The sequence below is a fragment of the Scatophagus argus genome, chromosome 7, assembly GCF_020382885.2.
Source record: "Scatophagus argus isolate fScaArg1 chromosome 7, fScaArg1.pri, whole genome shotgun sequence".
NCBI lineage: Eukaryota > Metazoa > Chordata > Actinopteri > Scatophagidae > Scatophagus > Scatophagus argus.
In genome coordinates, this window is record NC_058499.1 from 1,379,184 (window position 1) to 1,448,171 (window position 68,988).

Here is a 68,988-nt window from a genome sequence, read left to right on the forward strand (position 1 = left end):
TCTGCAGGTGATCACTGAGCTCTGCAGGTGATCACTGAGCTTTGCAGGTGATCACTGAGCTTTGCAGGTGATCACTGAGCTCTGCAGGTGACCACTGAGCTCTGCAGGTGATCACTGAGCTCTGCAGGTGATCTGCAGGTGATCTGCAGGTGACCACTGAGCTCTGCAGGTGATCACTGAGCTTTGCAGGTGATCTGCAGGTGATCACTGAGCTCTGCAGGTGATCTGCAGGTGATCTGCAGGTGACCACTGAGCTCTGCAGGTGATCACTGAGCTCTGCAGGTGATCTGCAGGTGACCACTGAGAGCTTTTTGTGCTTTCAGACTGACCTCAGGAAAATAAACAGTTCTGTCTTTGTCTTGGCTGTGTGTCACTGAGTGCGTGTTTTCTTCTGACAGGAAACTCAGTTAAAACCCACGAGGTCGTCTTTTCTCTGAATGTGTATTCTTACTGCTGCTTCATAAGCTTTGTGATTTTCATGTTCATCTCCACGTGAAGTATCAGCGCTGTTTGCACCTCCTCCTCCTGCTCCTCCTGCTCCTCCTGCTCCTCCTCCTCGTGCGATCAGCCAAACTTGTGGGATGTACTCTGGTATTTCCGACAGCACCGAGGACTCCTTCACTCTGAAAGCTCCACAACAATTGAATAGAAGGAAGCGCTGCTCGCTGACTTTTTCCTCCCCACAAACACTCACTTCCCTTCAGCTCTTCTGTTCTGCTCATCTGAGGCTGGAGGACGCACGAAAGGCAGCAGCACAGAAACATGGACGCCCTGACTCTGCTTTTCTTTACTCTTGTGAGCTTCAGCTGTGTGTGTAAGTACTACAGTGATGATGAAGATGATGATGATGATGATGATGATGGTGATGATGGTGTGTTTAATCCTGATGCGTGGACTCAGTCTAACACGTTCAGTTTGTTTGCGTGGAAGCAAACGTCCTCAAAGTGACTCCAAAAAAGTTTCGTGACCCAAATTCATTGAGACGCGTTCGGTTGCAGTACAAATACTTTGTATGAGGGAAATACTGCGTCAGTGTGTTGCAGCTGATCTGTTGGTGGATTCAAAGAGATTTAAAGAGTTCATTTAGCTGACGGAGGAGGAGAATCTTCATCCTTCAGCTCATCAGACATCAGGACACTCAGGGTTTTCACTGGACACGAGCTGATGGAGTAAAAGTACAAGATTTGTCTCTGACGTGTGGTGGTGGAGGCATAAAGTAGCTGAAAATTTAATACTCAGTTCAAGTACTTTGTATTTAAGTAAATGTCAGAGGTGAAAGAAGTACTCAGATCTTGTACTTCACTGTGTAGAAAATGTTGGTGTAAATATTTGCATCAAAATATACTTAAAGTACCAAAAGTGAAAGTACTCACTATGTTTCAGAATACTGCGTAGCACATCGTTATAATGATCGATTCATGTGTTCATCACCTCATCTGGAGCTGGTGAGACAGTTTAACTGCTTTAGACAGTTTGTCAATAAAGTTTTATTTTCAGCTGTAATATTACATCAGTTTACATTCGTTTGTTTTATTTTGTATCATTAAACGAAGGCTGTACAGTAACTGAAGTTTTTGAATAAACCAGGTGAGTATAAAGTACAGTATTTGGCTCTGAATCATAGGGTAGAAGTATAAGAAAACCAGAAAATGGAAATACTGGAGTACAAGTACCACTTGTGTATATTTAAGTAAATGTACAAGCTTAAATTCCACGTTGTACCTGCTAAATGAGTACATGAAGTACAAACGCAGTAGCAGCAAAGTGTTGACCTGATGAGTTTGTGCAGAAAGTAAATTTATTAAAGTAAACACGACAGTAAACGCTAAATAACTTCACCCCACTGTTCCAGCCTTGTTAGCAGTACAGTATCTGAGTACTCTGTACACCAAACGGGTACTCACAACCTTCTCTGAGCGGCACACGCTGACGAACGCAAACGCACGATGTTTTAATACTCGTTAAACGACTCGTCCGACTGAGGTTATGCTCGAATCCAGTGAAAGGCCGTGGCGACAGAAGTACCTGAGCAACTGTAGTAATACCACAGTGCAGAAGTACTCAGTCGCATTCAAAGATTACCCTAAGCACAAAAGTATGAGCATCAAGGCAGACTTGAAGTACCAGAAGTGAAATCATTCATCCAATGTGCGTTTCCTGTTACGTGTTATGACTTACTGTGTGTTCAAATGGAGCTCGTTTCTTTATTCACTGCTGAGTATTTTAATGCACAGAAATGCATCATCATTTATTAGCTGATTAGATTTTATGTTATTCATGTGAACGTGACGTCCTCAAACGCTGTGGATTCAAAGTTTTGACGTACAAAGTCTGAAGGTGAGTGTGAATGATCCACAGGTTTGTTGTTGGTCCTGCAGGGAGACAAAGGAAGGCTAAAAGCAGGAAGAGAAGATGAGTTGGTGTGTTGTGTTTGTGAGCAAACCTCAAACTCCCTCACAAAGGCTGTTAAAGGAACAGTTCACCCAAAACTCAGGCCCGCGTTGGTGGAAAGTCGCTGCCGTTCGACTTGTCCACCTCTTGAGCTCATGTTGATTTAATAACGCAACGCTTTTGTCTCTACAGCCGGTTTCCTCATCATGTTGACCCCGAAGAGGTTGTGTCTGTTAACCAGGAATCAACTCGTCATCCTGGGTCCCTGTGATGTCACCAACCCGGCCCAGCAGTGGGCGTGGCTGGGCGGAGCCAAGTTAATCCACACCGAGACCTCCAGGTGTCTCTGGGCCGATCCCAGCCCGTACATGCCGGACCACACCCGCCTCGCCAAACTCAGAGCCTGCAGCGAGGCGCCGGCGTGGAGCTGCTACAACAGGAACGGAGCGTTGGGATTGGCTGAGACGAACATGTACCTGAAGAAACAGGGAACACGGGCGGCGGTTGGAGGAAACATGCAGACCTCGGAGTGGAGGAAGTACGATGTGGACTCAGGAGGGAATTGGCTGCTGACGTCACTTTGTCCAGAAACAGGTGAGAGGAAACAGAATCGTTAGGGTGTGACCACCAGCTTTTCCCATAAACCACCGCGATAGCAGGGACGCCTGTGAAACTGTTGACAAGTCGACGCTTTTCTGAAGTTTGATCCATTATATTTCTACTCTTTTCCTCGAGCTGAGAAAAGATGACATAAATCTGCGAGGTCATCACGGGCCGAGGGGGAACTCGTGGGCGGGGCCAGGATCAGAAACAGGCCTGTGTACATTCAGAGGATGGTCACCATGGCGACATTAGCCTCTACATCGTCAGCCCCTCTCGACAGGAACTGTGCTAACGAGAGGTGGAGTGCGTGCATGTCAGAGGATGACTCTCCTGATACTGACTTCCCTCCTCACATTGTTGCTGGTGTCTGTTAGTTCACTCAGTCAGGGAGGAAAAACGTCAGCAGACTGCTTCCTGTCCGAGTCTCAGCCGCCATCTCAGAGGAGTCACTGATGTTTCAGTGTCGAGTGGTGACAGGCTGATGTTTAGCAGCTCTGCTTACCCTGTTAAAACAGTGCAGAGGATCGCTGGAGGTGTCATGTGTCAGGCTTCAGATGCATTCTTTGAATTTGTGAGGGGCTGGCGGTCGAGTTAACGCGGGGGTTTAGTTCCTCTTTACATGTGTTTGTTCTGTTGTCGTATCACTGAAGTCATGTTCTCCTTATTTTTCAGACACGACTCGTGTCTCCGCCATCTTTTATTCATCCACACATAAACCTGTGGGACTCTTCGGCACCGTCTACACCCTCAGAGGTCCTGCCATGACTGTCGCTAACCAACAGTTATCCAACACAGTAAAAACCCATCGAACCAGCAGGCGGGTCACCACCTCAGAGATCCACAGCTCCATCACTAACGGAGCCTCAGCATACACGAGCGACGGCACCAAACCTCGAACCAGGAGGTCCGAAACTACAGACTTCAATCCTGATGTTTCAACTTCAGCCACAGAGATGTCAGCTTTAGACGGAGGCCACATTACCTCCTCGAGTCCGGCTGTGCTCATGACTGACCAGCTCACAGGTGTTTCAGAGAGTTCATCAGCTAGAAATATCCCTCAGCTCGGGACTGATGCCAAGACAACAGCAGTACACCAAGAACTTTCCACTGCGTCATTCTTCTCGACTGGCAATGAGTCGACTGAAAGTGCAGCTGTGACTCTGGTTTCCTCTACAGTTTCCTCAGAGAAGAACAAGAGTGACACATCTGACCCTCAGGCCACCTCTCAGGCCGCCTCTCAGGCCGCCTCTCAGGCCGCCTCTGAGGCCATCTCTGAGGCCACCTCTCAGGCTGCCTCTCAGGCCGCCTCTGACGCCATCTCTGAGGCCACCTCTCAGGCTGCCTCTCAGGCCGCCTCTGACGCCATCTCTGAGGCCATCTCTGAGGCCACCTCTCAGGCCGCCTCTCAGGCCATCTCTGAGGCCGCCTCTGAGGCCACCTCTCAGGCTGCCTCTCAGGCCGCCTCTCAGGCCGCCTCTCAGGCCACCTCTGAGGTCACAGAGGTCACGCCTGAGGTCACCTCTCAGGTGACTGTTGGTTTTTCTGCTGTTTCTGACACCGAGTCAAACTATCACACAACATACATGACACATTCAGCCGAGCACCACAATCAGACTGAGCTCACCATAACTACACCTCCTTCTACGACTGCTCATGTACCTTCGACAGCAGATATGACGTCTCCATCGGTCATGGAGGCAGACCCACCGTCAACCCCTCAGGTCCTGCCGACATCTTCCCAGGCTTCACCCACAGACACCTCAACACCAACACCAACACCAGCAGTTCATCCAAAAGTCTCAGCCAGCACCACGACTGAAGGTGCGACGTCTCAGACAGCAGGACTGATGTCCACAGACGGGGTCACCAACTCATCTCCAACAGTCGCACCTACACAGACACCTACAGCTACAACCAAACCCACTACCAAGCCTCCAACCTCGGCTACATCCACCACAACCACAACTACATCCACAGAAACTGCAACCATGACCACCAAAGTCATCCCAACCTCCACTACTCCAACCACACCCATGACAACAACCATCAAAACCGCTCCAACTAGTACAACAACGCCTGCAGCTACACCCACTGCCAGAACAACCACAGCTCCTCCCACAACTACAACTACGCTTCAAACCACAACTTCAGGACTGATTACTACGACACCCGTAAGTTTTCCCTTTGCTTTTTTCTTGTGTCTCTATTAGCTGCTATTTCAAATCCCTTCAGGTGCTCTGGATGAGCAAAACGTTAGAGTCGGTATGTCTGACCGACACACAGGTGCTCAAAGTGCCAAAGAAATACATCTGAGACGCTCAACAGCAATGACCCGCTTACTGAGGACAATCCTCAGACCTTGTTGTGAGCAGTTCCATTGAAACTGTTTTTGCTCACTTTTTGCTTTTTGCACTCTTTTCTGTTCTTGTGAGCTGCCACGACAAGTGACTGTCCCCACTGTGGGATCAATAAAGTTCATCTTATCTTATCTTATATCTCACATCTATACTCATAGACATGCAGTTTGGTAGAAAGAAAATAGTCCCTACTCCTATCTGAGGATTAGATTCTGTGTTTTGATTTTGGGTGAACTGTTCCTTTAATGTGTTTGGTTTCTCAAGAACATGACAGTAGTGAGATTTTATCAGCTTCCTGACCAAAATGTCAGTCGCAGCGTAACGTTTCATCAGAGGAGGCCTGACTGTTGTGGAAGAAGTGAAGCAATAAAACATAACATCTAGCAGTTCTGCAGGGAAACGTCTAATGTGGACTGAAAGTGCTGGAAAGTGATGAAATAGTTCCAACAGACACGCGAAGTACGCTATATAGACAAAAGTATTGGGACATCTGCCCATCACACCAACAGGGACTTTAATGACGTCTCATTGTAAACACACAGACAGCTTTGCAGCTCTAACAGCTTCCACTCTTCTGTGAAGGCTTTCCACAACATGTTGGAGTGTTTCTGTGGGAATTTGTGCCCATTCATGCAGTAGAGCATTTGTGAGGTCACACACTGATGTTGGACCAAAAGGCCTGGCTCACAATCTCCGTTCCAGTTCATCCCAAAGGTGTTGGATGGGGTTGAGGTCAGGGCTCTGTGTGGGCCAGTCAAGTTCTTCCACACCAAACTCATCCAACCATGTCTTTATGGAGCTTTGCTTTGTGCACTGGGGCACAGTCATGCTGGAATAGAAAAGGGCCTTCAACAAACTGTTGCCACAAAGTTGGAAGCATAGCATTGTCCAAAATGTCTTGGTGTGCTGAAGCATTAAGATTTCCCTTCACTGGAAGTCAGGGGCCGAGTCCAAACCCTGGGGAACAGGCCCACAACACACCTGAATTCAATCATAAAGAGGTCTGTCCCAATACTTTTGTCTGCGTCGTGTGCATGACGTGCATCTGCATACATGACATGATTCCAATGAATCATTGGTACACTGCAGGGTGGGTCTGAGAACTGAGTCCTGTGGGACTCCTGCTGTGAGCTGCAGACTCTCAGTCTGGTTACGCTGCAGAGTCTCACTGATGCGTTTGGTGAAGAGGAGTTTGCATGACTGACAGCCTGTCTCAGTTCACTGGTCGTAGTTATTAACACCACCCAGACTTCACATGGACAGATGGTGACAGTATGGTGACTCTATGGTGACTGTATGGCGACTGTATGGCTCAGAAAAACGAGACCGGCCAAGCAGTTCATTTGCATGTCAGTGTTTCTATGTTTAGTGGAGCTGATGTAGCAGCCAAAAGAAAAGATTCAAAAAGAAAGTAAAACATATGTGATGTGATGCAGCTGCAAAACGTCCTGTTGCAGGACTGAGACATGTTCAGTCAGAGGACAGGAGAGGGAGGCCAGGGCTGGACCAATCACAGGCAAGGACACAGACAGACAGACGGAGAGGCAGACAGACCGACAGGTGGATGGACAGACAAGTATCTGTCAACAGGATGCAGTCTAACATATGATGTTCTGTAAAAATGAGTGAAAGAAGTTCAGTCAGTCCAGTCAGTCCAGTCAGTCCTGTCAGTGCTGTCAGTGCTGTCAGTCCAGTCAGTGCTGTCAGTGCTGTCAGTCCTGTCGGTGCTGTCAGTCCAGTCAGTCCAGTCAGTGCTGTCAGTGCTGTCAGTGCTGTCGGTGCTGTCAGTCCAGTCAGTGCTGTCAGTGCTGTCAGTGCTGTCGGTGCTGTCAGTCCAGTCAGTCCAGTCAGTGCTGTCAGTGCTGTCAGTGCTGTCAGTCCAGTCAGTGCTGTCAGTGCTGTCAGTCCTGTCGGTGCTGTCAGTCCAGTCAGTGCTGTCAGTGCTGTCAGTGCTGTCAGCCTCAGAGAACAAACAAAGCAAACGAGTTTGCTATGAAGTCCAAAGATGAATTTCTCTCAGTCTCAGACAGCTGCTCCCTGCCAGGCTGAAGCAGATCCGAGCAGGGCCCCGTCACTGGGGCTTCCCCGGGCCCACAGTTCTGTGGGAGGGGCCCTGTGTGGGAGAAAGTGTAAATTCCACAACAGCAGCTTTTTGTCCCGTCAGTGTCCAGCAGCAAGGCAGCAGACCTTCACCTGTCCCCCCTGCGGGTCTGAAGGCTGAGGTTTCACTGTGTTCTCACTGATCCCTCACACCAACAGAAAATATCAGCTAAGAAGCTGCTCTTCTTTCATGAACTTCTTTCTCCAAACGTGAACTTTTCTATTATTAGAGGCCGTTTCTGGGCCGCATCTGAGGCTGCTTCCTGATTGGATAACTCTCCTTCAACTATAACAATAGATGGTTCTGCCCTGATTGATGGAGCTCAGTTTGATGCTAAAGGTCGTCAGAGAAAGTCAGGAAGGAAAGCAGGGTGGGGTGTCGGTCTGCACGGAGTCCGTCTGCCTCTGGTCACACAGCAGTGAAAGTTTGAAGATCGATGGGTTCCACACTGTGAGATAAAAGTGACGAGCGAGTGTGAGGAAGAAACCAAGAAAAGTCTCCGGTCTGCGGGAGGATGCGCCATAAACAAGCTGATATAAGACAACAGCCGACCTCGAATCAGACTCCGTCGGCTGCGGTGATGCTGCTGGAGGTGAGGATGAGGATGAAGACGTAGATGAGGACGGAGTCTGATCTGGAACGCGTCAGAGACACTTTTACGCACGCCGTGGCAAACCGCGGCGCGTGCGGACAATCAGAGCAGCGCGAGGACATTTTTCTGACCGTCCATCCCCGGTATGTCAGCTCATGTGGGGATGTGCTCCGTCTGTTTGCTGCTGATTGAACGGACGGATTTAAATCAGAGGCCGCGATGTTCAGATGCGCCACAGCGTGTGTGATACTCGCTTTGTTTTGGAGAGTAAACGAGGTGAGTTCACGCCTCTGTGTCTGCTTTTTACACTTCAGAGACTCCATCAAGGCATTTTAGTCTGATAATCGGCGCAAGATGATGGAGAAAATGCCTACAGAAAATAATGTAATGATCCGACAGGCAGACGCGCTGCCAACAAAACACCCGGCAATTAAAGTGTACGGCTGAGAGCCACTCAACTCTCTCTCTCTCAAACCAAGGAAACACGTGACAGGCCTGTGTATGTTGTATGTTATGCAAAATATATAAAAATTGTGTAATTCTTAACAAACGCAGATGTACGCAGCAGCGTAATCTCCAGTTTTTTATGCGTAACTTTACGCACGACTGACACAGCTGGCGCCTTCATTAGTTATTCAGTTAAAAGGTGAACCGGACTTCTGTGTTGCTGCTGAGTTAAAAAGCGAATCACAGCAGCAAATCCCCAAATCTGCTCTGTAACTCAAATCCCTTCTGCCTGCCAACAGGATACTCTGATTTTATACCTGAGAAAAAGTAAAGCTTTTGCATTTAATGGGTCGCTTCGGTACAAAAGTATTTTCATCCAAATATACTTGAAGTACGAGTGTGTGCTGTGAATTTGCCCTCGGGGATCAATAAAGCTTTATTTTGACTTGTTGAGTGTATTTTGTGACAGAATATGTCAAATACATGTACTGGAGTAAAAAACACAGTGTTTCGCTGTGAACTGTAGTATGAAGTAGGAGCTCAGAAGTACAGTAGCTGAGTGTTCTGCAGATGACTCAGCCCACCTGTCGTGATGTCACTTCCTGTTTCAGGTGCAGTCCACTGAGGCTTCCCGCTGCTCTGCACACTTCACGGAAATCAGCTCCAGCTCAGACTCTGCCGTAGTGAAGTTCACCACCGCCGGTCTGTCCTGCAACTTCAGCCTGTTGACTGATGCGGAGTCCTGGTCTGGTTCTGCCTGTGCCCCCGATGGAGAGTCTGGGAACACCTTCATCTGTCACGCTGCGGCCCTGCAGCCCGGGACTTTGTACCGCTTGACGGTGGTTTCCAGGAAGGATGGCGAGAAGAGCAACACATCAGTACGCACAGGTGAGGTGAACCTGTGAACACATGAGCTCATCCTTACTGCACCAAAACTGACACATTTCAGAGTAACGTGAGGCTTCACGACCAGAGTTTTCGTACGTGTCTCACATCGTGTTCCCAAACACCAAGACAAAGACAAGACAAAATCAGCCCCACAGCAACAAGAGGTTTAAAGTGGATTCTGGGCTGTGAGAGGACAACGCTCAGGTTTGTCCGTCTGCCTGTAGTTGTCGCCCGGTCGATTGGACACGTGTGAGGACTGATGTGGTAAGAGAGGACAGTAAAGGTACTGCATGCTGTGTGAAACCTTCTGTCCTCGATTCAGGTCCAGAAAGTCCCTGCACATCATGGAGTGCACAGCCTGGTCAGAACGTCCTGATGTGGAACACTTGGCCATCACTGAGCTCTCTCACAATGGTCTTCATCTCATCTGAAGTGTTTGTTTCCAGAACCCCCCCAAGCCCCCCTGAGCCACTTCCCTCCTCACATTGTTTCTGCAGCAGCGGATGCAGGAGGACACAAAGATTAGAGAGACGTTTCACTTTGTTTCTTCTCTGCTGGACTTCAGAGCAGTTTGCATTGTGATCGTAGACATCACTTCATATTAACGACAGGCTTTGAACAGATTTGTGAAACGCGTCCTGTGAATCCGCACGCTGTTTCATCAGATGGCTGAATGTGATATGACACAAACTGCTGACTAACGAAGAAGAAGAAGAAGAAGAAGAAGAAGAAGAAGAAGAAGAAGAAGAAGAAGAATCAGCTTTATTGGCAGTATATTTTTACGTACACACACTGAGCCTGATTCTTCTGCATTGGACCCAGCCTTGGTTGAACACACATGCAACACACAGCAGATTACATGCAGCGAAACACACAGGAGCCGTGGGCTGCCATGTCAGGCGCCCGGGGAGCAAATTGGGGCTTAAGTGCCTTGCTCAAGGGCACATCAGCCCCAGCTAATCACTCCACCACACTCAAATGTTCTTCTCCATCCTCCACGGGCCACGGCTGCCCCCACAAAGTAAAGTAAGATGGCTTTCAGAAAGGTACGAGGTGTGGCTCTGGTCTGTGGGCTGCGACCCTGATGTGTCTGCAGGTCTTCTGGAGGTTTCAGTCACACATTTTGTGCTTGGAGTGTCACTGAGCTGCCAACAGGAAGTGGTCAAATCTCCTCCGGGAGGAAACCATTAATGGGAACAGGCCAGAGTTCAGGACTGAGTCGTATCTTTCGTGCTGGGGGGGCAGGTTGTTCTCCTCGTCCTGCCCCTCCCTGTGTTTTGTGTGTTTCCTGTCTGGACTCACACCAGCTCCACGAAAACGTTTCGTTCCTTAAACAGCTGAAACAATGTTATCGATCTTCTCCATCGCCGCTGCGGCACAAACACAGGATACACTCGCAGGCGGAGTTTTACATAATCCAGACGAGCAACCGCAAGAATCTGGAAGGCAAAAGCTGGACAGACGTGCTCCAAAAGGCTGAGTCGTCCGTGAGTTCAGGTGAAGTGGACAGGAAGCCGGACAGGAGCAGCTGCAGCACAGCTTTCATCTCCAAAATGTGTGTGTGTTAACTGACAGAACACACTGATCTTGTAATACTTTCAGCCCTGGTTTGAAATGACATGTTTAAAATGTCAGACAGTAGTCAGTCTGTCTGAGGACTCTTTGGTTGTTTGTTTGTTTTCAAAGTTTTAGATGGAGAAAACCAAATCTAAACTAAATCTTGACGTGTGATTGACTCGTAAAAAATGAATGTTTTCTGTCAATAAATTTCAGTATCATGAAGCTTTAGAGCTCAGAATACTCATAGTACTGCATAGTAATACTGCTCCCTCTTCTCACCTGTCTCAGACCCGGTGGGTCCGGCTGTTCTGGACGTCGAGCTGGACCAGGCTCAGGTCCAGTATAAAAGCCAGTCTGTGTCTCACAGCGGCTCTTCAGGTCTGCGGGTGTCCTGGTCTCGCTCTGCTGGTCATGTGGACTGGTACGATGTGACTCTGGAGGACACCAGCTCCGGATCCACCCGCAGTACCAGAATCATGGGCTCCGCAGCCCCCCGGTCCGGTTTCAGCTCCCTGGTCCCTGGCACGGCGTACGCCGTCAGTGTGGTGGCTACAGCCGGGAACAAGAGCGCTGCACCTGTCCACAAGTGGGCAGCGACAGGTGAGCCGGACGCTGTGACATGAAAGGTGTACAAATATTTAAATCAAAATCAGAAAGAAGTCATTTGAAAAGTGATCGATGTCCTGCTGAGGTGTGAGGAGGAGCCAAACGTGTTGAAAAGATTTCAATGCTGTTTAAAGGGTCAATCTGTTGTTTTTTTCCCATTTCAGTTTACATTTTTTACTTTCAAAGGCTCATGGGACATCTTAAATAAAGACGTAAACTTCTTCCCGTCACTACAAGGACAAAGTTGATCCTGTATGTTTAAAACAGGATGCAGTTTTTGTGGTTTCTGGTCTCTTGTTGTCTGTCATGGACCAGTTGAAAACTGCTGCTCACCTTTTGTGTCACCTGCTTCTTGTGACCCTTGTCCAGCTCCTTCGTCTGTCCGTGGCCTCCAGGTGGCGCCCTCGTCCTCACGCAGCCTCGGCGTGTCCTGGCAGGTGGGTCCCGGCAGAGCTGAGCGATTCAGGGTTCTGCTGACGGATCAGGACGGGGTTCTGCTGAAGAACATCACGCTGCCAAACAACGTGACCTCCACTCAGCTGGACGGCCTGCAGCCCGGGACCCTGTACACCGTCACCGTGGTAACGGAAGCTGTGGGGCTGCAGAGCTCCGCCTCCGAACAGGCTGTGACAGGTAGATATTATGGGATGTTCTCTGCTGCTGGCTGTGACATGTAACATGCAAAGATGCAAAGTCACTCACATCCATGAGAGACAGAAACGTCCTCTGGCTGTGACTCTGCAGAGGACCCTGAGCTTCATCAGGTGGACACGACGTCTCCACGTCAGCCTTTTAAAGTGATGTCAGTGTTTCGCCTGCCTCTGAAAACACTCAGTGCAGCTGTGATGTGATACGTCTGTTGAGGCCGTCCACGCCGCGGACGGTAACTGTAACGACGACGAGCGATCTGCAGCTCCAGCTGTTTCTGCTGTGCAGAGAAGCAAAGCGAAAACCAGGAAACTCTTTAGGAAACTTTTCAGGACTTTCCAGGTTCTTTTGTAAGTTGTATGGATCAGTTTTCAGTGAAACATCTGAGAACCAGAGCTGCGTGCTTTTATTTTGAAGGCCTGCACTGAATGACCTTGTTGACTGATTTCAGATCTGATGGTTTCTCATCAGCTGAGTCACTTTGTGGCTTTTTGTTTGACTTTCCAGCAGCAGCTTCACACTCTGCTGTTGTTTCCAGGATATTTTAAGCTTTACTCCTCCCACCCTTCCTGTGACTACAGCTGGTCGCCTCCACCTCCTCCTCCACCCAAAACCTCTCTGTTCATACCTGATAATGCAGATTTTTATGGATTTTTAAGGGCCAGGCGGCTCTGCTGTTGGTCCCTCTTGTGTTTCTGTCCTCTTCTTCATCTTCATCTTCTTCAACTGTCTAAACTTTAAAGGTTTGATAATTCATCACAAATCAGTCATATGTGCCATCGCTGCACAACTTTCACCAAAATGTAGAAGCAGTGAAGGAATCTCTTTGTCTGCGTGTTTTGGATGAATTTTCTTCACAGTCACAACAGGAAATACAAACAATAAAATCTTTTTCGTTCTCCGTGCGATGCAGAGCAGAGGAGTGAGGAAGTCAGTGAGAGTGTGTTCACGGTGTGTGTGTTCGTCCTCCCTCTGCAGTCCCAGCAGCCGTCTCAGATCTGACGCTGGACAACAACGGCAGCTCCGACAGCCTGCAGGCCTCCTGGGTGTCCCCTGGAGGGGGGGTGGACGCCTACTTGGTGACCCTGTCTGCTCTGGGGTCGACCCCCCAGGAGCGACACCTTCCTCCCAACATCACCCGGGTGCTGTTTGAAGGTCTGAGCCCCGGTCTCAGCTACCAGCTGAGTGTCAGGACCACAGCTGGAGGACAGAGCTCAGAGAGCAGGACCAGTGGGAGGACAGGTACGTGTTCTTCAGCGGGACGTGTTTCAGACTTTGAGACATGACGGCTTCACACTGACTGACAGCTTCATCCTCCCACTCCTTCTAATGATTGTTCCACGTCTTTCAGTCCCTGAGCGGGTGTCCGCTCTCTCCATGTTGCCTCTCAGTGACGGCAGGACGCTGAAGGTCAGCTGGTCGCCCCCCAGAGGCCAGTGGGAGAACTACAGTATCCTGCTGAGGAACGACTCAGTGGTCCTGGTGAACCAGACCGTCAGCAAACTGAGCACACAGCAGACGTTCTCTGGCCTCAGCCTCAGTCTGGTGCCAGGACGACTTTACGAGGCCGAGGTCACGGTTCACAGTGGCATTCTGGGTAACACGGCGCGCTGCTATGGACGACTGGGTTAGTTAACATTTACAGCTTTTGCCATTTAACTTCTGCTTCGGTGCAGTTTGTGTTGTCGTTCATGCACTGATATTATATATTATTTTGCGTCCTCATCCCCCCCCCCCCAAAGCCCCTCGTCCCGTGCAGCAGCTGGTCGTCCGTCACACAGATGAAACCAGTCTGAGGGTCCAGTGGAATCGACCAGTCGGTGAATGGGATGACTTCACTGTGGTCCTCAGGCAGGAGGACCCCGCCACCGTCGTGGCTCGGAAGATCCTTACCTGGGACATCAGAGAGTACACCTTTAACGCCCTCACACCTGGACGCCTGTACACCTGCACCGTGACAACCAACAGCGGCAACCTGAGCAGCTCCGCCTCCGTGATCGCACGGACCAGTGAGTCATATTCACTTAAACTGCTGCTGTTTGTTCTTTTAAAGGTGGGATGAAAGACGACGTGGTTACATGTGGGCGGAGTGACGATACACACTAAGAAACAACATAAACTCAGTCAGTTAAGGTTCATATCGTTTAAAGGTGTAATGTGGTATCTATTCCTCTAAACCCCAACCAGGTCACCGATCTGGTGACCCCCAGACAGGAAGTAGGACAGACAGGAGCTAAACTCCTCATACGGAGTCAGCTGAACCACATTGTGAATCGATTTTCAGCACGACTCCAGCAGCAGCTACAAACCAACTCTCTCACACCACAAAACAAAGATGGACGAAGTTTCTGACCTCTCTGTGTGTCTGTGATGGTCTCCGACAGCTCCGGCTCAGGTCACCAGGCTGCAGGTCTCTAATGGCGGCACCACCGACAGCCTGCAGGCGCAGTGGGAACGGGCCCCCGGAGAGCTGGACTCTTACCGTGTCCTGCTGGTCCACGACAGCAGCGTCATCAAGAACCAGAGCGTGGAGGCCGACACCACCAGCATCAGCTTCCCCGCTCTGAGACCCGGAGCTCTCTACAAGGTGGTGTTGACCACTGTCAGAGCTGGACAGACCTCCAGACAGACTCTGGAAGAAGGACGCACCGGTAAGACTGAGGGGAACTGGTCTGGGAACAGCTGGGGAGGGTACATACGTAAACATCACATACAGACAGAACTGACACCAGAACACAAGTGGAAGTTTTTCTGAAAGTGATTGAAGTACAGTACTTGAGTAAATGTACTTAGTTACTTCCTGCCATTGTGTCAGTTGCTGTCTGGTCAGTTGTGTGCAGGTGATAAAACACCTGTGGTCGTCACACAGCAGCAGGAAGACGAGTTTCACCTTCTGACCACACGCAGGTTAAACACGCGTGCAGACCTGACAGCTCGAACGTCTTCTTTAATCACATACAACACAACAGCAGAGTGTGTTCAGTCCGCCTGTAAGGGCTGATCTGAGACAAGCAGATGAGGTAAAACACACACGAGCCTCTGAGTGTGTGTGTGTGTGTGTGTGTGTGTGTGTGTGTGTGTGCAGGATATTAGTAAAAACCAGGAATTTGTCAGGAATTTTCAGGAAGTGTCGACAACAACAACAACCTGCGAAGATCTGTCTGTCAGACACTTCCTGTCAGGAGGAGGAAGTGTGTGTGTGTGTGTGTATGTGTGTGTGTGTGTGTGTGTGTGTGTGTGTGTGTGTGTGTGTAAGCTTCATTGTTAAATTACAACACAAACACTTAACTGCTGCTGGAAAATATTTTCACAGAACCACCAAGGACGAACATCAAAGCAGCTAATGGAGTAAAATGTGTGGAGTTTAAGCCGTCCAGTTAAAGGAGCATTCCGGAGTTTTTAAACCTGGTGTGGAGAGACCTTTCTGTTAAAGAGGAAACCCCCTTTTGTTTAACCAGAAACTAAGTCTCGCTCGGGGAGAAGTCTCACTCTGAAATCTCACCAGAGCAGTTCTTTCCTCATCTGGCTTGTTGAAGTCAGTTAAACATTCAGCCTCGACAACAACTCAAATCTCACAAGATTTCAGAGACGGACTCGTCCCTTAGCAAGACATTCACTTCAAACAGTAAATATTTAAATTTAAAGTAGGCTAACATTCGTAAGGTTTTCTCTAAATCCTTTAAAGTTACATTACCCAGCGTTATGGAGAACAGGAAGTCAATAAGTAAGAAAGTAAAAACTCAACCTGACTCATCAGCTGCTTCACAGGAAACCTTTGGCCTGGCACTGCTAACCTGAAGCTGGAGCTGTGAAATCCTCCTCATTTGCAGCTCCGAGTCTGACTGCTGGTGCAGAACAACACCTGAACAGTAAAGTGGAGTGAGACCTCGTCACTCTCTAACCTCCCCCTCTTGTCTCCCCCCTCAGTCCCGGCTGCGGTGGGGGAGGTAACGGTCAGTAACAACGGTCGGATGGACTTCCTCAGCGTGTCATGGCGTCCGGCTCCAGGTGACGTGGACAGCTACCTGGTGACTCTGAGCGACCGCGACAAGACGCTTCACACCGTCTCCGTTTCCAAATCCAGTCCAGAGTGTGTCTTCAACTCTCTCGTGTCCGGACGTCTCTACAACATCTCCATCAGCTCCCGCAGCGGCAAACATCAGAACCACACCTTCGTCCAGGAGAGGACACGTAAGCACCTTAACAAAACAGCCTGCTGGAGCTTTCGTTCATATCACATGAGCTTCATGAGGAGCTCAGAACTTCACACAAAGGTGTAACCTGAGCTCTTTTCTCTCTCAGAGCCGTCCAAGGTGCAGAACCCGACAGCGAATCACGCTGCTCGGGACGACTACCTGAAGGTGTACTGGCGTCACGCCGCCGGAGACTTTGACTTCTACCAGGTGTTCATCAAGCACAACAACATGTTCCTGCAGAACAAGACGGTTCTGAAGACGCAGAACGAGTGCGTGTTTACCAGCCTGGTGCCCGGCAGACTCTACACAGTGCTGGTCAGCACCTGGAGCGGGAAATACGAAACCAGTGCCTCCACCCACGGCAGGACCTGTGAGTGACCTCTGACCCCTCTGACATGTGTTGGCATTGAGCCATCTCAACAGACTAACATCAGCTCCTGTCCTGTCTGTCCTGCAGTCCCGGCGGCGGTCCGGTCCCTGGCCCTGGCTGGTCGGGGTACTGAGGACCTGCGGGTGACGTGGTCGGCCGCTCCCGGTGATGTGGATCACTATGAGGTGCAGCTGCTCTTCAACGACATGAAGGTGTTTCCTCCGATCACGCTGGGCAGCGGCGTGGGGGAGTGCGTCCTGTCCTCGCTCACACCTGGACGGCTCTACAAGATTCTGGTGTCCACCTTCAGCGGCCCCAACCAGAGGGCCCAGTTCATCGAGGGCCGAACAGGTTAGAGGGTTCAAAACCAGCCGAACCAGCCGATCCACACTGGAATAAAGAGCCATTCGCTATGAAGAGCTCTTTAGTCACGTACGTTTAAACTTCAGCTGCTGTGGTTTCTTCCCTCCTCAGTTCCCAGTAAGGTGAAGAACATCCACGTCACAAACAGCGGAGACAGCAGCAGCCTGAAGGTGAGCTGGACTCCCGGTCAGGGCGACGTGGACTCCTACTCGGTGTTTCTGTTCAGAGAGAGCCGACAGCTGGACGTCCGGCCCGTCCTCAAACACCACAACGAGGTGACGTTCGGCTCGCTGCAGCCCGGGCAGATGTACAGCGTGACGGTTCAGTCCGTCAGCGGAGAGCTGCTCAACAACAACACGGCCAGCGGACGCACGGGTCAGCAAGTACTACTGTGAAATATACTGTATACAATGTGATAAACAGGTCAGATGGTAGTACTCACACTGGTAGAGGAGACGATATGTTGACCCTTTATCATAAAGAATCTGCTTCGTTAAATGTAGGAGTGGAGAAACAGCTGAGCACTGAGAAATGAAGTACACTCCTCAGTACTTTGTAAATACTGAGTACCTACAGGGTACAAAACTGGGAAACAAAACTGAAGTGAGTTCTGCCTGTGTTCAGTGCCCTCAGCAGTGACGGGGCTCCAGGTGGAGGACCTACACTCCACCTGCAGCCTGCAGGTGAGCTGGCAGGAAGCTCTGGGCGTGTCAGACGGGTACGTCCTGCAGCTTCTGGACGACAGAGGTGGACTGGTGACGAACTCCTCTCAGCCCTCCGGACACACGAGGTGCAGATTCGATAGCCTCACCCCGGGTAAGAAGTACCGAGTCCTGGTCCAAACCACCAGCGGGGGGGTCCACAGCCTGGGCGTCAGTGCTGAGGCTCGGACACGTAAGACTTCCTGTGTATAACTTTGCAAAATCATGTTGTAATATTTTGAGAAAACAGTTTCTGAGTCAGTCAGAATTGTTTAAAATTGTTTAAGTTAGTTTTCTCTTTTGAGGAAAAACACAGCAGCCACATTATCCAGAGTGACTGTTGAAACTGTCCGTCCCTCCTTCCTCTTCCTGTCAGGTCCTGCAGCCGTCACTGATCTGTCCATTAAAGTCAACACCACCACCAGTCTGTCTTTCCACTGGTCTCCACCAGAGGGAGACTTTGAGCTTTATGAGATCTTCTTGTACAAAAGTGACAACTCGCTGCAGGAGAAACAACAAGGCCAGTCCAGCAGTCTGCAGTGCTCCTTCCAGGGTCTCAGGCCTGGAGCTCCATACAGGATGGTGGTGGTGACCCACAGTGGGCAGCAGAGCAACCAATCGTCCATCTGGGCCAGGACAGGTGAGCTGGGCTCTGAGAGGTAACCCTGAGAGGTTAAAGGGAACCTGTTTTTCCTTAAAGTCTGTATGATACTTAGAGTCCATGAAATGTTCATAGTGTGAATGAATCACACCTTCATCAACACAAACACCTTCACTGTAAACGTGTTCAGTTTCTTCACTCAGGAAGTCAGCTGCTGCTGTCTGACACGTTCCTTTACTGATAACAACAGAACAAACTGATTAAATACTAAATTATTATTAAAAGCTGACTTTCAGTGTGACGTTCACAGTTGTTATTTACACAGTCTGGACTTAGAGCTTTGTAAAGAAGCTCTGATGAAAACCTTTGTCTTGCGTCTGGTCTTTAGTCCCAGCAGCTGTGGTCTCTCTGAAGGCTCATTCTGGAAACCAGTCTGACTCTCTACGGGTGAACTGGGATCGGGGTGCAGGTGATCTGAGCGGGTACCTGCTGACTCTCCACAACCCCAACGGCTCTCAGCAGGCCAAGACGCAGCTGGGTTCAGAGGTCACCGAGTTCGTCTTCTCAGACCTGGTGCCGGGTCGACTGTACCGAGCCGAGGTGCTGAGCCTGAGCGGAGAGCTGAGCAACAGAGCCAACACGCTGGGCCGGACCGGTGAGGCCCTCTCACGTCGTTTATTATCATTAGAGTTAGCCATGAGTTCATCACTCAGACGGCTCACACAAGGCACACAGAGAAAATTTGTCTTGTTTCTTCGTAACCTGTGCGGAGAATATGAAACATCCAAGTGAAAACCTTTTCCAACAACATCGTCCCTCCCCTCCTCAGCTCCCAGACCGGCGACCTCCTTCCTGTTTGGGGGAGTCACCAATACCTCCGTGGAGATCACCTGGAGCGGCCCCATCAACTCCGACTACGATGACTTCGACCTGCAGTGGACCCCTCGAGACCGCCTGTCCGTCATCAACCCGTACCACAGCCGCACCTCCGGCAGCCGCATCCTGAGAGGGCTGTTCCCAGGACGACTGTACACCTTCAGCCTGCGCACGGTCAGCGGGGCCACGGAGCCCGGGGCCACACCCACCTACAGCACAGCCATTCACAACAGCATTCGAACCAGTAGGTGGCAGCACTCTTCAAGACAGAGGGACTCGCAAACTTTAAAATGTGCAAAAATATATTCAAATACTCAGTATGTGTATACTAATATTATGTTACTATTCTTTTGTCTCTCTGCAGAGCCGGAGCGAGTCCACAGCCTCCACTGTCGTCCACAGAGCTCCACCTCCATCTCCTGCTCCTGGGGGCCCCCGGAGGCCGACTATGACTCCTACACCATCGAATGTCTCCACCAGGACTCCCGGGTCCTGGTCTATTCCAGACGCACTGGCCGGGACTCCACGGCCTACCTCATCACCCAGCTTGAGCCCCACAAACGCTACACCGTCTCCGTGAAGGTCATCTCGGATGGGACAACCAGCGACGAGGCTCAGGACAGCGTGGTCACCATGATCGACCGTAAGGTTGCCATGTTGAGAAACGACTGCTTCAGGATGCTTGTCATGTTTGTTGACTAAATAATTAATCAGATCTGATTTGTAAAAACATGTTGACATGACTCCTCCAGGTCCTCCAGTCCCTCCTCTTAATACCCGAGTTAGTGACAGGTCCGCCGTGGTCACCAAGTCCTCCGTGTCCTTCAAGTTTAACTGCAGCTGGTTCAGCGACGTCAACGGAGCCATCAGGTTCTTCACTGTGGTGGTGACTGAGTCTGAAGGTGAGGAGGTCAATGTTCCTTCACGTACTTGTACTCACATATACTGTATGTATCCATCATGTCACCCACACCCAAATACTTCTGATTAATTAATGAGTGAGCTGCTGGTCAAGGAGATTTAATAGCAGAAGAAACAGCGAGTGTCTCGTTGACCTTTCACCTCTGCTGTGACACAGTGTCTCTCCTCTGTGGTTAATTTGTGAAGGTGTCGATGACGCGCAGCCAGAGCAGCGGGACCCTCTGCCCTCCTACCTGGACTATAAATCCAACAGCTCCGTTAAATCCTACCAGACCAGTTACTTCCCCAGTCACTGTGCTGAGGGGCCCGACAGCAGCTCGCACAGCTTCGAGGTGAGTTTGGGGACTGGGATGGCCTCACTGGGAGGTTCCTGCGAACACAGACACTTGGACCAGGATCCAGAGACCGGCAGCAGAGACCTGAACCCATTCTGTGACGGACCACTGAAGCCAAGTACTGCCTACAGGTACTGCAGCCGTTACTACAGAAACCAGCTCCTTCAGCGTGACGGAGGTGTCTTTGCAGCAGAACATCCCATAATAAACACATGTTATGACCGTTAACCATCGCTGCTTTCTTCTCGTATACCTGCGCTAACATCACACTGGCTGAGAGCATTCGATGAAACACGACTTCAGTGACGCTGAGGTGAAGTAAAGCTCCGTGCGCCCTGCGTTTCTGTCTGCAGGCTCAGCGTCCGAGCTTTCACCCAGCTGTTTGACGAAGAGAAGAACGACTTCAGTGTCAGCTCTCCTCTGTTCACTGACACTTACCTGTCGCTACCTGTGGTCACCGAGGCAGGTGAGCGGTCAGCTTCAGCTCAGGCACAAAACATCCAGACAAACATGCTTTGAGTTGGAGGATGAAGGAAGAGAAATGAAGAAATGATGTGACAATAAAGAAGACGAGGGGATCTTATGTTATCATTATTACACTTACTATCATTATGTTTAATCTTGTAGAGCAGGTATAAGAGTCTGCAGTGTTAAAACATTAACATAATGAGTCCAAACGGATGTGAGTTTGGTTTTTGCCTCAGGAGACTGACGTGTGTGTGTGTGTGTGTGTGTCGCAGAGCCTCTGAGCGGTGTGATCGAAGGCATCAGCGCCGGCATGTTCCTCATCGTGGTCATGGTGGGAGTCACAGCTCTGCTCATCTGCAGACAAAAGGCTCGCAAAGTGTGAGTATGTGCAGACTGAAGCCTCTGGGGTGTGCTGATCCGAGCTCAGTCCACGCTGTCCTTCAGCTGGGACAGTCACAGTGAGTGAAGAGCAATCAGTTGTCCAATCAGAGTGTGGAGGCGGGGCCTGTGTGACTGTGTATAAGAATCACATGTCTTAGCCTGTCTGTCACGCTGCCATCACTCAGGCCTGCTGTGGCCCCACCCTCCAGGCTGTGATTGGACGGCTGATTGTTCTTCAGGTGAGCTGGCAGCAGTGCCGTCCCCCTCACCTGCAGCAGCAACAGGTAATCACTGTGCTGTGTTTCAGTGTCGAGGAGCGAGTGACAGTCAGGATGAGTATGAGGAGAGAGAGACCGACACTGGGAGCTCACCAGGGGGTCAGAGGGTAAGACACTACTTCCACTACTACTAGTACTACTAGTACTACTACCGCTGCTGCTGCGATGTGTTTGTTTGTGTTCACTGACGATGGTTTTTCTCACCAACATGTGTGTGTGTCCTTGTGTTTCTCAGGCACCGTCGCATCTCAAGGTGAGAAATCGGCCATCTTATCCATCACACTGTTTGCGTTCAGCACCTTGTGCTTCGTTCACACGTTTTGTTTGTGCTCTCCAGTCCCATCAAGATCCTGAACTTTGAGAGTCACTTCAACAAACTGCAGGCCGACTCCAACTACCTGCTGTCCGAGGAGTACGAGGTCAGTTAGCGCTTCACGCAGAAGCCAGTCGAGCACACACACCAACACACACTCACTCCTCCCTCCGACTGGCTGCTTAAACGGCCGCCCGTAACACAACAACACAACAGCTTATCAACACGAGTTGCCGTGTGCTCTCAGCACTGCAGCAGCAGCACAAAGTGCTCCGTCTGTGCAGCCTGTGAGGAAGCCTGCAGACACCACTCAGGGCTCAAAAAGCCCACCACCTCCTCTGCATGTTGGGTTCACGCAAAAGTAAGACAGAAAAGGACAGAAGTGTTTGTAGTAAACATGGAAACTCTTTTAGTGAGTTTAAAACTTCATTGTTGACACTAGAAATTATTTTAATGTTATGTTTTTAGAAAGAGCCAGTTGATAACTGGGTTTGTTTTTGGTGCAATAACATTATTATGGAAAATTTGATCATCCTGTTTTTATTATAATTAGATGATATTCGTTTATATAAATGAAGAAAATAACATTTCTATTTCTACACTTTCTGTTGTTGAAGAACCTGCACTGCACATGTCAATTGTATTTTTGCACAGTTGTTAAAAGGAGTGTTGTTTTTTCATTTCACAAAGAATTCTGATTCTGATTCTGCACAGCCAGACACTTTAAGCGAATGTGCTGCACCAGTTTGGCTGCTGGTTCTTGTTCAGATCGCGGTTGGTAAAGTCAAGGATCTCCAGTTTCTGCTCTGTGTTGCTGATTCCCAGCAGAACCTCAGAAGGCCCGCCTCTCAGTCCATCTGATTGGACAATGACATAAAAACGCACATCAGATGCTTTTCACTCTGAGGTGAAGTTTTTTCAACTGAAGGTGTTCAGACTGCTCATCAAAAGGCCTGAGGTGTCCAGGGTGGGTTAGCGGACTCCTGTGGTGTGATCAGACCGCAACATCCCCCGTCTGTGTGTGTGTGTGTGTGTGTGTGTGTGAGGTTCCATTCAAACTGCTGCTAAGGAGAACATCTGTTTTCCTCCTCCTGTCAGGACTTGAAGGACGTCGGCCGTAATCAGCCTCTGGACTCGGCTCTGCTGCCAGAGAACCGCGGCAAGAACCGATACAACAACATCCTGCCATGTGAGTGACGCAGAACACACGTGTTAAGGTGGACACGGACTCACCTGTTCACGAGTCTTCCTGTGTCTTACTGAATCTGGTTTGTGCGTTCAGACGACTCGACCAGGGTGAAGCTGTCCTACGTGGACGACGATCCGTGCTCCGACTACATCAACGCCAGCTACATCCCTGTAAGACGAGCATCAGGGCTCGGCCTGTAGAGACTGAACGTGTTGTGATGAAATGCGGATGAGGATGCTGAAGTCCGTGTGCTGTTTTCAGGGAAATAATTTCCGTCGGGAGTACATCGCCACACAGGGTCCGCTGCCGGGGACCAAAGATGACTTCTGGAAGATGGTGTGGGAGCAGAACGTGCACAACATCGTGATGGTCACGCAGTGTGTGGAGAAAGGCAGGGTGAGTACGTAACACATCGCATAACGTGCAGCTTCAGGAGGACATGCTGCCAATCCATCTCCAAAGTTCTTTTCTCAGACTGGAGCAGGTGAGCGTTTGTAGTTTCACAAATACAAAGCTGCGGTCGTCGTTGTTGTGTTGATGTTTCCCAGGTGTTCAGATGTTACAGACGTGTGTCCTGTGTGCAGGTGAAGTGCGACCACTACTGGCCCTTTGATCAGGATCCTCTGTACTACGGAGACCTGATCGTCCAGATGTTGTCCGAGTCTGTTCTGCCTGAGTGGACCATACGAGAGTTCAACATCTGCAGCGTACGTCACAAAGGAATCCACTCGTTACTGGATTATCACACGCTGCTTATTGTTTGACTTCGCACTCCTGGTTCGCTTCTGACTTCCTGCCACGTTTCCCTCCCGTGTGTCAGGAGGAGCAGTTGAGCTTCACTCGGCTGGTTCGTCAGTTTCACTACACAGTCTGGCCGGATCACGGAGTCCCAGAGACCACCCAGTCCCTCATCCAGTTCGTCCGGACCGTTCGGGACTACGTCAACAGAAGTCCTGGATCTGGACCCGCCGTGGTCCACTGCAGGTACACGACAAGAATCTACAAACTAACTTAACTCTGAAGACACTTTTTATAGTCGGCAAATTACTTCTTCCAGAGAAAATCCAGTAGTTCTCCCCCTCACAGATCTGATCTGAGGTCTCTTGACACAAAGTCTTTGTTATTATTCGTATCTCCTTTAAATTCAGTTGTTCTTAACTGCAGTTTGGTGTGTGTGTGTGTGTGTGTGTGTGTCAGTGCTGGTGTCGGTCGTACAGGGACCTTCATCGTTCTGGATCGAGTGCTGCAGCAGCTGGACACCAAGGACACGGTGGATATCTACGGCTCCGTCTTCGACCTGCGACTCCACCGATCACACATGGTGCAGACTGAGGTAATGACGTAGTTCCTCCTCCTCCTCAGTGTTGATGTGATGTAGTTCCTCCTCCCTCCTCAGTGTTGATGTGATGTAGTTCCTCCTCCCTCCTCAGTGTTGATGTGACGTAGTTCCTCCTCCCTCCTCAGTGTTGATGTGACGTAGCTCCTCCTCCCTCCTCAGTGTTGATGTGACGTAGTTCCTCCTCCCTCCTCAGTGTTGATGTGACGTAGCTCCTCCTCCCTCCTCAGTGTTGATGTGACGTAGCTCCTCCTCCCTCCTCAGTGTTGATGTGACGTAGTTCCTCCTCCCTCCTCAGTGTTGATGTGACGTAGTTCCTCCTCCCTCCTCAGTGTTGATGTGACGTAGTTCCTCCTCCCTCCTCAGTGTTGATGTGACGTAGTTCCTCCTCCCTCCTCAGTGTCAGTATGCGTACCTCCATCAGTGTGTTCGTGATGTTTTGAGAGCCAGGAAGCTTCGCAGCGAGCAGGAGAGCCTCCTCTGTCCCATCTATGAAAATGTGAACTACACCTCCCAGAGAGGTGAGTGATCGTGCACCTGCACTTGCAGCTCACCTGGAGACGCGAGACGTAGCCGATAATCGAACGTATTGATCCTTCCTCCACAGAGACGCTGTGCACCAGACGTTAAAGATTGTACAGACCACTGAGCACTACAGGGAAACACGGCAATTCTATTTTTCTACCAGTGTTTATAGTTTAAACATCAAATATTTACACACAAAGAAAACTTTGGGATTATTTATGGAATATACAGGATTAATGTACATATACTTCACCATATATGTGTCTTTGTACATATTTAATATTTCTTCTTAAATTATGTGTTGTATTAGTATGTATGTCTGAGAGTATTTGCACATTACAGTGACACAGAATGCTTCTCTGAACTGATGATGATGATGATGAAGAATTCCAGTTTTCTGTGCGTTCAGAGGATGATGACAATGAGTCTGTGGTGATTCAGAATGAATGGATGGATTACTGAATAGGCCCCGAGGAGTCAGGGGCCCCGAGGAGCCAGAACATCTTTATGAAACCTTCTTTAGCATTTAGAACCAGGATATAAACAGTTAACAAACTGTTTATCATGTTCATAGTGTAGTGCGGATCTGTAAGGACAGTTTAAATGTTCCTATGAAAACAGATTCTGTATTATTACAGCTGTCAGTCATTATCTGTTTACACAGCAGCAAATACATTAAAGGGACAGTTCAACCCAAAATCAAAGACTGCATGTGTCTCCTCACACCTGCTGTGCTGTTTCTCCATTGGGTTTGGGTTTGGGTTGGTGTGAGCTGCAGAGTTTTGGAGATATCAGATGCAGAAATGTCTGCCTCCTCTCAAACATGAAGGACCCAGAAGACGCTTCACTTGTGGATTATCCTGAGTCATGTGATTTCTGGGAAAAAAAGCACTGTTGAGTTTTGGCGCTTTGAGCACCACAAGTGAAGTGTCATCTCGTTCTGCCACATTCAAGACAAGTATTTTGATTTTGGGGTGTACTATCACTGTCACTAAGTATCAGGCACTTACATGTGCTTACAGCTTTATTTTACTCCTTTCTAAATTACTGTTTTTTCTCTAATTATATGTGCTAAATAGGGGAACTTAAAAGTGAAATTTACTTTATGAAACCCGAGAGACAAAAAAAATCCTTTGCTTCCTGTTTTTGTCGTGAACGCAGACTCGCAAAACAAAGTGATGAGAACAAAAATTTGATTTTGAAAATCAATGTGCAAAACGTTACTCTATTGTAAAGACAAATGTGAGTAAGAGCAGAGCAGGATCTCTTCTCGGTCTGTCCACAGGGCCCTTCCCTCGTAATCCATCCAGCTCATAATGTTTTCACTGAGCACACTAAAGCCCCTGAAAACTTGATCTGGACTATATTTCTGTAACAGGAAATAATCAGGACGCTTTACAAAAGCAAAAGTCCCAGCTGAAGTGTGGAGCGTGGAGTTTTAAAGTGAGCTTTTTTGATCCTGTCTGTCTGACGGCACAGGGTGACACAGCCGTCCTCAGAGCTCCCAGAAAAACAGCTCAGACAAGAAAGTCTTGTAATAATTAAAAATGTTCATACAGAACTCCGCCACTCACAGTAACAGTATGTTTTCAGGGTCTTTAACGTTCACCAAAGTGCATTAATGTTGTAGTATTGTACAGCCATGGCAGCAGCTCCTTGAATCGGTGAAAGTTAAATCTATTTTTATTAATAAATACATGTAATATATCATTTTAAAAGCGCATTATGTTTTTTTTTCTTTTTTTACCTCAACATTAACTGTGCTTTATTGTGTAAGAACGTAGTGCACGTGACAGCAGTTAATTAAACGTGTAGAAATGTCTGATTATTCATCCATTATCGATGCTTACCTGCTCCAACATGACCGTAAACGTGAAGGAATGCTTCGTGACAAACAGATTTATGTCGCTGTGTAACGCTTTACTCTTTGGCTTCGTGTAAATTAGACCGTGTTTGGGGCATGTGATGACGCATATTTGTGGGTGTTTGAATTAAACAAGTAATTATGTATTTTCAGATGACTTTCTGTTAGTCATTCATTATGACTCCGCTGGGAGAGGCCCCGGCTATCCCAAACCACACGACTCGCGCATGCGCACTGCTGCGGGGCTTCACCACATTGGAGACTGCTGCTGCCTGGAACTCTCGGAAGTTTAGCCAAGTTGCAGTGATTTAGCCCAATAGGCTAGCAGTAGAGAAGACGGTCCGACCACAGCAAACTTGGTTTTCGGCGAAAAAAAAGTGCGTTTGGACGGAACCTCGCCCCCGACAGTGAACCAAGAAGGACTATTGATGGATATAAACCGTTTTTCATTTTTTCATTTGCGCAAACACGAGCGGTAGACACATTTGAAAGAAGTTGTGATTGTTTTTTTTTGGCGCTCTAGTAGCGCAGAGGAAAGATGGAGGATCTGCTGGTGTAGCAGCGGGCTAACGCTAGCTGGCTTGTTGGTTTACTGGCCAGCGTCGTTTAGGGACAAATACGAGCTTCTTCAGAACTGTGTGGATGTCCGGAAAGTTTGGACGCGGTAATTCAACACACTAACTGCGCCTCGTAAGTATGACTTCATGAAGTGACTGTTGTATTTACATTTAGAGAATAGCTAGCGAGCGGAATGCGTTGGTGTGTTCTCGGAACGCTAACTGTAGCCTCGGAGCTAATTAGGTAGCTGAAATCTGTGTTAGCTTATTCAACCAGCAGGGAGGTCAACTTAGCTTTGTGCTAACTAGCTGCCATTACACTATCATCATACCACACAGAGAGAAAGAGCCTCGCTCCGGCTAATTACCAACTTATTCAAACTGTAGCTGTTACTAAAGTGAAGTTGTACAAACTTGTGCAACTTAACTAGCAGTTTGACTAAGTTGGTCATCGCTAATCCCGCAGCTGTTCGTGGTGTGTGATGTGTTCATTTGAGTGTTTATTCCAGTCGGAGCTGCTCGGCTGGTAAACACCCAAACATGGTTAACTGAGCAGGCACAGCGCGGAGAGTTTGTATGAAGCTGTAACAGAAGGTTAAAATGAGTTTGACTGAATGCCAACACTCTGCCATTGTGTGCCTCTCACATTTAATCAAACTTGATAATCGGAAATCACTATTTTTTATATATACATATATGTATATTTTTTTAGCAGGCCTTCCCCTAAATTAACATTTATTTTCATTGTCGAGTACGTGTGCGTGTTGGTCTTTCTGTAAATTATTTTGTCTCGCATGCAACAGTAATGACAAGCTACCAGAGCTCAAAGTAATGCTTAGTGTTTACTCATTCTGCTCAAAGTCTCCAAAGAAATGAAGTTTACAAACAAACTAACAACCGGCATTTTCACTGAGAAATCACTTAAATTGTCACTGATACACAAGCAAATGAATGGACGAAAAAGCCGAAAACTAACTGCTGTCAGTTTCGCTGATGTCCTTATCTCAGTGAACTGAAGATCCTCTGGGTTCTGGACTGTTGGATGGGCAGAACTGGGACACTTTAGACTGAATGGTTAATTGAAAATAATCAACTGTCTGCAACTGACAGTTATTTTATTTATGGAGTAATTAGACAGTTAATTTTTTTAATATTTTCTGTGAGAAAAGTGTCAAACGTCCATCGCTCTATGGTGACATCTTCAGGTGTCTAAAACCTGAAGAAATTCAGTTCACTGTGATGTAAAACAGAAAAACCGTCACACTGGAGAAACCAGAAAGTTAACGTGTATTTTTGCCCATCTTCCTCTGATCACCTCATTGATTGTGTCGGATATATAACCAAAAGGATAATTCACTGAAAAAAATTACAGCCAATAGTTAAAATTAAACATAGTTGCACTGAATATGGATTAATTTGCTGATTATTTTCTTGAAAAGTTAGTTTAAAAGTGGTGAATTCCTCAGAGTCCAAAGTGAGGTTTTCACTTGTCCTGTTTTGTCTTTTAAGACAAAGAAAAACGCCACATCCACACATTTTAGATGCACTGCATTGTTGGCATTCTTGCTGGTATAAAGACAAACTTATAATTGATTATTGTTGTTGATGATTAATTTTCTGTCAATCACTTAATCTGAAGCTCTGATACAGATAGATAGATGACTTCATTAAGCCCTGGGGGGCGGGGGATTAGGTTATCACAGCAGCTCGTTACGTTCATATGCCAAACAACATTACAAAAGTAAGATAAAAATGCTTATGAATAAGCTAAACACATAGAAAATTAGTCCGGTTCAGTGCTCACGGATCTGGCATGAGCAGATATATGCACATTAGTTATGTCAAGCTTTCGCCTGTTGGTCATTAGTTTCTCTCAGATTGACGAGTTTGTTTTAAAGGATTAAAGGTTCACATGAAGTCTGTCTTTAAATGAGAACGGGTAGTTTTTAGTCGCAGAAGTTTAACATAAAGCTGCAGTGGTTGATCAATTGGTGAGTATTAAATTGCAATTGATCACTAATCTGTTGTTAGAATTTATTAATCTTTTAATATGTAAATACTTTTTCTTTCTTCTGTCAACATAAGTGGGCTGTCTGTGTTGACTGTTGGTCGAGTTAAACACCTGAGGACGTCACTTTGGACTCAGGATCAGCCAGTTTTGTTTATTCAAGCCCAGTATTAGTAATATTGATTGATCGATTTATTGGTAATCAGTGAAACCGATAACTGATATTTTGAGTTGATACATTTACTGTCAAAATGAAAATGTTAAAATTGAAAATGAAAAATAAACTGGATGGAGTGTAACTAAGTACATTTACTCCTGTACTACCTTGAGGTACTTGTACTTTACGTACTAGTTACTTTGTAGTTTGCCCCAGACCCTTTTTCTGTGGTTCATGAGGTGTCAAGTATCACAATTTACTGCTTTTCTTTATCATTTGGGACTGTATGTGAAGAGTCCTTTGGGTTTGGGCTCTGGGAAAATGTTCTGAGTAGTTTTCACAATTTTCTCACACTTTGTAGACTAAAAAGCTGGTCAGTCAAGAATATGAGTGGCAGATTAATCAGTAATGAAAATGATTGTAACTGCAGTTACTTTAATTGTGCTGCAATGGACAGACGGCTGAAGCCTCAATATCTTCAGCATGTCTTTAAAAAGATTTAAATGAATCACTGCAAATTTTGTGGGGAACTTAACAGGACAGATGGGACATTTAGCACATAGCAGTTTATAAAAAAACTTCATATACTTCAGAACGTGTTAAAGTTCACAAAGTACCGTTAAAACATACCATATAAAACATCAGCTAGAAAGGATACTTCAGTGTGTGAGTAGTTTGGGGAAACATAAGTAAATAATTGAAATGGTAACCATTTAGTAAAAGGCACAAACACCTGAAAGTAGCAGAAGTTTACCAGTGAGGAGTAGAACGTATTCAGGTATGTACTTTGATTTAGAAACTGTCGTAGTGTTTCTTGACAAACAGAAGAATCTTCACTGTCAGTGCTGAACACAGTCGTCATGTAAATGTGTGTATGTGTGTGCGTGTGTGCGTGCAGAGCTGCTTTTCATGTTGACAGATCAACTAAAGCATGAGAGTCCGTCAGGCTCTGAGGATGGAAGCAGAGCTACTGGAGGCAGGATTTAGGTGAGGCCACCTTCACACACTCGTGTCACCGTAACATGAAGTGTTTCATGCAGTCAGCATGCATGTTTGTTGTTTTCCAGACATCAGATGGTGCTCTGAAGAAGCCATGGGTAGCTGCTTAAGCTGTCCAGAGAAAGAGTCAATTCCAGATAATCATCAAAGTAAATTCAAGGTGAGTTCGTGCCTCAGCCTGTCTCAACAGCCACCTCGCCGTCAGTCCACACCCTGGATTATTCACTAATGACGGTTCACAAACTCATTTCTCAATTTCCACGTGTTTCTCTTCCTCCCAACCAATGGTGTGCTGAGAACAAATTCTGTAGCTCCGTGTCGGGCCAGAACTTTACCAGGAACGTGATTAGTTTGCAGCCATTTTCAGGACGCAGGCAGAAAAACAAGTTGTGTTAGACTTTTTATCGTAAAAATTCTGCCATAGTGTATTATGTTTAATGATGAGGACACTTAACCTTTTTATAATAGCTACAATAGCTAATTAATGTGTGCACTTTCCTCCAACGGGACATATGATTCTTGACAGGGTTGTGTGTGAATTATTAACATTACGGTAAATTGCTCTCATCGTTTTAATGTGCCAAAACGGCCTTCACATTTGTGCTGTTGTGTGTACCTGTTCAGGTGATAAACGTGGACGACGATGGGAACGAGTTGGGCTCAGGTGTGATGGAGCTGACCGATGCCGAGCTCGTCCTCCACACTCATCGACGTGACGACGTCAGGTGGCCTTACCTGTGCCTACGGCGCTATGGTTACGACTCCAACCTGTTCTCGTTCGAGAGCGGCCGGCGCTGCCAGACGGGACAAGGTACCTGCTGTTTGTGATGACATCACGGCGCATCAGCAGATGCAGCCTTCCTCCCAGCACGTCTGCTCATGTTATACTAAAACTGCATTTACACCAAGCAGATCAGCCCCGTTCAGTTTGTCGCCGTTAGAACTTTTGTGTTGTGGGTGTTTGTGATAGAACGACTGTGTTCTGTCCCGATTTTACCCCTCGAAGCTGAAAAGCTGACGCTGCTGACCACTGATTGGTCTGAGAGAGTGACCACAGTCGCCTTCTGTCTCGCTGCCTGCAGCATCGTCTTAAAACTCGTCTTCTCTCTGTAATAAACAGCCACATACTGGGACCGAACAACAGGAAGCACTCGACGTCCTGTGCTCCTGTGGTTATAGGCGTGGAGTAGCTTGGTGTGCTCGGCGAGCAGAGGAAAGGCTCGGCATTAGATGAACAGTCCGACTCATAGTAAATAAACGCTGCTGCAGCTTTTGAAGGCCAAGGAAAGTCTCGTCTGGTGTTTCCCAGATGCTGCGGAGCGAACGATAACGTCTGCCTGCCGTGGAACGATTAGCGTTCAGGTACACGTCGCTCTGGAAACGCAGCTCGGTCCGGAGCAGACTGTGGTTTCATGTGCACCTTGTTGTGAGGGGAGATAAAACTGTGAGGTTTTCATCTAAACTCTCGCTTGTCTGGGAGTAAGTAACAGCATCATCAAAAAAACAAAAAAAACCCTAAAAGCACGACACGTGAGAATGAAATGAGCTTGAGTTTAGTGTTTTCTTGTTAAACGTGTTTGTTCATGTCATGTGTTAGTAGCTTTAAGCCACTGAACTAATGTGTGGGTTTAACAGACATACTGTGTGCTTAGAATTTAATTAACTCATTTTACTGGGCTGGGAAGTTCAGCTGGTGCTGCGTTCATGTCACATCAAGTTGTTGATATTATTGGTATCACAGCATCGTTGTTATACTAACTCGAGTTTTTAAAATCATAATGTTCCCACTGAGTGAGTTCATTAAGCGCAGCACTGACATCAGCTGTCAGCAGTCAGTCCAGCAGCAGCAGCAGGTCGTCCACGTTGCTCCTACAGCTGAAACGACACCAGCTGAATGAGCTGCGCCCAATAAACTGGACACTGAGTGTGTGTCGACGTGTGTGCAGAGTGAGTTTCATTCACTGTTCGTTCACTTTAGTGATGAAAATGAGCGACTCGTTGCTTTGTTGTGAATTGAAAAGCTTCAGAGAGCCGACTTCCCAACAAATAGAAAGATCCATGAACATCACTTCTGTTAATTATGTTGGCTTCAGAGAAAGCAAACAGTTTAAACAAATTATAAAACAGGCAAACACAATAGTTGAGTCCATCATTTATGCTGATGGGGAGATGTGTTTGTTTGACTCTCTGCTTAACCAGTTTCCTCGAGGAAACCCTGAATGCTCTCAGGTATCGAGTTGTTTCGTTACTTGAAGAAATCATCCAGCACTGCAGCACTTAATGTTGATGGTGAATTTGTGTGGTGTCCAGTGTGCTCAGATTATGCCAGCAAGATGCAGAAACGTGAAGTCGACTGTTTAAAGTTTCCGTGTAATTTCTGTTCTTTCAGGTATTTTTGCCTTCAAATGTTCTCGAGCTGAAGAGATCTTCAACATGCTGCAGGAGGTGATGCACAGCCACAGCATCAGTGTGGTGGAGGAGGCGGTGCTGGAACCGAACCAGCAGGCAGCACACACTCCTGCAGGTACACGCACACACACACATGCCACAGTAGAGCATAACACGAATACCAAGCAGAGATTTGTATCAGCACACGATTCTGTCGGCCGTGCGACACGTAAATAAAATCATGGTGGTGTCTGAAACCTGAAGAGTCTGTCTGTGTTGTTGTCAGCTCTGGGTTACTCCGTGCCCACCGTTCCGAACGGCGTGACCAGGATCCCCTCTGTGGGTGAGGCTCCGTCTCACCCCTCCACCCGTCACCCGTCTGTGGCCAGCACCCGTCTGCCCTCAGTGGGGGAAGAGTCCACACACCCTCTGCTGGTGGCTGACGAGGCGGTAAGAGACAAAGCCGCTTCCTGTTTCTGACATGATTGCCGATCATTAGTGATGTTTCAACAGGAAATATTCACTGGGATTGTTTTATACCTGCCAGCAAGGTCTGTCCACGGCCAAAACCTGAAATATTTTCAAAATAAAACGTAGATTTAAATGAAACTTTGACATTAACTGAGTGCATCAGAAAAAAACACAACAGCTGATACTCAGACAGTAAATATTGGCTCAGCTTTACTGCGACAGTCGCAGTTAAGTGTTTTGTGTTTGAGTGTTTATGGTACAGCTGTCATATTTCAGAGCAGATGATGTAATAGTGATGTAATCACACCTGTGTCTGTGGTTCCACCTGTGCAGGTTCACACCTACGTGAACACCACCGGGCTCCTGGAGGAGCAGCCCAGCCCGCTGACCGTCACCACCCCCCTGGAGAGCCCCACTTCTCCCCAGTCTCAGTGTCCTCCGACTCCCCCGCCTCCTCCGAGGGTCCACACCGAGCCGCTGGCCCCGCCCACCCAGCCGGAGCCCCAGGTGCTGCTGGAGCCTCAGGGGGTTCGCTTCGTCCTGGGCCCCACACCCGTTCAGAGGCAGCTGATGGAGAAGGAGAAGGAGAAGAGACAGCAGGAGGCAAAGGAGGCCGAGGAGCCTCAAGAGACTAACGGCCACACAGAGGCCCCCGCCGAGGCCGAGCCGGCTCCCCTAATCTCCAACGGCTCCTCCTCTTCCTCCTCCTCTAATCCCTCTACCGCTCCTCGTCGCCACCGCCCGCCCCCTCTCACCCCCGACCTGCAGAATGTCAACAACTCGGCCCAGCGGCGCACCGCCCTGCTGGACTACGAGAACCTGCCGGCACTGCCGCCGGTGTGGGAGGCGAGGAAACCGAGCGCAGAGGAGGAGGAGAACGGCTGCAGCGGCCTGAAGACGCCGTCGCTCAACGGTTACAACCACCACCCGCACCACGGCCTGCTGCACCACTCCTACTCCCACCCTCTGTCCGCCGCCCTCGAGTCCTCACACAACTACGTCAACACGGAGAACGTGACGGCGCCGCTCAGCGCCCACCGGCCCGACACGGCCCGGCGCCGCGCCGACGGACCCACCATCTTCAACTTCGACTTCCGCCGGCCGCCGCTGTCGGGCCACCCGGAGCCGCCCAAGACCCTCAACTACATTGAGGTGGAGATGGACAACAGCAGCGGGAACAAGGGAGCTTCAGATGGCAGCAACCCCCACACGCCCCGCACCCCCACCTCTCCCCTGCCCCCCACCACCCCCACCCGCCGCACCGAGCTCTACGCCCTCATCGACATCGAGCGCACCGCCGCCATGTCCAACCTGCAGAAGGCCCGGCCGCGAGACGACGGCACGTCACGCAAGACGCGACACAACAGCACGGAGCTGCCCACCAAAAGCACTGTGTGACACGCACCTTCCACTTCCTGTTAGCTCCCAACACGCTGCCGCCGCTCGGGCAGACCTTCTTTATATTCCCACATGGAGACGCAGTGACAGACCCTGAGTTAATGACTTCCTGTGTGGTCACCTGTTGAGGTGGACCATCACAAATGAACGTATAGCAGTTTATTCCTCTGGTGATATGATACCTCTGATGTTGACTCACTGTGCAGAGCGTCAGCTTGATGACTGCATTCCTCCTCTTTATATGGTACAAATCAGTATTACTGAACAAAGCATTCCATTTAGCCTTTTTTATATGATTCACTACATGCTGCTGTAATTCAGTATCTAAGGACGACGACATGGTACACGACATTATGTTTCTGAATATGTACAGTAGATTCTGGCTGCACAATAAATGTCTGTTCTGTTTTTATTTGTACTCGCTGGAGAACACGCTTGGTCTCGTTATCGCATGACTCACTTCACTGTTCGTGTGTTTGAGTAATGGGACGGCACTCAGGTAAAACACACAAACATTTATTACTCTGCACACATCCGTCACTTCGTCATTTAAAGGAACAGCGGGCCAGGCTAGCTTTTCCTCCTGTTTGCAGTCTTCATGCTAAGCTAGGCTAACCAGCTGCCGGCTTCAGGCTTTAGAGCACAGACGTTAGAATGGACTCAAACTGAGCTCTCGGAGAGGAAGATGAAGATTTATCTAAATGTTGAACTGTTCCTCTAAATCAACGTTGATCACACTTTAATTGTTGCTGTCTGTCCTTCGTAACAGAGTCTGCTTCGTGAAGATCACCATCCATACTCAGAGTACGGCAGCCCAGAAAGGCCATCATAATTAGAATTCGATTAGCTTAACTTGAATTAACACTGAATTGATGCTAGGCTAAGCTATTGTTTCCTTGTTTGCATTCTTCATGCCAAGCTAGCCTTTTCTAGTCTCCTCTACAGACTTGAGGAGCAAAAAATATTCTCAGTAAACCTCACCGGGAATTCAAATGCTTAATATTGTAATTGGAAAACATGTACTCTGAGCCGGATACACCGACTGTGGTTCTGATCTGTTCTGTGATTGGACGAGATCAGCAGTAGGATCGGGTGACCAATCAGCAGCCAGACAGACATGAAATCACCAATCACTGATCTTCATTGTCTGTTTTGTGATGGATGGATGGATTTTATAAAGTGCAATGTCAGACTGATGAAGGACAGACGGCTGCATGTTATAGTTTATCTGACATGAATTTAATTTCCTTGAGTCTTGGTGAATTTACTGAAACTGTTTTGAATGTTGGCTCAGTTTTGTGCGTTCAGGTCTGTCAGATCCCTCAGTGATGCTGTTGAGTTCAGTTTGTGCTGCTGAGAAAAAAAAAATCACATTTTAAAAAAGTGAGAAAGTGTTGCTGTGCCTCTGGATGAGACTCACTGTGTACCGAACGAGAAATATCTGAAACCCTGAACACATCAAACTGAAACCATCTGCACAGTTCACTTTGGAGGACTGAATGTGTTTGTACAAAAGGATATATTTCAGGTTTTATTTAAAGGAAGCAGTTTGGATGTGAGGGAGGTTGCTGTTTCCATGACAACAAGCAACAACGAGTCCCTGACCAGAAACTTCAGACTGCTGCTGAGATCCAGTCAGTAAGAAGGTATGAAAACAGACGTCAGTGTCACTCTGGACTGTGATTGGTCACGTGGTGTCTTATCAAGCTGTATAACCGACCACACAATGGTGCTGCTGAGAGCTGGTATGAAGGCATCCACAGTGCGGCGTCCTCAGCAGTGGACGACTGCTCTGTGGAATCAGGCCTTCCTTATGAAACAGACTGTCACCAGAAAACCACATCCAGGTCATTTATAAAACGCGAAAAGTCCAGAGTTCATGTGATTCTCCTGCTGGTCATGCAGGAGTACTGCAGCCTGCAGTGAACTCTGCATGAGTTTAATGAACAAATGTGCCTCGGGGTTAATTCTCAGACCCACCACTTAATCCACTGGGTAATCTGAGTCGACTGGCCTCAGTCTCCTCTACCATCCAAAAGTTTGATTTTCTCTTTTGGTCCGTCACTTTTCCTGACTAAACCGTCAGCCGTGCTGGTTTGGAGGCACCAGGCAGTGCTGTCAGTTGAAGCTGTGGAGCTTTACAGATTGCTGGTTGCAAACTCAGAACCTGCAGGCTGCTCGGCATCTTTACTCAACTGAACGTGTGCACGCAGTCGGAAATGATAGTAAGACTCAAGCTGAAGTATTAATCTACTGAAGGAGGCGATTTCATGTACCCAGAAATCAGTAAATGTTGTTAGTTGATGACATCCAATGAAATGCAAAGAAACTTATTTTATTACAATTTTACAATTCTGATGGGAAAAACATGACGAGTACAAAAGACGATTATTTTTAAAAACTAAACACACATTCACGCTCATATTTACAACATGTTTGATAAGTGAAGCTTCACGTTCCAGCTTCAGCCGAGGCTCCCTGATTGGTCGGAGTTGACCTGGCGAGTCGTGTTTTACCGAGCGACGAGCCTCCGCTTGGTCGTCTGCTCCACCAGTCTGTGATACTCGTCCAGTTTCTCTCGGACTTTATTGTACATCTGAAAACGGACAACAAGGTTTCGTTACTGCTGAGTGCGGGGAAGGAGACGAGTAAACGTCAACAGACGGGAACACGTGTTCAGGGTCGGAGACGTTCAGCATCTCACATTGAAAGACAAAGTGAAAACAGGAAGTGAGGACGACTCACGCTGCTGTTGGTTTGCGTCTCGTTCAGAGTCTGAAGCAGCTGATCGACAGACGTGTACGGCAGCCAGACTGAAGATGATGTCGCAGACAGAGGCCTCTGCAACACACACACACACACACGCTAACTGTACACACTTTTCAGCTTGTAAGACAACGCGAGTCGTGGTGCGTTCAACATACATGAAAGTAAATAGGATAACAAAAGTTTCGGAAACTCTAAACTTCTACTTCATATTTTCACACTTGTTGTGTTTGCGATGATGTAGATGTGTGTAGTATTTGAAGTACCTCTATTCCAAAGTACTGGTGTCCTTTCCCCAGCAGAGCGTCCACGTACTCCAACACCAGCTCAGCTGCAGCATCCAGCAGGTCAAAGTTCAGGAAGAGACGCAGCAGAGACGCAGCGTCCACAGCCTGCAGCAAACACAGCAGTGTTGCAGTGCATCATGGGTAAGTAAAGGTTAGGGTTTGGTAAGAGTTAGGTATCATCATCCTCCCTGTTGGCTGATCACTCACCTTGTAAGACTTGACCAGCCAATCAGGCAGAGGCACGCCGTGTGACAGCAGCTTGTTGATGACGCAGCGGTGGTGCTGCGCGTTAGTGGAGGGATACCTGTCCAGGTAAGAGGCCAGCAGACGCCATGCCTCATCTGTGGCACTGAACACAGAAGAAGAAACAATTAGTCTGGTTACTGACGGTCGAGGTTTTATAGTTTCTTCGTCTCTTCTATTCGCTGTGTGTCACTGCTTGCAGCGCCACCTGCAGTCAAACCACAGAAACTGACCTCTTGTGAGGTTAAGTGATATGTGAGATTAAAGATGTAAAACTTGTAACATTAACCTGTGAGACATGAATAAAAATCAAACCTGGACTCTTTGGTGTTGACGACAGATGACAGCTGATTGGCTGCCAACCAGCTCCAGGCTTCATTCTGAGCCTCCTCCCCCCCAAACTGAAGCTTGATGCATCTGAAGGGAAAACATGACAATAAACACGCTGACGTCTCCTCATCCTCCATGTTTCAGGTGACAAACAAAAGGCACCCGAACATGTCTGATTTTAATCAGGTCAAAATAAAGATATGTTTAAATATTAAGATAGATTTGACTCCATCAAGAAGTAATACAGAAATCATGATCATCAGACTGTCAGTGTCTCCGCACCAAACCTCAAACTGGGGAAAAAAACTCATAAGTAAAAACTTACTTGAAAGTCAAACCCTCAAAGACCGACGTCAAGTTCAGTTTGAACGTCTGGCACACGGACAGCGCAGAGTCAAACAGTCCTGTTTGGACCAACAAGGCCACCATCTCCTCTGCTGACGCACTGCCTACAGACACACAGACAGGAGAGAGTTAACGATCCTGTCAGCAGCTGGAGGTGCTGAAGGTGAACAGGCGTCGTGGTGTCACAAGTGTACCAGCGATGGCGGCAGACGGCGGGTGGTGCTGAGCGAGGGTGAGACGGCTGCGGGACAGGATGTACTCCTTTTCCAGGTCCTTGAGCTCCAGGATGTCGACCTGACGTTTGACTGCATGAGGGGAACCGAGTTATTACATTTCATTATGACATGTTTGTGTTTTTGTCCACTAGGGGGCAGAGCCTCCCCACAATAACCCACATTGACTCAGGACTTCCTGTGTGCTGTCAAAAACTGTTAGACCACAGGAAGTCCAGTTTCACTTCTACGTGATCTCGTGTTTGTATTTTTAATAACTGCTGAATTTTAAATTGCTTCAGTAAATCATTTTAATTAACTAACTGTGTTTCACTACTTTATTTGTAATTTAATTATTTTACAGTTTATGCTGTTTGTTTTACACTCAATCGCTTTGTAACTCTGTTTAGGAAAGTACAATGAAGTTATCTTGTCACCATGAGAAACACTGTGAACGGAGTATGTGAACACGATACTGCAGACTAATGGTTCTGTCTGTCCACAGGGAGGTTGTTAATAAAGTTCTGTTGAAGACAGTTGACGTCACCTGGTTGAGAAGAAAACTCTCCATCAGAGTTTCTCTTTGGCGACGCTCCTGGACGCTCGTACTGCAGCAAACACAAACATCAACCAGACGTAGAAGAAAATACCAGCGATTTGAGATGCTGTGTGTGTGTGCGTGTGTGTGTGTGTGTGCGTGTGTGTACCACAGCTCCGGGGGCCGGCTGGACGATCCAGGCGTACTCTGGTCTGATGAGACGGAGACAGTTAAGAGCAGCCAGGTAACAGTTCACCTGCTTCTGAAGACCAACACGAGTCCGAACCTCTCGACCGAGACGCATGCCGAACTCAAACATCACAGTCCCAGCTAAACAAAACACACACACACACACAGTGACTGTTGGAAAACGACTTGAGGGTTTGGTGTCTTGTTTGAAACAGATGTTTTATGTTGACAGTCAGTGTGTGACAGGGTCTGTAACTGAAGGACACCACATCACAGAGACAGATGTCCAGCGTGGGACAGATGTTGCTGTCGTCTTACCTTTCCTGTAGTTGTGTCTGTTGATGTGGAAGGCGTACAGCAGCTCGTAGTAATTATGAGCCAGCAGGTCCAAACCTCTGGCTCGAGACTCGATGATACTGACAACCTGAGGATGACACAGCAGTTTAGTCCTCAGGACATGAAGAACCACATTCTGCGTCACTGCACCACGCTACATGTTATGTTGGGACACCTGGGGTCAGAGGTCTGGTGAAGGTTTTACCTCATCGTGCAGGTTCACGTAAGGGAACTGGACCAAATCCTGGAGTTGGGAGCGTTCACACAGAACCACCACCAGCTGACGGAGACAATCCAGCTGCCTGAGGGCACAACATTCAGAACAGTCTCTATACAGGTGAAAGAATCAGCTGCTAATCAGGATGTTAAATCATCGAACTCCTTCCTGTCATTCATGTTTAAAGCTTACACGTATGTACGTGTGTGTGTACTCACATGCTGGAGTCTGGGTTCTGTGTGAGGGCCTCATAGGCTTCACTGTTGTGTCCGAGGTCCAGATGATGTTTGAATACTCGAGTCCACAAAGCAGCCTGAACAGAACCACAGATTTACATTTCTGGATTATGTTTCTAGAACTGAACCTGACACCTGAGGGCTGTGTGTTACCTGGCTGTTCACCTGAGGGCTACGTGTTACCTAGCTGTTCACCTGAGGGCTACGTGTTACCTGGCTGTTCACCTGAGGGCTGTGTGTTACCTGGCTGTTCACCTGAGGGCTACGTGTTACCTAGCTGTTCACCTGAGGGCTACGTGTTACCTGGCTGTTCACCTGAGGGCTGTGTGTTACCTGGATGTTCACCTGAGGGCTGTGTGTTACCTGGCTGTTCACCTGAGGGCTACGTGTTACCTGGCTGTTCACCTGAGGGCTACGTGTTACCTGGCTGTTCACCTGAGGGCTACGTGTTACCTGGCTGTTCACCTGAGGGCTACGTGTTACCTGGCTGTTCACCTGAGGGCTGTGTGTTACCTGGCTGTTCACCTGAGGGCTACGTGTTACCTGGCTGTTCACCTGAGGGCTACGTGTTACCTGGCTGTTCACCTGAGGGCTGTGTGTTACCTGGCTGTTCACCTGAGCGCTACGTGTTACCTGGCTGTTCACCTGAGCGCTACGTGTTACCTGGCTGTTCACCTGAAGGCTGTGTGTTACCTGGCTGTTCACCTGAGGGCTGTGTGTTACCTGGCTGTTCACCTGAGGGCTGTGTGTTACCTGGCTGTTCACCTGAGCGCTACGTGTTACCTGGCTGTTCACCTGAGCGCTACGTGTTACCTGGCTGTTCACCTGAAGGCTGTGTGTTACCTGGCTGTTGACGTCGTTGATGGCCTCGGTTATGGCCAGAGAGGCCAGCTGGATGACCAGCTCAGGTAGGCCAACATCCTCCAACAACCGCAGCACCTGAACACACACACACACACACAGACACACAGGATCAATGTGGGGAACCAGGAAGTACCTGAAAGGCAGTTCTACCCGAATCCCACCAGTCACATTCAATAACACATCAAGACTGATTTTAGCACATAAAACACAAAGTAATTGATGTTAAGCGTCAATGCTGATCAGTCCGTCGATTACTTTTAAACTGAACTGAGGTCTGATGTCTTCGTGCTGCATGAACACGCTGCCTGCTTTAACTGTTGGTCAGCGACTTGACTGCTGGTTTTGTTCAGGTTCTACATGTGTCTGTTAGTTCAGGAGTACCTTGTTGTAGTACTGTAATCTGGGGGTGGATGCTGCCTCCTCCTCCTCAGTGGCTGTCAGTCTCATCAGGAACTCCTCCTTCTCCACCTCCGTCGCCGCCTCCTGGAAACACTGCAGAGCCTGAAGAGACAAAAGAGGAAGATACGGTGAAGTCAGCAGCTCGTGTTTTCCCGCCTCCACCAACACCATCAGCTGCCGTCACTCACCTTCTGGCCCTCCCCATTGGCCAGGTAACACTGACCCAGCATGAAGCGACAGGAGCCAATGTTCACCTGACACCAGGGACCAATCAGCCTCACGTACTCCTGCACACACAGAAGACAGGTGAGACACACCTGAGACGGCTCATCACAGTCACACTGCACCATCCATCAATCACATCACTGGTCTCATCTCTGAAACAGCTGAGCCAATCACAGCAAAGCAAGGCAACGTGAAGAATCGTCAGCACAGCAAACAGCCTGTGTGATGGCAATATGTGCTGCCTTCAGGTGTCTGCAGGGACTGAACGAACTGAAGCAGAAACATTTCGAGAGCGTTCAGTCAACAGAGTTAAACTCACCTGCAGCTGTGTGTACTGACAGTTGGCCATCAGACACTCGGGGAACTGGAAACCAGGGTTACTGGGCCAACTGGGAGACACCAGTTAAGATTTAACAACAAACCATTTCACAGAATGGTGAAGGCAGGAAGTCACTGGAATAAATAACAGACGGACCGATGAGCGAGTGTGTGTGTGAGACGTTGGGATTTGGAAATTTCTCCATCTTTGTCTTCTGCAGCATCTTCAATCATTTCACCTTTTCTTTCTAATTTAAAACTGAAAACATTTGGCTGAATTTGGCTCGTTCACAGTCTCCACAGTGTCAAACGAACGAGTGTCACGTGACTGTGACTGGTTTACCTCCACCACCCAGTCAGGAGGACATCTTCTGCCTGTGTGCATGTCACTGACCCCTGCACCTGAAGGATACAGCAGCTGGGTGAGCAGGTGGACCACGCTGGAGGTCATGTGACTCCAGTGGAGCACAGAGTTACTCTGCTGCTGGGAGTAAATCTGAGAGATGATGATCTTCCTGGCTGTGGTCTCATAGAAGAGCTCCACCACCGTCTGAGGACTCAATACTGCTGAGAGACGCACACCATCAACATGTGGGAGCAGAAAACACAGAGAGATGAGTGATGAAGTTCAGCGTGACTGACCTGATCTGCTGGTGGAGACGGCCGGAGTGTCAGACAGCTCCAACACTGTGAGGTGCTGCAGGTTGGCGTCTCTGCGGAGGGACACGGGACATCACAGTAAATGAAGTGAATGTGTGTGAGAGACAGCAGAGCCTGAAGTGAATGTCATGATTATTTTTAAAGAATCTTGGCAGAGAAAATCATGATCTCATTCAGTGTCGATTAAAGACGTCACCACGGGCACATATTAGTGTGTGTGTGTGTGTGTGTGTGTGTGTGTGAGTGTGAGTACACAGACAGGTGAGTGTTTGTGTGTACTCACATGATATCCACGGGGACGGAGGAGGCCAAGCTCTGACTGATGTGTTTGAGGAGGTAATAAGAGGAGAGGAGGTGGGAGCTCCGAGGGATCAGGTCCTGTTGGAGCTGCAGCAGCTGAGCCCCCCCACCCAGAAACACCTGATGCGCACGCGCACACACACACACACACACACACACACACACACACACACACACACACACACACACACACACACACACATTAAAATCAGCTGGAAATCGAAATTTTATTCTACATATGAACTTATGGGAGAAAACATTCAAACTGACAAGCTGTCTGGGTTAAAACTTTACTGTACTCTGCCTTGAGCTCCACCAGAGGGCGCTCACGGCATTCACTATTAGCTTGACCCTGTTGAACAATTCTAACTTAAACTGACTGTGACTTTGTATAAAGTGTGTGTGTGTGTGTGTGCATACGTTGTCTCCAAAGCGCAGGTAGAGTTTCTGCAGGATCAGCAGGTCTCTACAGAACAGGGCTCTGGTCATGGTCATGTGACAGACGGCCTGACAGACTACAGACACTGCTGAGCTGCTGCCGTACAGCTGAGACAGGCTGATCCTCATGTTCAGACTTTGACCTGCGATACCCAGACCAGAGAAAACACACCAGCACCAGCCACACGTCAGCAGGACACGCCTTCACCCGGACTCTACATGAGTCTGTACGTCATAACTGTGTATCATCAACTCGACATCAGGTGAGACTGGAGGTTCAGTTTGTTGTTTCCTACCAAGTGCGATGGCTCCTTCTCCTCCGACTTCAGAGTCTGTCTCCAGGTCCAGCTCCCTCAGCAGGACCATCATGGCTGCCATCGGGTTCCGAATGTCCTGCAGTTTATTCTGGATGTCCTCTATGACGTTATCACTGCAGGACACACGTTTAAAGAGAACAGTTTGCCACATTATGTTAGTTTTAATGTGTTTTAACCCCTGTCACTGGCTCTACCAGCAGGAAACACACCTCTAATGTTGTTGATATTTAATGTTTCAATTACTCGAGTTAAACAATTTTGCTTCTCAATATGATGGACACCAACTGACAAAAAAATAGTAATTTTTTAAAATCAAAGTCAGTAATCGCGTTTTTCATGTTCGTCTGTATGAGTGAGACACTGGACTTGAGAACACCAAGCGTCCCACTGTGTGTCTAAGCGGTCAGGTTTGTGATGTAAGCACGCAGGAAGTGTGGCACGTGAGACGACTGACTTATCATTGGACAGCATGTTCTCCAGGACGAGTTCGGCGGCCCTCTCAGGTGACTGAAGGTGTTCCAGAGCTTTCTCCATCTCATACGCCATCTCTCCAGAAACCGCATCACTGACCAGGCGCAAACACTGAACCAGCTGCAGCACGTCGCGCCCCACCTCGGGGTCTGAGGAACACACACACACAGCAAAATAATACTACTATGATACTATTACTGCAGTACAGTGGATATTACAGAAGTTAGGCTTTAGGTGAAATGCCTTCAGTGTCTCAGAGTGCCCAATTGAGGACACCAGGTGTGCTTACCCTCAGCAATGGGCGTCTCGTCCTCTGAGAACAGGTACTCGTCGTAAGACAGGTACAAATGATCCACAGCGAAACAAGGCAGGAGGAACGACACAAATCCCTGAAACACAAGCAGCAGATTGGACACGTGAGGATTCACACTGATACACGCCATGTAACTGTGTGTGAAAACTCCCGCTCTGAAAACAGCGAGACGTTTAATCTGATGTTCTGTGTGTCTGTTTCCACAGGTGTGTGGGACTACCTGGTCAGTGTGAGCAGCTTCTTTACCTTCTTGAGCAGACAGACCATGTTGGTGTGCAGGCTGACAGTCAGACCCAGAGGCATGGACAGAGCTTCCTGGTACTGCAGACAGCAGGCGTAAAACTTGGACCAGAACTCGACCTGCAGCTGCCGATACTCCTCCTGAGAAAACTCAAACTCTGTGACGCTGCTCTGCAGCTGCAGGAGGACAAATGGGAAAACGACAGACAGGAAGAGGACAGACAGGAGGAAACAAGAGATTACTGCCTGAAGCAGACGCTTTAACAGTCAGAGTTTAAGATTTTAAAATCACAACAGGGAAGCAAAGAAAACCAAAAACAACGCCGGCCCGTATCCTCTCTGCTCTGCGTAGTACAGACCCCGCTGATGGTAAATTACCTCACTCTCCACAGCCACCGTCACCTCCTTCTTCAGAGTCTCCCACGTCAAATCAGTGATCCTCTCCGAGCCTCTGCGGTAGATCTGAAACACACGAGACCATGTCCGGTCATCCCTGCTCAGGGCGTGACTGAGGCCTGTGGTCGCCTCGCTCTGAGGTTTGATGCTGTCTCATCCAGGTGAAGCTGTTGTTACGCGTGACCACATGACATCAATGACTATCAAATGTTTTTTGCTGTTGTTTGTTTCTACTGTTGTTAAATAGAAAAATTCAAACTTCTGTAGCTGCTGATCCCAGTGCAGCTGAGAACAGACACAAATACTGATGAAAGCGAAGACATAAAGTCATGAATACATTTTACTTTTAATGTTGTTGAGGATTTTAAAAAGGCAGCCAGCTTGTTTTTAATGCTGAAAAACAGGAGATCTTAAAAATCCACTTCTGAGTGAATAATATTTTGCCAGAATCAAACTGACCAGCATGTTCTACCTTCGTTTCAGTGGAACACATGTTGTAGTTTCTCACCTGCAGGGCCTTGACGATGGCCGAAGCTGTGAAGCGCAGAGGAGAGAAGAGAACGTCCAGGTACGTCTCCTGTTGACACACACACACACACACACACATTTAAGTACAGTCAATATGACCAGTGGACAGTGACTGCATTACTGTAACAACACACCCGATCGCCCGGAGAGCGTTTCATCTGAAAACCATTTTTGTAAATTTTTTAAATCTTTACTCCATATTTTCTCCATATTTCCTTTTGTTGTTCATTTATTCATGTTTTTATCTATATATACTGCTTTTGTTTTTGTTGTATTTCATTTTTATTCTGTCCTTTTTCATTCTCTTCAATCATTTGTTTTACTTATTTGGGTTATTTTCACACACCCAGAGTGAGAGATTCTAATCCTCTCTAATCCTCGTGTCTGTTGCTCCATCAGTCCCTCAGGCCCTTTATGGAAGTCACCTGGATACACCTGCTCACCTACGGATGTGGAGCTGGAGCTGCTTCAGCACACGGACCAGAGGAGACGCTGAGATACGTTAAGCTCTGAGAAACTTTAACCTTTTCTTCAACTGATTATTGTGGGGAACATGAAGTACAGCCGTTGTGCTTGCAGTGCAGTTTGCTGGGCTTCACGCACACATGGCTGATGGGAAAATACCAGACAGCCTGATTGAACCAATCAGCTTCACATAAATGTAATGAGCAGACGGAGGAAAGCAGAGGAGGAGGAGGAGGACTGACAGCCTTTTTAACTCTAAGTGATGAAGCCTTGTACATCTAACTGTGAAGGAATGCATTTGTACTCCCCATACTAAAGTGAGGGCGGCCGGACTGAGGACTCACGATCTGCCAGGAGAGTTTTCGCACATCATCGCTTTGACTGTTTGTACTGCACCATGTGTTTTGGAAGGGAAACTGTCCCAAGAGGACTACAGTGTCTTCTTTGTTACGTAACTCTTCTGTTCCTGTAAGGACAACACTGAACCTTTCACAAAGGGTCTGCTGCTTCTACAACACTCGACTGTGGATTAATGAAGCAATCTGGAGGAAGAGGGCCCTTGTGCCAAAGGATCATTAGAAACTCTGCTGTCCAAAAAGAGCCTCAGAGGAAACAGCAGTCTGCAAAGTAAATATTAGGCCCATGTTTCACAAGCAACATCTTCAGACCATTGTGACACTGAAATTCTCAGACAAATCAGGAGAAAATTAACTTTGGGTCACAACTCACAGCAGGCCAAACTCTCCCGCAGCCTGGAGGAGATGGAGCTCTCCGTGTACTGCTTGTCTTGTTTTTAGGGTTAGGTTAGGTTAGGTTACTTATACTTTATACTTATTTCTGTCTTTGTGCTGCTATAACACCTGCCTCTGCCCTCTGAGGATCAACAAAATCTTATTGTTTCACTGTTTTTGGTGATCCTCTATAGATCACTTTTCTACTTGTCCCCCGTCAGAGGATGTTGGTGTGGGACTCGTCTTACTCTGGGGTCCTGGTCCACTCCTATATGAACTTCTTCCTCAGGCGGAGGCTGAACAAACACCTGGTTCCACTGACCGGCTGTGTTACTGAAACACACACACAAACACAAACATGGTTACACTCCAACATCTGAAAACAACAAGGCTCCATTCAGACAGATTCAGATCGCAGGAAGCTGTGAGTTAAAGACTTCCCCTGCTTTCTCCATTTCAGCCTCTGGAGCTCCTGTTACAGCAAATGACTCTGCATTATTTTAATTATTAATATTGTTTACCTGCAACAACACAGCAAGTGGAACAAACCCAAACAAAACTGATTTTAAGGATCTTAAAAATTTTAAGGATTTTTAGGATCACAGGTGAGGGGGGCAAACAGAACAGATCAGATCAAAGACAGTGACCACTGGAGACAGAAATTCAGCCTGACATGACGTCTGTATTCTTAAATGTCTTCACTGCCATGTCTGTCGTTTCATTTTCTCCCACTGGTGATCATGTCTGTGTCTACTTACTGTTCAAAGTTGATGTATTTCACCACAGTCGTGTTGGAGTCGTCCACCCAAACACCCCAGATGTCAGCGGAGGTGAGAGTAAAATCCACCAGAGTTTCCTGTTGACAGAAACACCATCAGACAGATAATATTTTAGTTCTTTTTCTCATCAAATGGCAGACATTTAACAAGTAAAGACACAACCGACACCTGCAGTTTACCTGCGTGGTGAAGACTGAGGAGATGTGGTCGAGGCTGTAGCGGTTGTTGTCGGTGGCGACGAGCTGAAGGACAGTGAACTGTCCTCTCTGAGGTACAGCCAGGTAGACGCACAGACAGAGGCCGGTGGTGGAGGAGAAGGCCAGCCTCAGGCGGTGACCCTGACCCGCCAGACGCTTCACTCCTTTACAGGCCGGCATGTACTCCAACATGTCGGCCTCTAGCAGACACGCTTGCTCCTGCAGGGGTGAGCGAGAACATCAAAAACCATCATATTTCATGAAATTTCAGGGATGTACTGCAGCGGAAAATTTTTGTGGCATGTGACTCCAATTCTTTCCACTGTAAAAAAAAAAATGAAGCCAAACTATTCTGGAAACGAGAGCTGCCATGTTGCCCATGTTGTTGACGTTTTGGTCTGTGCAGCAGCGACTGCACAGTGGAGTCGTGGGATCGAGTTCCCGTCCGCACACCCGCGTGTTTTGACTTTTTACTTGGGTCCGTGTCTCAGTTTAACCTCAGTGTGTTTGCATTTGAGCCGTGAGCTTAAGCGAGTTAAACATCTCACCCTGAAGGACCACATACGCAGCTTGTGATCCTGACAGAGGGCGAAGATGAAGGAGTCTTCCTCCAGCTCTCTGACAGCCAGACTGAGGACCAGGTCAGCTGGACTCTGCTCCCCACGGATCGCTGTGGGCATCCAGCCAGACAACCTCTGCATCATGGAGCTCCTCTTCAGCTCCAACACGGACACAATGCCTGCCCCCCCCCCCGACACACACAGTCTTTACACACAGTCTTTTGTACAGATGAAGATAACTTGTCACACATGTCACAAGCACCGAGTACAAACAGGAAGTCAGTCACCAATAAATGTTTCAGTGTACATGTGGGCATGTGAGTGCAGTTTCAGGACAAACCGCTGAGGTGGTCTGTACCTTGTGTGTTGTGGGGTGGCAGAGTGACCACCATGATGCCTCCAGCAGGTGAGGCCAGAGCGTAGTGAGCCTCTCCAGACTGACTGAGCCAGGCTGTGGAGGTGATGGGACTCCCCGTCTGGCCCACTGAGCTGGGGATGATGGCACTGTGAGAAGGGTCCTGCAGACTCAGCTTCCCCACATCAGTGAAGATGGACTGCATGTGCAGCTCTGTCACCAGCTCCTGGAGAGGACGGGCAGGTAGACAGCTGCCGTTATTCATCTGCTCTTATATTGCAACTATCTTTAAACATCTACTGTTATTCAATAGCCTTAGTCTCAATCTGTTATCCTGATATGACCTGTGAGCTTTAGCCTCACTGTGACTCTTTTGCATGACTCATCTTTAAACAGATGAGCTGAAGAAAACGGGCCTTAAGACATCTTGAGAACCTGCGGCAGCAGCAGTGCACTTAAAACCAAAAGCCGTAATCACATCAGTCAGTGTCCAGCAGCCTACTCAGTCTGCACAGGAACACAAAACCCCACATCCTGTCAGATCAGATTCTGATTTACTGAAGAGTTAGATCAGACGCATTTATCAGTTTGTGCGCAGTCTCCATTTGCTTTAATTGTGACAGGGCAGCTTATTAACTTAGTGTACAGTCACCAAATCAAAGTTGTCATGTCGCTTTTGTTTCCTTCTGTGTGAAATCAGTGGTTTCAGACCTTTCTTTCTCTTACGACATTATTTACTCACACTGCGGTACATGCATGTGGGGTGGGGCAGCACCAGCCTGTGGACACTCTGATTGGTGCAGACCAGGACGATGACATTGTTGATGGTCTCCTGGATGTTGACTCCTCCAGGCAGCACCGTGCAGTGGGTGAACTTGAGTTTGACAGCGTTGTTGAGCAGGTTGGTGTCCAGGGACTGCTCCACCAGCTGCACTGTGTCTCCTGATGTAGACCTGAATACAGTCACAGTGTTAGTAAGCACACATAAGCTGCTCTGTTGCACACTGGAATGAATGAGCTCAGATTTACATGATAAATAACTCATGTCCACAGTGAAGAGAGGAGTCCTGGAGGTAATATGTGTAGATGCTGATATTACTGACCAGTGAATGAATCTGTTACTGGCAACAGAGAGCAGCTTCCCACTCTCGTCATAATGGAAGGCTCCAGCACTGTCGGGAAACTTCACACCACCAGGAAGAGCACTCAGCCCTGCAGACAGGAAAACATGGTTGTAATAATGTTTCAGCCTGATCTGTGCGTGCACAGGAAGTCCACACAAACCGAGAGGAGGACAGGACAACATGATATAATGTCAACTTCACAAACTGATTCTCCAAATCACAAAACAAACCAGCAGTGATGGGTTTATGACATCTCAGCTATGGTGCTGACTGTCAGTGAAGTAGACTCTGCTGCTAATGAACCAGGTGATGGAGCTGTTAGCAGCCAATCAGGAGAGAGGATTTTCTGAACTATGAGCGGGATGCACACTTATTTTCTCTGTGTGGAAATCTGATGTCACAAAACAGATAATCAACACAGACGTTAACACGTGACACAGCTTTTGTTATCAATTTGTTTGTCTTTTTTATATTTTATTCTCTATTTTCTCTTTGTAATTATGTTTTATGTGAAGTGAGAAGTAAGAATCTAAATAGTTATGTTGTTCATTTATAACGTTAACGCTCGCTATCAGGCTTTACTCTTTGACAGGAGGGCAACAAGATGAGAGATACCGGCTAACTGGGTCAGGAAGTACACACCTGTGCGTCACCTGGCCACGAGCTAACGACGGTCAATTTAAGAGGTTCAGGTAAAGGGTCACTTTGCTGTGTGCCAAAATTACACCCACTCACACACAGTCAGGCCACATTACATTACGCTAACGTTACTAGCCAGCGTGTTAGCGGCGCTATCTGTTGTTAGCATGTCATAATATCCACCTCTCGCGCGGACACAGACTTGTGGATAAGAAAGAGGACAGAGTACAGAGCTGTTAGTCAATGAGAACGTTTACCGAGGTTTACTGTCACTTCTCGGAACCTTTGCAGAGTTTCCCTCTCAAATCCACAGATCTCTATGAAGCTGCGCTCCAACACCGCCGCCATCTTCCCCTCATGGAACTGTGACGTCGGCAGGCCTGAGGTCGCGCGCTGTCCTTTCAAACTTTTAAAGAGACAGGAGCGCACAGCAGCGCGAACCGGAGAGGAGGCTGTTGAACATTGCACCCAGTGGCGGTTCTACGTTGAATTACTCCCCGGGCGACCCCCTCCGAGCGCCCCCCCCCCCCCCCCCCCCCAACTATTGCATTAATAACAGGAAAAAAAAGACAATTAACACAATTCTGCACAAAACAGTATAAGTTATCGGAACTTAAAAAAAAGACCCTACAATCAGATGCATAAAACAAACATCCATCCATCCATTTTCTATACTGCTTGTCTGTCAGGGTCACGGGGGGCTGGAGCCTATCTCAATAAAACAAACGATATAAAATATTAAGAATAATATACAAATAAAATATAGAATAAATATTCTAAATAACACAAATCCTTCGTCACACAAATAACACACTAAAGAAAATCTAATCATTACACTATTGCACTAAGAACAGAAAACACAAACTAAAACTAAAACCTGACCTTTCCGTCCTTCCTTGATGCAAAATCCAATTCTCCAATCCTCCAATTCTATGCTTGGCACACTTTTAGTTATGACTGATTAAACTCTGTTTTGTCACAAAACAGAGTTGTAGCAAATGGCAAATGTTCATCTTTGAAAGTACCTACACATATGAAAATTCTGTTGGCTAATTACAGGACCCGACGTGATGGTAATAAATAATAACTGAACTTGTAACAGTTTGCAAAGCACAACCTTACGGTGAAATTAGATCTGCTGTTTGTTAAGACGAATTACTGTTGTATAGGCACAGCAAGCATCATAGCAAGAAGGCTAACAAACATATACCACCAATTTACATTAGCCCTTCATTCATGACATGGATACTGTAATCATACAGAGAGAACATAGCAAACCTTCATCTGTTGCTCGTTTCTCCTCTTCTTCTTTTCTTTTTTCCTAAATTGGGCACCTGATGGTTTTGACCTTCTTCTGTCCATCTCTGTGTTTACTCGACATTCAACAAATTTGTCAGCGCTGTCACTCAGGACCAGGAGTCAAGACTAAACCAATTCACCTTGGTGACCACATAATTGTTTTGTATTACCTGTTTTTACTTGGCCGTTTCACACAATTCAGAAAAACAAAAACGTGCAGGAGTTATTCCTGTATTTATAATATTATGAATGAAATGTGCATTATATGGAAGAAAGTCAAGGTGTGACTGACTTTAGCCATTTTATACAGTGGACCCCCCCACCCGTTCAGTTTGGGAGAGACCCAGAGGTGAACTGTCCCCGCCCCCCTCCCCTTTCCCACCTCACACACAGCTTCAGTGCACGTGGTCACAGTGGTCAGTGATTTCAATCGTAGAGGATGTTAATTTTTTGCTGGTCTCTGCCCTTAATATGAAGCAATTTTATGCTAACATATCAACACCATTAAAGCAATCGGTGGAGCAAGACCCTGTAAAAGTTCACCTAATGTGTTGTTAAAATGTCAGCTACGGGTAGCCGCTGCTGTTCTCTTTACTGACACGTTTTTAACCCATACGTAAAGGACATCCAGGCGAATTCTGAGGCGGCACCACCATTTTTGGAGAATAGTGGACTAGCCGTCAATAGCTGTCACTGTCACTGCTCATTTGTTATCAGGAACATATAAAGTCCACTAAACAGACAAACACACACAGAATACATGTCACGAAAATGGATGTAGTTAATGACAATTTGTCAATGATAGAATTAGCTAACATTATGCTAACTAATGGCTAAGAAAGGGTCGGTTATGCATGATTAGCGGTATCTAGCAAAATGAAACGGATAGCTAGCCTAACTTTTTGTCTTTCTGTGACTTTGTAAGTGGATGTATAGAACTTTATTCCGGATGGACATCAGAGATAATGATATCCTCAGAAAGTTTAGTTCATGCTGAATAACATCTGACTGTGAAGACAGTGAGATTTTTGATTCTACTTCACGCAGTATCTTTGCCTGCCCTTCAACTCCCCAGCGCCCCCTGGGGAGGCTTTGAATGTCTTTTCCTGTCTGTCTCACTCTCCCGGCTGGCTGTGTCTCATTCCAGATGTTTTGGTCCTGGATTTGCATCCTCCAGGAGCTGCAGCCTCTGCTCTTGTCTCTGTCTTCCTTTGTGTGGGTTTGGGTTTGTTTCTTTTCTCCTTTCTGTGTGAATAATGTGCTTGGGGTCCGTGGAGAAGTGATCCTGTGATCCCGGTCTGTCTGTCGAAATCTTAAGTTGCTCAACATCCGTCAGGATTCATGTTCCTCATGTCTCACTTTATTTATGATTTTGTAATCCTTCACTATCCGTATCACTATTGTCCACAATGTCCATGATTTTACCGTGTTGGTCTGGGCTCACTAAACATCTGGTGCATGTCTGGGGAGTTTTTAAACTATTCAAGGGTCTGATGGCAGGGGGTTTGCATGCTGTACACATGTTGTCTACATTTCGCTCAGATTTAGCCCATATGTTGCGTGCGCATTTAGCTGGCATGTTGTGTACATTTAGCTCACATGATATCAGATTTAACTTGGCTGTTATCTACATTTAAGTTTTGTGCTCACATTTTGGGTCAGCTTGTTGATGCATGTTGCATGGACACAGATGTGTGTGTGTGGTGTGTGAACAGATGAATGCTGGCAGTCAGAGATGAACAGAGACCAAAGACCACAGTTCTCATTAACAAACAGTGCAATTCTTTGTTTCTTTTCTTCTGTCTAATGTCTGCGTGTGTGTGTGTGCACGGTAAACGATGCTTTCAGTATTTCCAGGAACACGCTGTAATGTTCTGCTGAAGAAATGTGGACAACAGGAAGTGTGTGTGAGCAGTCCTCTCTCTCTCTCTCTGTGTGTGTGTGTGTGTGTGTGTGTTTTGCTGATGAAGAGCTGAATGTTGGCAGATACTCAATAGCCTGGAGATGGAGACCAGCAGGACACATAGAGTGGGGAGTAGAGTCATATAGAGATAGGGTTGGTGCAGCGTTTCAGATGACAAAACATTACCATTTCCACAGCAACAGCCTCAGAGCAGAGGGGGAGCCGACATTCACGAGCGTAATGATGAAACCCTGCAGATGTATGACTCTGGATGATCCCACTGAAGATAAAAACAGTGACGTTAGACAACTAGTGGCAGATGACTGAAGATTCAGTAAGACAGACAGACAGAGCAAAAAGACAGACAGGTAGTGAGGACAGGTGAAGCCAGTGGCAACAGTTGTATGCAGAGGACAGGTGACTGCAGCTGCGATGAGCAGAAAAATGTCACTTTTTGAGTTTTGGAGGAGCAAGAAGGAGAGAGGAGCACTTCTGGAGCGAGCCGATCAGCTAAGACTCGTTCCTTCACAGCTGTAAGTCTGATTTTAAACTGCTCTAACTGCAAAGTCTTAAATTCTTACTTTTGATTCTTTATTGTCATCGTCATAAGAAACAGTGAAAAAACACTTCAGCAACTCTGTAGCATTAAGACATTCAGACAAAAAATAAACATAATGAGGTGCAGGTGCTGTGATTGTCGTCATTCAGCAGCCAAAGACCACAAGTCTTTTTGGGCTGTGAGGGTGTCACACACTTGACTGCTGGTGTAGAAAACTGTTTTGGAGTCTGTTTGTGTGTGTTCTAATTGTTCCTGAGGGAAGGAGGGTAAACAGTCCATGTCCACGGAGGGTGTGGTACTTTATAATACAACTGGCTTTCCTGTGGCACCAGTCAGCGTACGTGTCAGTGGGGGGCGGGGGGTCCCCATCACTCCTCACAGTGCAGCAGCAGGTCAAGATGCTCTCAGTTGGGGCTCATTAGAAGTTAATCAGCAGGTTTTGAAAGAGACGAGCCTGCTTCAGCTTCCTGGGAAAACAGAGTCTCTGTTGAGCCTTCTGCACCTGATAGCAGATGTTTCAGGTCCAGGTGAGGTCAGCTCACAGACTCTGAGATATTTGAGGCCGTCAGCCTTCTCTACCTCCCCTCCACGCATGTGGAGAGCAGAGTGTCTGACCCTCCTTGATCTCCTGTAGTCCATTATCTTTATTTTTGTTGTGTTTAAGTCCAGGTTGTTATGGGAACAAGACCACCTCCCTGTAGACTGTCTCTTTATTGTTGATAATCAGTCCTACTGCAGTGGCGTCAGTGAGGTGAATAAGTGAGCAGTCATATTGTTCTTGTTCTGGGCCCCGAACACCTTAGAAATAAATTATGCAGTGATATTGCATTGATAGATGGCTTAGCCGTGGCCTCAAGCTCCACTGTAAGAAATCTAGGAGTTATCTTTGACCAGAGAAGATAGAGAAAGATTAGGCACATCCTGAGTCAGAAAGATGCAGAAAAATTAGTCCATGCATTCATTACATCTGGACTGGATTACTGTAACTCCCTTCTATCAGGCTGCCCCAGTAAATCCATAAAGACTCTCCAGCTAATCCAGAACGCTGCAGCACGACTACTGACAAGAACCAGCATGAGAGACCATATTTCTCCTGTTCTGGCTTCTCTACATTGGCTACCTGTAAAATTCAGGATAGATTTTAAAATTCTCCTCCTCACTTATAAAGCCCTGAACGGTCAGGCACCATCCTATCTTAAAGAGTTAATAGTACCCTATTATCCCACCAGAACTTTGCGTTCCCAAAATGCAGGGCTGCTTGTGGTTCCTAGAGTCCTCAAAAGTAGATTGGGAACCAGAGCCTTTAGTTATCAAGCTCCTCTACTATGGAACCATCTTCCGGTTTCGGTCCGGGAGATGCTTGTGTGCTCCTTCTCTCACACCCCACCCCCTCTGCCTCTCTCCTGCTTGCTCTCTCTCTCTCTCTCTCTCTCTCTCTCTCTCTCTCTCTCTCTCTCTCTCTCTCTCTCTCTCTCTCTCTCTCAACCCAACCGGTCAAGGCAGATGGCCGCCCATCTTGAGCCGGGGTCTCCCCCGAGGTTTCTGCCTTCTAAAAGGCAGTTTTTCCTCGCCACTGTCGCCAAGTGCTTGCTCAAGGGGGAATGTTGGGCTCTCTCTATTTTACAATTTAATTAAAGAGTTTGGTCTAGACCTGCTCTAATTGGAAAGTGTCATGAGATAACTTTTGTTGTGAATTGGCGCTATATAAATAAACTGAATTGAATTGAATTGAATCATATGTCCCAAAGAGGGACTAGAGGAAAGGACTGAGGACGCACTCCTCTGGTGCTTTAAGCTCAGGGGCTTGACATGTGGCCCCCCATCCTGACCTTCTGGGGCCTGTTCCTGAGGAAGACCTTTACCCGTGTACATGGTGACCTGTCGAGGCCAAAGTTGCTCGATTTTTGAACCAGTTTGTGTGGAATTATTTTATTAAATGCAGAAGTGAAATCAACAAACGACATCCTTACTTATGTGTTGTGGCGATGCGGGTGGGTGTAGGGCCGTTATGACTGCATCCTCTTTCAGATAGATCAGATAGTGAGAGCTGCTCTGTATTTTAACTGAAGTTCCAGAAAGTGAACAGAAGGAAATGTGAATTAATGTGTTTCTGTCCACTGCTGCTGCCTGCATCAGGGGGTGAAAAACTGTCATCTGAAAAGTAATTAAAACATCCATCCATCCATCCATTTTCTATACCGCTTATCCGTCAGGGTCGCGGGGGAGCTGGAGCCTATCCCAGCTGACTATGGGCGAGAGGCGGGGTTCACCCTGGACTGGTCGCCAGTCAATCGCAGGGCCAGTAACCAAAACAAAACAACACAATATTTGACTCTAAAAATATATAAGTTATATAATAATATAATAATAAGTTCCCAGTTTACTTCAAGTTTATACTTAATTACATCACTTTACTAAATGTATTTTACACCACTGTATACACATTCGAAAGGACATGCTGAAGAGAAAACAAATTAGCATTTGCCAGTGGTGTTGTCACCAGGGGGAGACACATCATCATGTCATCAGAGAGGAAATGAGGAACATAATGATCTTATGATGATCAGAAGAAAAAACTATGTCTCCCCCTGGTGCCAGAGAGGAGCATCGAAGCTCTTAGGTTTTTAAAAAGATGAAAAAAAAGATGAAAGTGACATATTTTGTCATTGGAGGGAACTCACTCCAACGAAATTTGTGCTCTGCATTTAACCCACCCAAGTGACGTGCACACACACACAGCAAACCCGGGGCAGTGGGCGACCGCGTGCAGCGCCCGGGGAGCAGTGGGGGTTAGGTACCTTGCTCAAGGGTACCTCAGCCATGGACACCGGGACGGGGAATCGAACCAGCAATCCACCGGTTACGGGTCCGACACCCTAACCGCTGATCCACGACTGCGATCTTCAGCTGACCCCTGTGACCAAAGTAGATCATCTACAGTATATACAGACAGAAACATTGGTGTTTTTAAAATGTGTTCCTCCATGCACAGTTCATTCACAGGAGTGTTTTTGCATCATTTGATCTAACTGTAGGTGGCGCCGTCATGTTTCTGTCTGCATGTATTCAACCTGTTTTGCTGATTTTCAGATGTGCCGATAACACAGCCCTTTATGTGTTCAGTATGTTTTGTTTTGTTTTCAATTAATGTAGACAGCAAAAAAAAAAAAAAAGAGTTTTCAGAATATATCTGAGGGTAGATGGCATAATTCCCATATCTGAGTTTGTTCTGGCGGCACCTTATCTATAGATGTACCATTAAGTTCCCATCAAGTTGGATCGAATAGAAGGAAAGCCAGATCGAATCAAAATGGAGGCCTTCAGCAGCTCGAATGCCTCCTGCACCAAGATGCACACATACCCATAGACTCAATAACAATGCAACAGAGCTGTCAGGATGTGCATCAAAACTGCAGTCTGTCTAATGTCCAGCAGGGGGCGACTCCACTGGTTTCAAACAGAAGTATGTGGCCTTATGAGAAAATGAACTGACTTCTCAGTTGATTTATGATCTCAGTACATTCATGATGGGTCATTCAGTCACTTCTCGCCACAGGAAACAGTTGCAAGATGACGGAGGAGTTCGGGCAGCACTGCAGAATACCAGAATGGCATCTCTGCTGCCCCCTGTTGGTACAGATGTCTTCAGACGCTTCACACAAGCCTCACTGACAGAGATCCAAAGACGACATGAAGCAGAGGAGAAGGAGCGAGAGAACAGGAAGTGGAACAAAGAGGTACAAAATAATAACAACACATTTCTGTCCCTGTTGGGTTCCAGTCTCTTCATCAAATCGGCCTGTCGGCTGCACAAAACTCGAAGAAGAAATGTTATCAGAATATCTTTGTCAGCAAAAGAAGGGCCTGGCAGTTTGAGAACTTTGATTTGTGAGAGAATGCAGAAGACATTCAAACTCCTCTCTGATTGGTCTGCTCTCTTGACAGGTTGAGGAAAAAGACCGGTTCAAACCAGCCAGTGACCTGGAGGCTGGAAAGCCCCTCCCATTCTTTTACGGGGACCCGCCTCCTGAGCTTTTGAACACCCCATTGGAGGAGCTGGATCCCTACTACCAATCACAGAAGGTCTCTCTCTCTGCCTAATAAGACAGACTTGCGAAACATGTCATCAGTTTAGATTTTAAGACATTGTTCACATATGGAAGTTATAAGCCAGACGTCTGACCTATGTCCTTCAGACCTGTGTCTTACCTGTGTCTTTCCGACCTCTCAACTGTGTCTCACCTGTAGACGTTCATTGTGCTCAGCAAAGGAAACATCATCCACAGATTTAACGCTGAGCCAGCCTGTTACCTGCTGAGGCCGTCCAACCCCCTGAGGACCGTGGCCATCAAGATCCTCAGTCACTCATATCTTTTGTGAAGTCACACTGGACTCCACCCTGACTGGCCAATGAGTCCTTTTGCCTCTCTGTGTAGTCATTTTTTGTCTCTTTGTGACTGTCCTGCGTGTCTTCGTCGCCTTTTTTACACAGAGACTGCGTGATATTGTCGAACCAAGACCCCTCATTAACAACAGCAGCCCCAGTGTGGGGTTTTAGGTCGCATTCTGGCTTTCTGGATCCACGGCGTGACATTTAACACAACAGCATCAGGGTCCAGCAGCTAGCTGCTTTTTAAATCCCACACATAACGTGTTATCAGCACATCAACATGTCGGTTTGCTGGCTCACTTTTATCACACGCTGCAGTCCAACATGCTGTTTAAAAAGGCTTATTGTCTCTTTGTGTGTCTTCATGGGGTCTTTTTTCACTTAGTGTGTAGTCTGGAGTTTCTCCTTAACACCAAAAACTTTATTCAGGTTGTTCATGGTGTTAACGATCCTGACCAGCAGCATGTTCATGACACTAAGTCATCATTCAGCATGGAACTTTACTGTGAAGTGAGTTAACACACACACACACACACACACACACACAGAGCAGTGATGTGACTGAAGAAAGAAGAAGCATTGATTTCCAGCTCTCGTGTGGAAACACAAGATGATTCAGAGCCTAAAACTGTATTCTAAAGTATTTAAAGTTCAGGGTGTCTCAGGAACAAAGAGCCAGTCTGTCCTCAGGGTCAGACATTCATGCTTCACACAGCTGTCGTCTCACAGCAGTTGAAAAGTCACAAAGTTGAAACTCTGACTCAAAGGTTTGAACTTTAACTTGAAATTGTGCTCTCAGGAAATGAGGACTGAAGATTCAAAGAGTTTTACTGTCATATACTCAGCCTCACCACAGAGTACTTGTGACAAGACAGGCAAGCAACTCCAAGAAGACAAAAAAATAAATAAATAAAAACCTAAATAGATAAGTAAAATAGAATAAAAATGGGAAACATTATATACATTATGGAAACAGGATATACATGTGCAGTAGATGAGGGAGATGATATGATGGCTGAGGGGAAGAAACAGTTTGTAAGACACAGTGTTTACAAAACTCCCATAAAATAAAAGTAGAAAATAATATTTTAAAAGAATCCTGCTAGCGCCCCCTGGAGGCTGCTGTATTCATTACAGCCACAGCCCAGCAAACACAACATCCTGATGGTTTAACTGCTCTTGGAATCTGATCAACAGTGGGAACAAACTTGCTTTTTACTGATGCTAACGACCGTGTTTCCGACGAGTTTGGGGGTTTTAAATTGGTCATAAAGGTGTCCCTCAACAATCAGCATTAGCCCTCCTGCCCTTAAACGACACATAAACTCAGCTATGAAGAGATGAGAGTTCATCACTGACAAACCAGTTTGCATTGATAAGATGATGAGATTTCAATGACTCACATATTATTTGACATCTTAAGTTCAACATCCAATCGGATGGTCAGCCCACCACCCGTATTCACTCACATGAGAAAATAAGTACCTTTCATATCGTGGTACGGTGGTTTGGTATTTGGTATTTGACGTTTGCCAGTGTAATATTTTATGTGGTTGACTGTGATATAAAAGAGAGAAAAGGATCAAATCATCAAATAATTTCTTTGGTATTTCTGCTGAAAGATTGTCCAAAAAAGTAGCTCCATTTCTGTCCGTCGACTAATCGACCAGTCGTCTGACTGTTTGCAGCTCTCGTGTCACGACTGGCGTTACGTTGTTGTCAGAGGTGAAAGAGCTCTTAGTCTTAGTGAGACTTTCTGACTAACTCGCCCTCTCCAGCTCTGTGCCGTGTATTAACTGGTTTTGCAGTACATCAGTGCGTTTCATCTTCTGTACTGATTTGTTCCGGTGTTACATTTAAACAGCTCAGTTTTTATTTTTTATTGATGTTCATAAATATTAAGTGTTTTTGTTTCTTTAAACAGATTAGTGTTCACAGCCATCTACATGTTTGAACTCATCTTGAAGGTCGTTTCCAGAGGCTTCTGTGTCGGAAAATTCACCTTCGTCAGAGACCCTTGGAACTGGCTGGATGTCGTAGTCATCATCACGGGGTAATAATCAATAATACATCTGATAGCTACGTATTGACCACAGACTTCAGGCTCAGAGAGACACACAGTTAAAAACATCTTTAATCAAAGCACAATATCAGACTGATGGTCTCCCAGTCTTGAGATGATGACATAATAAGCTCACTTTCACTGTCTCGTATTTAACTTATAGGAGACCTTTCAGCTGTGCTTTAATAGTCGTAGTCACTTTGCTTTTCTTTGTTTCTCTGTTGTTATTTTCTGTTTTCTGAAGCTTTTATGTCTCTTTTCATCTGTTTGTGGTTGAACCTTCTTGTTGTTGATGTTGTCGTTGTCTCCCACAGGACATATGATCAGTCAGCTCAGCCTGACGATGGTGATGATGGTGATGATGGTGATGATGTGTTCGAGTGTTTGTGTGTTTCAGATATGTGTCACAGCTTGTACATGTAAGGGATTTGTTTGCGCTGTGGACAGCCTCTCTGGTACTGAAGATCATCCCGCTCTTCTCAGGTCAGTGTGTGTGTGTGTGTGTGTGTGTGTGTGTGTGTGTGCGTTAGGTCTAAGTACATTTATAATCTCATGTCACCAACTGGTCGATTTCAATTAAACCCTGCTCCTTTCCCTCAGGCCTGAAATCAACTGCTGGAGCTCTTGTCCAATCAGTGAAGAGGCTTGCAGGTGTCCTTGCCCTGATCGTGCTCTGTCTCAGCATCTTCAGTACGATTGGTTTGCAGCTCTTCATGGGAAATCTGAAGCAGAAATGCGTCTTATTTCCGCCGCCCAGCAACGTGACCGCCAATGCTGGCTTCACCCCTGGTTACCATGACAGCGAAGGAGGAAGCAGCAATTTTGATTTCAACGCATACATGAAAAACTCTGGTATGAAAGTTATGTTTAGTGTTTGTATTTCACAGACACAAAGCTTATTGGTCAACCTCAGTGTTAAATTATGTATCAACCCCCCCCCCCAGATGTATGACATCAGAAAGCAGCTCACATGCTGACAACATCAGGTGGCGTCTCTTAAGGCCTGTTTGATGAGGTCACTGTGCAAAACAACAAAACAGCAGGACTACCTAAGCCAAGCAGAAAATTTTGAAAAAGAGAGCAATGATGTCTAAAATTTAGTTTAAAACATTCAGAATCTGACATTTAACATTCTCAGTAAAGTGTGAAGGTCACCTCGCCTGAACCTGTCGTGCCTTCATCGCCTCCTGCACTGGAGTCCTGCTCAGAGAGAAATCACCTCGGTACTGTGGTTTCCTGTCAGAAAACTGGCTTCCATCAGCCCCCCTGAGGCCGGACCCACTTCCAGGGTGCTTGTCAACATGCCAAACCAGTGCAGAACAGGAAATAACCGTGTTCCCAGGATATTTTAAACGTTATCAGAATATTCAACACAGACTACATTCAGACCTAACTGCTGTCTGTCTGTCTGTCTGTCTGTCTGTCTGTCTGTCTGTCTCGCTCGTAGAAAATTTTTACTACATTCCTGGTCAACTTGATGCTCTGCTGTGTGGAAACAGCTCTGACGCTGGGTACGTTCACATGACTGCCTCAAACACAGATATTATACAAATAATAATAACAGTGGTGACGACGATGATGATGATGATGATGATGATGAACTCTGATGATGCATTCAGGCGCTGTCCGGAGGGTTTCACCTGCATGAGGGGCGGGAGAAACCCATCCTACGGCTACACCAGCTACGACTCATTTGGTTGGTCTCTGCTGTCTCTGATCAGACTGTTGGCTTATGACTTCTGGGAAAACCTGATGATGTTGGTCAGTAACAAACTGGTCCCAGCACTCAGACTGGCTTCACTGGTTTCACTGTGTTCTCTGATGCCACCTGGAATTACTTTAAATAACATTCTGATGCCCCATTAGATCACTCAGGAGAAAGATGATGTCTGTCTCTCCCTCCTCATCCTCACTCCCTGTCTGTCTGTCTCTATCTGTGTCTCTCTCTCCCTCTCTCCTCACCTGTCTGTCTGCAGACGTTACGAGCAGCAGGTAAATTCTACCTGGCCTTCTTCGTCCTGATCGTCTTCCCCGGCTCTTTCTTCCTCTCCAGCCTCATCCTGGTGGTGGCTGCCATGGTGTTTAGTGAACAGGAGGAGGTCAAGGCTGCCGAGGCCAGACAGAAAGAAGAAGAGTTCAGTCAGATTGTGGAGGCGCTGAAGAAGAGAGAGGAAGAGGAGGTGAGATCATTGCATCATCTTCATTCTGATGTTTGGCAGCCTCGGACACAACGTGACTGTTAGTGTGTGTTTTACACCTTTTTAGGTGTAACAGGAAGTCTGTTCTGTTAAGAGACTTTGTCATTCTAACTGGTGGTTTCAAGTAAAGCTTTGAATGTCTGTGTGTTGTTATTACAGCCGGAATCCTGCAGGGCGGCGCTCTCAGAGAAACAAAACGGCGAAAGCAAGGAGAGCCATGAGCAAAAAGGTACTGCCAAGGAGGGTATCTGCACACACACACACACACACACACACACACACACACACACACACATGCACACACATCTTAATTTGTAACATTTCTGGTTAATACAAATTAATACTAAAAAAGTTGAAAAGTCATGAATCACTTCCTGTCTCTCATTCAGCATTTCTTTCACCAGTCTCGCTAAGCGTGTTCCTGGACTTTGCTCTCCATGATCTCAACTCAGTCAGCTCTGTGTTTCAGAGTCTGGGGACCAGAAATCGTGTTCTCCATGTTGGCTGGCCTTCGCCGACCTCTTCCTGAAGTGGAACTGTTGCGGCTGCTGGCGGTGGCTCAAACAGTGGCTCCGCGCCTTAGTCATGAACCCGTTCTTTGACCTTGGGATTGTCATCTGCCTCATCACCAACATCATCTTCATGGCATTGGAGCATTACCCAATGACGGCTGAGTTCGAAGAGCACCTGGCTCTCGCTCATCTGGTCAGTGTCAGCAAAAAGTAAACTCACAGACTGTTAATGTGATCAGTGTTCATGTTGGAATCCAAAAGCTGAAGGATGAATCAATAATATGTCTGAATGCTCAGTATCCTAACCCTGGCCTCTGACCTCTGACCTCCCACCTCCCTCAGGTATTCACAGCCATCTTCACAGCTGAGATGGTCATTAAAATTGTGGCACTGGACCCTTACAGCTACTTCCAGGCAAGACTTCCTGTTTTGCTACCAGCTCAGTGATGACAACTGACGGCTGATCGGTTCGTAACTTGTTCTTCCTTCTCTTCTGTTGCTGTGTTATGTGTTATGTGCAGGTGGGCTGGAACGTCTACGACAGCATCATCGTTGTCCTCAGTCTGCTGGAGCTGGCGTTTGGTGACGTGGCTGGCCTGTCTGTGTTTGTCAGTACATCTTTACCATCATGAATTGAGTTTACTATCCAACGCTGTCTACCTGCCTCCTCACCTGTCTGTCTCTTCACCTGTTTGTCTCCTCACCTGTCTGCCTCCTCACCTGTCTGCCTCTTCACCTGTTTGTCTCCTCACCTGTCTGTCTCCTCACCTGTCTGCCTCCTCCCCTGTCTGTCTCCTCACCTGTCTGTCTCCTCACCTGTCTGTCTCCTCCCCTGTCTGTCTCTTTATATGTCTGCCTCCTTACCTGTTTATCTCCTCACCTGTCTGCCTCCTCACCTGTCTGTCTCTTTATATGTCTGCCTCCTCACCTGTCTGCCTCCTCACCTGTTTGTCTCCTCACCTGTCTGTCTCCTCACCTGTCTGCCTCCTCCCCTGTCTGTCTCCTCACCTGTCTGTCTCCTCACCTGTCTGCCTCCTCCCCTGTCTGTCTCTTTATATGTCTGCCTCCTCACCTGTTTATCTCCTCACCTGTCTGCCTCCTCACCTGTTTATCTCCTCACCTGTCTGTCTCCTCACCATTCTGCCTCCTCCCCTGTCTGTCTCTTTATATGTCTGCCTCCTCCCCTGTCTGTCTCTTTATATGTCTGCCTCCTCCCCTGTCTGTCTCTTTATATGTCTGCCTCCTCCCCTGTCTGTCTCCTCACCTGTTTATCTCCTCACCTGTCTGCCTCCTCACCTGTTTATCTCCTCACCTGTCTGTCTCCTCACCATTCTGCCTCCTCCCCTGTCTGTCTCTTTATATGTCTGCCTCCTCACCTGTCTGCCTCCTCACCTGTTTATCTCCTCACCTGTCTGCCTCCTCACCTGTTTATCTCCTCACCTGTCTGTCTCCTCACCATTCTGCCTCCTCCCCTGTCTGTCTCTTTATATGTCTGCCTCCTCCCCTGTCTGTCTCTTTATATGTCTGCCTCCTCCCCTGTCTGTCTCTTTACATGTCTGCCTCCTCCCCTGTCTGTCTCCTCACCTGTCTTTCTCCTAAGCGGTCTGTTGTACAGATGCGAGTGTTCAGGCTGGCCAGGTGGTGGCCGGCATTCCACATGCTGCTGAAGACCGTCTGGACTTCGGTGCGAGCTCTGAGGAGCCCGACCATTCTGCTGCTCATGGGGGTCTTCACCTTCGCCGCGGTTGGCATGCAGCTGTTCCAGCAAGACTACGTGGACAACGTTTGTCGTATCGCGCTTGATTGTGAGCTTCCTCGCTGGCACATGCACGATTACTTCCACTCCTTCCTCATCATTGTCAGGTCCCTCCATGGACAGTGGATTGAGGTCTTGTGGGACTGTATGGAGGTCGCAGGTCAGACCAGGTGTTTGATCTTCTTCATGATGGTTGTGATCATCGGAAACCTGCTGGTGAGTCTCTGCAGGTAGAGACCTTGTGACCTGAGCCTGGTTACTAATCACTAATCCAGCACTGATGCAGGCCTTGAATATGTTCCTCACTTTGTTCTAGACTTTGTTTCAGGTATTTAACCTGCTGCTGTTCTTGGATCAGTTCTTATGTTACATTATGATCTTGTTTCATGTCCCCACTCTGTTCCTAGTCTTGTTGCAGGTCCTGATTCTCTGCGTGGTTTTAGGTACTAAGCTGCTCTTGCTTCTGCTCTTCTTTCAGATCCTGAATCTGTTCCTGTCCTTCTTGCTGAGCTCGTTCAGCAGTGTTAATCTGGTGGCTCCTGAAGAAGAGGAGAAAAACAACCTGCACCTCGCCATAAGCCAGATCAAAAGAGCTGTTGGCTGGACCAAGAGGAGCCCCGTCAAGTCCGAGCACACAGGTAGGGCGAGACCCGGAACTGAAGGCTTGATTTAATGACCACCCATCACTGAAGTTGTTCAGAGCTGATCGGCTTTTGTTTGTTGGTATCATTTTATTTTTATTATTTTTTGTAGTTAGTCTGTTTTAAGAGTTCGTGTTATTCATTTCTTGATATTTCTGGTTTGATTTTCAGCTCTGTTTTTTTTTATTTTTCGATGAAACCATTAAAAATGACTGCAAGCTGAAACTTTTTGATTTGAATACTGAATATTATACATTTGATTGTTAGAGGTCAGCAGTAAGGAGGACAACAGGAAGGAGTACCTGGCCTTGAACTTTGTGTCGTCAGAGCCGCCGGTGTCAGAGGTCAAAGCCCTCAGCGGAAACAAATATTACATCACTGAGTCCCCGCAGGCCCCCATCGCCATGCCCGAGCCCGAGATCGAATTCAAGACGTCTGATGATAAAGAAGAAAATAAAGACGTAAACCATATTCTGTTCTTTTGCAGCGTTTCTCCTCAAACCAAACCATAGTGTCTGGAACAGGACCAGGCCGACTCCTGCCTAAAGCACTCAGCTTCTTCATACTTAATGTTTCAGTCCTCACCACAACTGACAGTACAGACAGTGCAAAGAGCAGCCAACAAATGAACCGCCAAAGGAGAAAATAAACAGTACATAAACACTTTCATATCACATTTCTCTAATGGAAGCTGTACACACACACACACACACACACACACACACACACACACACACTAGGTGGCGACTGTGTCCAGCTGATGACTGGTGTCCTCCTGTCATGTCCATTTTGCTGTTGATGACGTCACATCACCATTCCTGGTGAAATGTTTGTAAGGATGACGATGCTTATAAAACTTCTTTATTTGTGTAGAACAACGACGTGCAGAAGCATCCTGAAGTCCGGCAGAATGAAGGCAAAGGAGGTCATGAAGGCAACACGCCTGAGGACTGCTGCAGTGACGGTACGAGTCGCTCTGTAAAGACTCCGAAGGGCCGATCAGCGATCAATAACAGCTCTGATTACTCTGTCTGTTTCAGAATGTTACAGCTGCTGTCCGTTCCTGGACACGTCCCGGGGTGGAGGGAGGTCCTGGTCTCACTTCAGGAGAGCCTGTCTCTTAATCGTACAACACAGATACTTTGAGATCTTCATTGTGTTCATCATCCTGCTGAGCAGTGTGGCTATGGTAAACACAAACAGCATTTTATTCTTATCCTCACTGATGTTTCTGCATGTAGAGCTCACGCTGGCTTCTGGACCTCACACACCTGTGCAGGTGCTAACGGGTGTCTCTGTGTTAACAGATGTTTGAGGACGTTCACCTGCACACTCGTCCGCTCTTAAGGATGGTTGTGGAGACAGCAGATCAGGTGTTCACCTACCTGTTCCTGCTGGAGATGCTTCTCAAGTGGATCGCCTTCGGACTCAGGAAGTACTTCACCGATGCCTGGTGCTGGCTCGATTTCCTCGTCTTAGACGTAAGGACACGATCAATAACAGTGATTAATGGTAATATATTGATGAACTGTGAACAGGCAGCAGCCTGCGTTTGTTTTACCTCGGAGGATCTGCCCTCTGATTGGGTGGAAGTTGTTGAGGTTTAACAATTTCACTTCGAGGTTAATGTGCAGATAACCATAGCAACTGGACTGATGCTCCAGTTAAAGCTTCATATTTATGAGATGGGACTGAAGAGCTGACTCTCAGAGAGGAAGAGAAGAAGAGGGCTTAAACTTTGAACTGTTTAAACTTCTCGCTCACCTGAGACATGATGTCATCAGCAGCTGTGTTGTACCTTCCAGGTGTTTTTGGTGTGTCTGATAGCCAGCATGTTGGGATTCCCTGACCTGGGAGCCTTCGGTTCTCTCAGAGCTCTGGGTCCCCTGAGGGCCCTGTCTCGCTTCAAGGGCGCGAGGGTGAGACATGCACTTTAAACACAGACAGACACGCACACAGCAGACGAGCTTTGTGTCGTCACACGTCTCACTCTCTACCCGTCTGCGTGCAGCTGGTTGTGCAGGTTCTGGTCCGGACCGTCCCGTCCATGTGTAGCGCACTGCTGGTGACTCTGACCGTCTGGTTGCTCTTCGCCACTCTGGGTGTGAATCTGTTTGCCGGAAAGTTTTTCTACTGCTTCAATGAGACGTCAGAGGAATACTTCACAAATGACTTAGTGAACAACAAGAGCGACTGTTTCAGCCTGATAATGCAAAACTTCACTGAAGTCCGCTGGAAGAGCGTGAAGATCCACTACGACAACGTGGCGAATGGTTACCTGTCGCTGGTGCACCTGGTCAGTGTGAGCAAGCACAAGCACACAGGAAGTGATTCAGTCTGAGCCAGAGACAATTAAAAGTGAACGAATGTTTAAAGGCTTTCACTTTACGCTGTTCAGCAGGTCCTGTAAAACCTTTCATATGTTGTAAAATATCATTAAAATTAAGTTTAGAACCTAAAACACTGAAACACTACAATTAAATCCAGTTTTACCAGATGAGTTTTATGATTCAAATCAGAAGCAAACAGTAAATCAGCAGTCTGAGTCGTCTCAAATGTGAGACGAGTGTCCAGAGGCTGAATCACTTCCATGATGGCTGACAGTTCAAACAAACTGAACGATTCCAAGTTTAAATTTAGTGTTTTTATCATGAGGTTCTGTGTTGTTTGTCTGTCAGTGGGCATCAGAGTGGATGGACATCGTGTATGCATCCGTGGACTCCAGAGAGGTCAGTACACCAACTGTTTACTGCTTTACTGGT

At 47.3% G+C, this 68,988-nt stretch overlaps 4 protein-coding genes across 5 annotated transcripts in view; 3 read left to right on the forward strand and 1 right to left on the reverse strand.

The window, feature by feature from the left end:
• The first annotated feature begins 345 nt into the window (after positions 1-345).
• Positions 346-27,062, forward strand: LOC124061338 (receptor-type tyrosine-protein phosphatase beta-like). Its single transcript, XM_046393046.1, has 34 exons — positions 346-814; positions 2,584-2,985; positions 3,667-5,165; positions 9,103-9,379; positions 11,228-11,539; positions 11,915-12,178; positions 13,172-13,435; positions 13,545-13,820; positions 13,936-14,202; positions 14,578-14,844; positions 16,121-16,384; positions 16,496-16,759; positions 16,847-17,110; positions 17,234-17,497; positions 17,747-18,016; positions 18,200-18,463; positions 18,813-19,079; positions 19,254-19,544; positions 19,665-19,943; positions 20,053-20,202; positions 20,408-20,687; positions 20,910-21,022; positions 21,297-21,402; positions 21,713-21,790; positions 21,919-21,936; positions 22,021-22,102; positions 23,095-23,185; positions 23,279-23,355; positions 23,447-23,581; positions 23,770-23,892; positions 24,006-24,169; positions 24,383-24,518; positions 24,922-25,042; positions 25,129-27,062. Exons 1-34 carry the CDS (start codon positions 763-765, stop codon positions 25,149-25,151), a joined length of 8,004 nt encoding a protein of 2,667 aa, XP_046249002.1. The 5' UTR covers positions 346-762; the 3' UTR covers positions 25,152-27,062.
• Positions 27,063-27,187: 125 nt separating this feature from the next.
• On the forward strand, positions 27,188-35,306 carry LOC124061343 (fibroblast growth factor receptor substrate 2-like). Its single transcript, XM_046393051.1, has 7 exons — positions 27,188-27,600; positions 30,531-30,619; positions 30,700-30,791; positions 31,256-31,442; positions 33,021-33,155; positions 33,306-33,469; positions 33,824-35,306. Exons 3-7 carry the CDS (start codon positions 30,726-30,728, stop codon positions 34,886-34,888), a joined length of 1,617 nt encoding a protein of 538 aa, XP_046249007.1. The 5' UTR covers positions 27,188-27,600; positions 30,531-30,619; positions 30,700-30,725; the 3' UTR covers positions 34,889-35,306.
• A 1,901-nt stretch (positions 35,307-37,207) lies between these two features.
• nup160 (nucleoporin 160) lies at positions 37,208-51,316 on the reverse strand. Of its 2 annotated transcripts, none has more exons than XM_046393050.1 (34): positions 51,164-51,316; positions 50,247-50,355; positions 49,886-50,096; positions 49,147-49,369; positions 48,777-48,967; positions 48,211-48,447; positions 48,011-48,108; positions 47,501-47,585; positions 46,037-46,105; positions 45,511-45,594; positions 45,139-45,309; positions 44,869-44,968; positions 44,563-44,728; positions 44,088-44,221; positions 43,774-43,934; positions 43,337-43,473; positions 43,036-43,106; positions 42,807-42,957; positions 42,395-42,464; positions 42,039-42,137; positions 41,833-41,952; positions 41,431-41,526; positions 40,570-40,664; positions 40,340-40,436; positions 40,117-40,222; positions 39,779-39,939; positions 39,619-39,679; positions 39,054-39,164; positions 38,840-38,963; positions 38,500-38,601; positions 38,149-38,290; positions 37,921-38,046; positions 37,634-37,729; positions 37,208-37,484 (listed from the first exon to the last, which is right to left on the reverse strand). In XM_046393050.1, exons 1-34 carry the CDS (start codon positions 51,252-51,254, stop codon positions 37,401-37,403), a joined length of 4,179 nt encoding a protein of 1,392 aa, XP_046249006.1. In that variant the 5' UTR covers positions 51,255-51,316; the 3' UTR covers positions 37,208-37,400. The 2 variants fall into 2 exon arrangements, with proteins under 2 accessions (XP_046249006.1, XP_046249005.1); XM_046393049.1 differs by having other exon boundaries at positions 42,807-42,960.
• Positions 51,317-54,198: 2,882 nt separating this feature from the next.
• Positions 54,199-68,988, forward strand: part of LOC124061341 (sodium channel protein type 4 subunit alpha B-like) — a 19,528-nt gene continuing 4,738 nt past the window's right edge. The window contains exons 1-24 of the mRNA XM_046393048.1: positions 54,199-54,641; positions 58,224-58,404; positions 58,613-58,750; positions 58,916-59,034; positions 59,478-59,567; positions 60,982-61,110; positions 61,517-61,602; positions 61,720-61,971; positions 62,567-62,630; positions 62,739-62,880; positions 63,096-63,299; positions 63,477-63,546; positions 63,787-64,022; positions 64,172-64,243; positions 64,351-64,437; positions 65,430-65,801; positions 66,064-66,223; positions 66,494-66,687; positions 67,100-67,190; positions 67,267-67,415; positions 67,534-67,707; positions 68,032-68,145; positions 68,238-68,522; positions 68,905-68,955. Of these exons, the coding sequence (XP_046249004.1) occupies positions 54,541-54,641; positions 58,224-58,404; positions 58,613-58,750; positions 58,916-59,034; positions 59,478-59,567; positions 60,982-61,110; positions 61,517-61,602; positions 61,720-61,971; positions 62,567-62,630; positions 62,739-62,880; positions 63,096-63,299; positions 63,477-63,546; positions 63,787-64,022; positions 64,172-64,243; positions 64,351-64,437; positions 65,430-65,801; positions 66,064-66,223; positions 66,494-66,687; positions 67,100-67,190; positions 67,267-67,415; positions 67,534-67,707; positions 68,032-68,145; positions 68,238-68,522; positions 68,905-68,955 (3,561 nt within the window). The 5' untranslated portion in view covers positions 54,199-54,540. The remainder of the gene's footprint in view (positions 54,642-58,223; positions 58,405-58,612; positions 58,751-58,915; positions 59,035-59,477; positions 59,568-60,981; positions 61,111-61,516; positions 61,603-61,719; positions 61,972-62,566; positions 62,631-62,738; positions 62,881-63,095; positions 63,300-63,476; positions 63,547-63,786; positions 64,023-64,171; positions 64,244-64,350; positions 64,438-65,429; positions 65,802-66,063; positions 66,224-66,493; positions 66,688-67,099; positions 67,191-67,266; positions 67,416-67,533; positions 67,708-68,031; positions 68,146-68,237; positions 68,523-68,904; positions 68,956-68,988) is intronic.

What these genes read in the sequence shown, in the direction of transcription:
- LOC124061338 (XM_046393046.1), top strand. Translation starts at nt 763, where the DNA reads ATGGACGCCCTGACTCTGCTTTTCTTTACTCTTGTGAGCTTCAGCTGT. An exon ending in CAACACATCAGTACGCACAG is followed by an intron (nt 9,380 to 11,227) that starts GTGAGGTGAACC and finishes CACCTGTCTCAG; the next exon opens with ACCCGGTGGGTCCGGCTGTT. An exon ending in AAGCCAAGTACTGCCTACAG is followed by an intron (nt 20,688 to 20,909) that starts GTACTGCAGCCG and finishes TTCTGTCTGCAG; the next exon opens with GCTCAGCGTCCGAGCTTTCA.
- LOC124061343 (XM_046393051.1), top strand. Translation starts at nt 30,726, where the DNA reads ATGGGTAGCTGCTTAAGCTGTCCAGAGAAAGAGTCAATTCCAGATAAT. An exon ending in GCGCTGCCAGACGGGACAAG is followed by an intron (nt 31,443 to 33,020) that starts GTACCTGCTGTT and finishes CTGTTCTTTCAG; the next exon opens with GTATTTTTGCCTTCAAATGT. An exon ending in GGCAGCACACACTCCTGCAG is followed by an intron (nt 33,156 to 33,305) that starts GTACACGCACAC and finishes TGTTGTTGTCAG; the next exon opens with CTCTGGGTTACTCCGTGCCC.
- nup160 (XM_046393049.1), bottom strand. Translation starts at nt 51,254, where the DNA reads ATGGCGGCGGTGTTGGAGCGCAGCTTCATAGAGATCTGTGGATTTGAG. An exon ending in CGGTGGCTGTGGAGAGTGAG is followed by an intron (nt 45,310 to 45,510) that starts GTAATTTACCAT and finishes GTCCTCCTGCAG; the next exon opens with CTGCAGAGCAGCGTCACAGA. An exon ending in CACCTGCTCACCCAGCTGCT is followed by an intron (nt 42,465 to 42,806) that starts GTATCCTTCAGG and finishes GGTGTCTCCCAG; the next exon opens with TTGGCCCAGTAACCCTGGTT.